The 72,089-nt window shown below is 47.2% G+C and overlaps 2 protein-coding genes and 1 non-coding gene across 3 annotated transcripts in view; all 3 read right to left on the bottom strand.

Annotated features, from left to right (window-relative positions):
• Positions 1-14,555: 14,555 nt before the first annotated feature.
• LOC144170945 (sodium-dependent low-affinity dicarboxylate transporter 1-like) lies at positions 14,556-64,910 on the bottom strand. Its single transcript, XM_077700941.1, has 8 exons — positions 64,696-64,910; positions 40,719-40,835; positions 39,518-39,598; positions 32,566-32,679; positions 26,471-26,657; positions 24,143-24,304; positions 17,468-17,605; positions 14,556-14,639 (listed from the first exon to the last, which is right to left on the bottom strand). Exons 1-8 carry the CDS (start codon positions 64,710-64,712, stop codon positions 14,556-14,558), a joined length of 900 nt encoding a protein of 299 aa, XP_077557067.1. The 5' UTR covers positions 64,713-64,910.
• Trnaa-cgc (transfer RNA alanine (anticodon CGC)) lies at positions 33,818-33,889 on the bottom strand. Its single transcript has one exon. It is a non-coding gene; the product is annotated as a tRNA-Ala (tRNA).
• A 6,480-nt stretch (positions 64,911-71,390) lies between the features above and the next one.
• LOC144170944 (uncharacterized) overlaps positions 71,391-72,089 on the bottom strand; it is a 20,565-nt gene continuing 19,866 nt past the window's right edge. The window contains exon 5 of the mRNA XM_077700940.1: positions 71,391-71,461. Coding sequence (XP_077557066.1) covers positions 71,391-71,461 — 71 coding nt within the window. The remainder of the gene's footprint in view (positions 71,462-72,089) is intronic.

Here is a 72,089-nt window from a genome sequence, read left to right as displayed (position 1 = left end):
CGGGCGCTGATACTTTTCGTGAAGGATTCGTTTGCTGTCGTTTGAGTTTAGACTTGACTCACAGGCGGTTTGCACCTTGATCATTTACGCTTTGACGTTGATTGCAGCGGCTGTGACTTTAGTGCTTCCCCATCTGATTTTCGCATGCAAGAAACCTTCGCGTTTCAACCATCGTCGTCGTTAGGCGGAAGGAATTTCATTCTTTTTTTGTCAGCGGATTCCAAACGCGCAAAGGAATCACCGTAACGTCGCAGCCGCAGCAACAGCTCCAGTGAGTGTGTGGTGAGTGGCCACTATTTCTCCTTCATTCGTATCGTCTGGTTTGCTGGTTTCCAGTTGATTGTGTGTTTTACTTTCATAGTGTTGCTGCTCGGCGTAAGAACGATGTCTAGAAGCAGGTTCCAGCTGGGAAAGAAAATGGCGCATCAGCTTCAGCGCAGCATATTGAATGCACGACGGCGAACAGGGGGTGCAGAGACTTTAGATGCAAGCAGGCTAATTCAAGACTTACTTTAAATATTCATACGGCGTTGCGCTGCTGAGCCTAAAGACGCGGGTTCGATTCCCGGTCGCAGCGGCCACTTTTCTGATGGAGGCGAAAACCGAAAACGCCCGTGTGTCGAGATTTCGGCGCCCGTTAAAAATCTAACAGGTGGTCAAAATTAATCCGGAGCCCTCCACTACGGTGCGCCTCATAGCCCAGGTGTAGCTTTGGCGCATTAAGCCCCACAATCAATCAATCAATCAATCAATCAATCAATCAATCAATCAATCAATCAATCAATCAATCAATCAATCAATCAATCAATCAATCAATCAATCAGTCAGTCAGTCAGTCAGTAAGTCAATCAATCAATCAATCAATCAATCAATCAATCAATCAATCAATCGATCGATCGATCGATCGATCGATCGATCAATCGATAGATCAATAGTTTAATTATATTACTTGGTCATTTGTTATTAATGAACATTTTTCTTTTCAAATACTCTGAACGCCCCGGAAGACGTTACAGAGGAGTAATCAATCAATCAATCAATCAATCAATCAATCAATCAATCAATCAATCAATCAATCAATCAATCAATCAATCAATCAATCTTTCGGAAAGCCAAACTTGCTTTTGTTAAAAATGCCCATGGCAACATTGCCTTTAAACGCTTTCAGTATTTCTTCCTTCATACCTGGAAGCATTTCAAAAGCTTTATCGCCAGCTTAGAGCTGTGCTGCGTTATTTACTCGCCGCGGCAGATACCTCTTCCAGTCTCAGCTTTGCTTTTGGATAGTCTTTCTTTAAATTGGTAAGTGAACGCGTTATTTGGGGCAACTGATAGCATCATGATATAGAACTGCATAAATTAAGTGACGTCACTGAAGCCCACAAATAATTCCCATGACGAAAGGAGGAGACAGCCTCCAGGGAGCCTCTGAGTTTTTTTTTTTTTTCTAGGCGTACAGCTGTAATATTTCATGGGTACGCCATGGCGATCTAATTTAAACAGAGAACGCGATCGTTGAGTACGCTCCAAAAACAACACAAATATCGAAGAAACGGGGAAAATTTCGCAGGGGACCCTTTAAAGATTGACGCCACTGCTATTTTAATGCACTGAAAAAAGCGCAATGTGGCGAAGACGTAGAAAATGTGCCCACACACATAAGGTTGCGCACAGGTACGTCAGCTTCCACGGCTGGTCAACCCGAAACGCAATCTCTTTCTCTTTCCTGACTGGAAATTTCAACACAGCTGTCATTTGGGCGGCCCTCTCTCACGCTCACGTCAGCTACGCAACATGCTAGTTACGTAACGGTCAGTGCCCGTCTGAAACCCAAATGGGGAGGGGGGGCGTTGTCCTGCCGGCCTGACTGATGAGCGCGGTAAGAGGGCAGTTTCAAGTTAGCTCAGAAATATGGTCTTCGCGTGGATCTCATCACAAGTGAGAGGGCTTGGGCTCAACGAGGGTGGATATGCCACATTCTAGTAGCAACCCCTCCAGTCGATAAGCACCGGCATGGTTCTGGCGCTGACGTCAATGCAGGTATTCGAGACATGGGTGGGAGGAACATTTACGTAGAAATAACGTTTTGCGTTTGCTGCTTCTTACCTGTTGGCTTAGTACTAAGGCCGCTCGCTGCTACAGCCCTGGAGGTCGCGAACAGCATGCCAGCTGCATGCATAAACCTCAAGATCGCGCAACACCGGATCAGCCGGGGTCAAAGTACTCGCCAGATCACGTCGTTGGAAAATTGCTTCTGAGGATTATTCTGCGGAACTTTTTGTTTTCATGCGTCTCACAAGGAGCTACGGGCCGCGAAAATTCTCTGGGTGTCATGGCTATCAGCTAGGCTATACAGGGCAAAAGGAATGAACGCACTAGACGAGGACGTTAAGTCAAATGAAGATAAGCATTACTTTAAATGGTAAATCCTAACGATGAAATGTCGCCTCAAGTTACAACTGTAAGAAAGATCAACCGATTGTTATCTCACCAATCTTCTTTTTAAAAACTGAGAATGAAACCTGAGAAAATTTGACTAACGCGGGATCAATGTTCCGATATTCTGAACGAAAGCTTGCAAGAAACGGTGGCTTACGCGGAATACAGACCGAAAGAAAATTCTTTATGAGAAGGAAACATTGAGTATTATAGGCTGCGATGAGTTCATTGTCGAGCTACTCTGTAGAAAAAAGAAGAGGTAAACTTTTCAAAAATTAGGGGAGAGATGAGGGGAGAAAAACTGTACAGGTGCCACGCGACTGGTATTGATTGATTGATTGATTGATTGATTGATTGATTGATTGATTGATTGATTGATTGATTGACTGACTGATTGATTGACTGATTGATTGACTGATTGATTGACTGATTGATTGACTGATTGATTTATTGATTCCAGACGAACGTGCTGATCGGCTGATAATCACCTCACCACGTTTATGTCATTCCAGCGATACCGATTTTATACAGGTACTCAGAAGAGCTGGTCTTTTAACCCAGCAAAGGAGGTTACTTGGCATGTAATCTTTTGAAGAAAATGATGCACTACGAGAGCATAAAGGAAGACGGTGGTTACAAAGTGACACGCACAATACAAAGCGTTTCGTATTGTATAGTACAAGCTCCTTGTATTGTACGTTTCATTTTGTAACCCCTGTCTTGCTTAGTGTTTTGGTATCGCTTCGTTTTCTGTCTATGCAAGTCCTTTGCTATTGGGTTAAAAAAGCAATCACGATCTAATAGTAACATTCAATGTCTGCATCCCAAGGGCATTATTCCCAAAATTCTGCAGATGACGCATGTTTTCCTTATAAAAGCTAGTCAAGGAATGATTTGTTCAAAACGTAAGGACGAAATATTGCAACGCGGGAAGTTGCACATTTATTGTTACGCTCAAAAGGGGGCATAAATGTGCACCCTACTCATTCCGTATCTTAAGTCGGCGCTACCATTATTTAGAGCGCTTCATAGTCAATGAATAGGCTTTCACGAGGTACCTATGCCCCAAAGTCCCATGCCCCATTTCTTGCCACCGGAGCACATCCACGAGCAGTCTAGTTTGCTCCACAGTTCCAAAACGCGACGCTCGTGACTGGTTTGTTGGTTGGTTTGTGTCGCATCCACCCGCTTCTTTATTTGAAGATTATACGTGCGTCAGACTTTACAAAGGCTTTGAAAAGCTGCGAGCTGGAATGATTGCTCCGCCCCTCAGCATCAAGATGCAGCCATTACGCCATCGACTACTGTGGTTTCCATTTACCCAACTACTCAGTTTCCAATTGCAACTACCCGGCAACCATATCGGCAGCCACAATCTTTCAGTATGTGGTTCCCACATACTGGCAGGACATGGCTGCCGATATGGTTGACGGGTAACGCGCCATTGTGTTGCCACTGAGCAGCATTGGGACACTCTTCTCAAAAGATGGGGAAATGCTTTTAGAAGTGTATAAAGACTCTTTCGCGAGCTACGTCTTTCGAAAGGCCGCAGCGCTTGGCGCCACGAAAAAAAGTTTAGGTGGAGGCGGAAAGGTAAACAGTATGGGACTTAAACCATCTCCCTGAGGTATTCTGTTTATCTCGAATGGGTTGCGGGCCAGGCTCCAACAACAAAAGGCGTCCGTACGCACGTAACGTCGAATTGAGGACACAAGTTTCCAGAAAGTGATTTGCGCAATAAAAGTTCATTTTTATGTTGCCTGGCGGCTAAGCAGATGTTAGGCGTACGAATGGAACACTCGCACACACGATGCATCTATTGCAAATCCGAAGAAAGTGTTGAGCCACGAGGCCGCAGAGAAACAAACTTTGATGGTTGACATCGCGTCCTGCTGACTCTTGTTTGTAATTACGTTCCGAAGTACCGTCTTACCTTTGTTCAGCCCATCATACTTTCTTTGTTGGCATAACGGCAGAAGACAAAAAGTGTACAGCAGACTGCAGACGTCTCTCCTTGCACTCTAAGTTTATGTGTCCCGCATGTGTCACTAGATTTTAAAAACCTGAGTGTTATAAAAACATACAGCCTAGAATTAACATTTGGAGAAGCGTACGTTTCCGGTGAATTCACTAAGCGAATCAACGCAGGAAGAAATTATATATGCCCTTTCCGAAAACGATTCACAAATTAACCGCATAAATAATTATTCCTGTTACGGGAAACAGAATGAAATAGCGATCTAAAGGGATGTTGGTTTTTATGCATTAGAAAGCCCAAACTGATTCCACGCGATATAATTGTTTATTGAATGATTATACAGAACACGCAATAAGCGCGCACGGATGATTCCTATTTCCCATAAAGCCCTTCAAAACTGTAGACAATGAAACTTGCATAAGCGGATATACTGCGAGTACTTTTAACCAGCAAATAAAAATTTGCCCAGAGATGTAAAATAGACGTTAAAAATGCATCACGCAAATATGCCTGCTTCAAAACAAGAACTTGCACAAAATACTTTAAAAAGAAATAATCCAATAAATAGGCAAACTGAGTAGCAAGTAACCTTAAAACCCCAATTCTTTTTTAAACGAGTGTCCTAATTAGTATATTTCAGCATTAGAATGCCGAAAACCTCTCATTATATTTGGTCAGCAGTGTATTTATACCTGCACTTTCGCAATAACGAATACGCTTAAACATAGCTCGGTAAATTATATTTTATGAAAAAAAATATAAGTATACTAAAAGAGAAAGAAACAACACAATATTGTTACGGGAAGCAGAGAAAGGACACTGGAACGTAGCTCCAGGGGATCCACGCCGACGACGATGAAGCAGTGTGTGGCACAGGCTCAGCTCGAGCTTGTTGTATTCGCCGCCCACCGAGTCACCATACGTGGCAGAGAGATGCAGACGCTACCTCGTACCCACGGAAAAGAGACCCTTTATTCTTGTTACAGTGTATGCTTTCGTCAGGCGGTAGCACACAGCACCATACGTGGCGCGTGAGACGAGCACGGCCTGAACTAGAGCGCGGTCGAAACGATGTATAGAGCTGCTCTGCGAGTAGTGACCGGCCTGCCACGGCACACGCGCATCGACGAACTGTACCGTTATGCGCGACTCCCACCTTTGCGGGAGCTAATAAATGATCGACGGAAAGGTGCGGCTGACCGCCGTCAGAACACTCTCCAAGGACAGCGGCTCCTACTACATGAAGACCCTCAGATGCAAGCCGTACTAGAAGATGTTCCACCCCACATTCCTCCGTGGCAAGACATCCAAATAACAGATCTCAAGCCACTATCGCGCAAGACAAACGTACAGAAATACGCCCAGCAGCGAAAAACAATAGCACAGGCCCTTAACGCACATAAACCCGACCCGGAGGAGCTACGCATCCATACAGACTGCTCATGGGACCCCGAGACCCGAATCGCAGCTATGGCAGCGAGAAGAGAGGAAGGGACCCCCTCAACCACAGAACTCGAACTCCGAGCCATTCACCTTAGCCTCCTCTGGGTGATTGAATTCTTGTCTACAGATGGCACCAAGCAAGTACGACAGATCAGGGTTTTAACGGACAGTGCAACGGCACTCAAAAACCTGGTTGGACCCCCGCGAGTGACCTCCACGGAATATGCCATAAAGCAGACTTGCCGCGAAGTAAAACGGAACAGAAATATTGATGTCAAGGTCCTCTGGGTACGCGGACACTCTGGCAACACGGGCAATGAGACTGTGGACAAGCTGGCCAGTGAGGATCGCTCTCCCCACCACTCGCAGCTTGAGCTCACTCCTCTCAAAGCCCTGAGTCATAGCCCTGAAGAGAAGCGAAGAAGGAACAAGCTTGAAAGGACCAAAGAGCTCCTTACCCACGTACCACCCCGAGAGGATCCACTACCTAGGGGTCTTCCCCGGGGCGCCCAAGTGTTCGTGGTGAAAGCACGAAGTGGCTTTGCCGTCACGGAGGACGTGGTGGCAAGGTGGAACCACGCACAGAAGTACTCCAAGCAGCCGAACCCGCCACCTTTCTCGCCGCCCCAGTGTAGTGTGTGCTTGGCCGCCCAGCCGGCCAACATGCGTCACCTGGTGTGGGACTGTGAAGGACTGAAGGACGCACGTGACAAACATCGCCCGTCATCTGTATCAACATACAAGGACTGGATCCGGCCAACACACGACCACAAGAGAATTCTACTCTCACTGTGGACATTTGCGTGTGAAGCCTCCATAGTGCGACGCACGTAACCCCCTTCCCTTTTCTCCCTCCCACCGCAACAGGCCTAGTGCCGTCCTATTCATAATAAATTTTACAACAACAACAATTCTTGTTACATGCTAATTATAACCGGGCTGTGGTTACTGATGATGATACTGGAAATAGGCCACCTTAGCACCGTGCGCAACCTGGTGGCATCAACAGAACTACATTACACAGCACAACATCCCCTCCTCCCAAAAAGGGGCACGCACAGTCACTGCAATGTTTCATAAGCCATATTGGGCAAGCCACGCAGGCTTCCGTCGGTGTCTGGTGGATCGCCGTCGAGCCTCACTTTCAGCACTTGTCTCAGCCCCACGCAACACGTCCTTTGGTACACTCATGTCCGTGACATCAACACTCGGCTCACCAGCATTTGCAGAAGTTGGAACTGCCGTTCTGTCGGTGCTGGCCGGGGGCGTAAGTGGCTGGAACAACTGGGAACTCGGGGACTGTGCTGCTGTGGAGCCGCGAGTCCCAGGGGAAGCACAGGTTGCATCTGTCGCAGGATTCCAGGCTGCAGTGTATGGAATCAACCGCTCACGATTCCAAACGCGACCATCGCTCAGCTTGTACGTGTCCTCATTTTGGCGCTGAACCACGGTGAAAGGACGTGAATACGATGGGGAACCCTTTGGCACATGTCCCGGTAGCTTAATCCGAACTGCTTGTCCTGCGCTCAATGACGAATGTCTGGTTGCACGACGTCGATCCGTATAGTGCTTGCTTGCAAGCTGTTTCCGAGTTACCCTTTGCTTGATGGCTTGAAGCTCCACACCTTTCACCTCGGGAATACTTCCAGTCGGTCCGGCAGCGAGATCGAGCCTGGTCTTTGGGTGAGGGCTGTGTAAGAGAATAACAGGTTTCTGACCCGTAGTTACATGCGGGGTGCAGCGGTAGATACCAAGGTACTCTGTGACAACCTCCTTTAATGGGCGGTATTCATCCAGACACACCTGAACGTAGTCCTTTAACACACTAATAAACCGTTGCACTTGTCCATTTCAGTGTGGATGATAGACTGAAAAAATGTGTGGTGGATACCTCTATTGCGCAAGAATTCTTCAAACTCGACGGATGTAAATTGTGGCCCATGGTCACTCACTATCTCCTTCGGATAGCCTTCAAGGCTAAATATACTCCGCAAAAAGGACATGGTCGTCGCTGAAGTGACGTTGGAGGTGAACCCTACTTCTGGCCACTTGCTGAAGTAGTCTACTAAAGTAATGGCAAAACGACAGTCCTGGGGAGCCCTTGCGAAAGGACCAACGATGTCGATGCCTATCTTCTCCCACGGTGCTGAAGGAAATGGTACCGGCTGCATTAGCGGCACAACTGGCTTTGCTGATTTGTCCACAGACTGACAAACGGAACACGACTTGATCAACTGTTCGACGTGCTTGCTCATGCCAGGTCACCAATATCTTTCTCGGAGCCGTTGCTTTATACGCGTGATGCCTGGGTGTGATTCATGGGTGATATCCAGAAGTCTGCTCACCAACGAAGAAGGTACCACGAACTGTTCCCCTCGGAGCAGCAGGTCATTCATCACTGACAGTTCGTCCCGAACACTGTAGAAAGGCATTGCTTCTAGAGGCAGCGTCTTGGATGATGGCCACCTGGACGTTGCCCACTGCATCACTTGGCAAAGTACAGAATCCTGAGCAGGTGCGGTAACGAATTCCTCGTGAGTTAAACATGAAGAAACAAAGCAAACAGCATCTTCCGGCTCCGGACGGGCTCCATACTTCTCCTGCGGTAACCGGGAAAGGGCATCTGCGACAGTGTTTTCAGTGCCATTCTTCTATTCTATTGTGTAGTTGTATGCCAGCAGTCTGGCACGCCATATGGCTGACGGCCCGCTCCATTTTCACCGAGCAGCGTCACCAGTGCCTGATAGTCTTTACGTAACGTGAAGTGCCTGCCCCAAAGGTACCTTTTCCAATGCTCACATCCCCACATGCAGGCTAGTGCTTCCAGTTCGCCTATAGAGTACTTGGCTTCAGCCGGTGTTAGGCGCCTTGATGCAAAAGCAATGGTACGCAAGTCATCACCCTTCTGTTGCTGTAGTACAGCTCCTACGCCAATGCCAGAAGCATCTGTGGTAACCACTATTTCCAGAGCAGGGTCAAAAAGCTGTAAGCAGTTACTTGCTAAGAGGAGCTTCAGCTGGTCAAAACAGGCTTGCCTTTCCGGCGCCCAAGTGAAACCTACTCCCTCAACGAGTTCAGCATTCTGTGGTATGAATTTTGCATAAAACCCAACTATGCCAAGGAAAGAGCGCAACGTTGCTATATTTGTGGGGGCTCGAACTGTCTGGGTGGCCTCTACATTGCTCACAAGTGGGCGAACCCCTTCTTCGGTCACTCTGTGACCCAAAAGGTCAAGCTCCTTCATTCCGAAAATACACTTGTCATTCAGTTTTAGCCCAGCATGGGCAATGCACTTTAAAACCTGCCGAAGGCAGGCCTCATGCTCTTATTTTGTGCACCCAAACACTACAAGGTCGTCAATGTAGCAGAAAGTATTTCTGCAGCCTTGCAAGATTGTAGTCACCATTCTCTGGAAAGCAAGCAGCTGGTGCCGAAGCGCGTCCAAAACAGACACACTTGTACCTGTACAGCCTATGCTCTTTGATGAAAGCAGTCAGGTCCCTGCTGTCTGGACTAAGAGTCGATTGATGATAGGCCGAGGCCAAATCCAGTCATGAAAATAACTTTGCACCATGCAGCTTGTGTAGCAACTCTTGTGGGGCAGGGGAAAGGAGTTCACAATGATTGCTTTGTTAAGTTCCCGCAGGTCTACACATATCCTAATTTTCCCGTTCTTTTTCTTCGTTACAGCTATTGGGGAGACCCAAGAGGAACTGTCAATTTTCTCAATCACATCTGCCTGTTCTAGCCGATTCAGTTCAGCTTTCACAGATTCCTTCACCGCAAACGGCAAGCCTCGTAGTTTAGCGCTTACTGGAGAAACATCCTTGCGTATCTTGACTTTATGCACGAAGCCCTTTGCAAGACACAAATTCCTGTAAAACAGATGAGCGAACTGGGATAGCAGATCAGGAGAGAGCCCTTCCGGTTTACAAGAAGTGTGGAAGCAGCTCAGTGACATACCATTTATCTGTAGTTGCAGTGTGTTGATGGCGTCGATGCCCAGGAGATTTGTGCCTTGTGGTACCACGTAGAAAAGGGGTCCAGCATGCCGGTTCCGATACTGGACTGGAGTGGCGAAGCATCTTTGAATGTTGATTTTTCTGCGTGAAAGATCGAGCAATGTTGCCGATGTTGGCTGGAGTGGTGGTGGAGGCCTCAGTTTTTTGTACGTGTCAGCAGCAAGAATTGAAACGGCAGAAGCCGTGTCCACGAGGAAATCGACGGGAGTTTCTTAAACCTGTACTTGTATACGCACTACGGTGCTCTGTTCCCCGTTAAATTGCAGTACGCTGGGAGCTGTTGGATCGCGGTGCTGAACTTCTTGAACAGCGAGTGACTTCTTGCTACGCTTCTCGCTACAACAGACTCTCTCGAAATGGCCTACCTTGCCACAATTGTTGCAGGTCTTGTTCCTTGCTTTCCAAATACTAAAATTGGCTACGTGTTTCGCAGAGCCACAGCGAAAGCAAAGTCTTACTGTTTTGTCCCGACGAGGCACGTTCGGCTGGCCGTGGCGCCAAACGCTAATCCACTTTTTTCACGTACCCTGCAAGGCCAGCTGGTGACAACTCCTTGGAATATTCGAATCCCATCCTCGTCGCCATTATGTTGTATCCGCCACCCACCGAGTCACAATACGTGGCAGAGACATGCAGACGCTACCTCGTACCAACGGAAAAGAGAGGCTTTATTCTTGTTGCATGCTATTTATAACCGGGCTGCGGTTACTGATGATGATACTGGAAATGGGCCACCTTAGCACTGTGCGCGACCTGGTGGCATGAACAGAACTACATTACACAACACAACAGAGCTGTCATGGCCGCTTGTGCATAGTTGATCCATTAAATACACCGCTGCCCCATCGTCCAATATTCGTCTCATCTTTACCTTGTCGCCACGTAACATTTGAGAGTTTTATTGCAGCGTTTGTTGCCTTTGCGTACGCTAAACGCAAATTTTTTGCGTCCCGCTACGTAAACACCGCGAGCGGAGTTTTAGTAGAGCGTCTCATCAGTTTTGCGTAGCGGCACGCTAATGCATACGGCGCCATATGTCTAATGTTTTGCGAAATCACTCGCCGGCTGATCTGCGAGCGGAGTACCGGTGTGCTTGGAGATTTTACGACTATCCAAACAATTGTAAACAAACGCTTTCCCGTTAGTATTGAATGCAACACGGCCACAGCACGGCATGAATATTCTCTCACCTGAGTAAGTTCCGTAAAGACACCGTTGAAGTCCCGCGGAACTTCTTTCGTGCAATCGCACAGAACGGCCTGAACCGAATGCCCGGGTTTGACGCATACATTTTATTCAACTTCAAAACAATCCAGAGAGGCGTTTAGAATGACCCCAACGTCACGACATGTGTTGCAAGTCTGAACTGCAATCGACCGGCGATCGGTTGTCTCTTCCTGTCCCTTCGTAAATTCGGCACTCACCTCGCGCGCGGTTTGCGGGGTGGAACAGCAAGTCACTTAACTCTGGCGCTCAAGCCGAGAGGGCTTTTCGCCACGCACACTGTACATACCCGATGCGAGGTTGAGTCATACGTCGCTCGAGAGAGATAATCCAGAGCATGGGAAGCACTGTCCACCCGCAGAAACACAACGTCGCATTTCATCGCGAACGCGCCCACAACACACACACACACACACAAACAGCGCTTCGGTCGCTGGCCTGGCTACAAAGCTTCGTTCGGGCAGTCAGCGATGTCACGACGATACGGAGCTTCACGAGGGGCGATGTGCTAGGCACTCGAAGTATTTAAAAACACAGGGACAAAGAACTTGGTTCATCGGGAGCAAATTACTGTCGACAGAAAAGCGGAATCATGGATGCTTTCCGGGCTACTTGCCGCCATGTTGGAAACGCAAGCGGCCTCACGTACGCACGCTATTTCGCTGAAATAGCGTCCGTCCGCTAAACGCAGAAGCGGCTTAACGTACGGCGCATGCACAGTGAGAACGACGCAAAGAAATAGCGTTCGCTAACTGTTTGCGTATGGCTACGTACGTTATTCTAAAACTCTATTTTGGTGAAAGGTGCGGTCTTCATCCCCATACTGGTTTTCCAGCTTCACCTGGTCTCGGCTCCTGGATGATCGCCTCGAAGCTCTGGATCGCGGCGGCCTCCCCAGCCCCGGTGAGCCATGGACGCGCCCGTTCCCCAGCCTCGCATCCGCAGCCAGTGACACGCCGAGACTAGAGGAGACGTGATGAGCCGTGAACTGCCAAGACGACGCCGCCGTTCCCCTGCCCCGTTTTCCGGCGTGTCTCCAGAGGGTTCGGACGTTCCTTCGTTGCGTCGGCGGGCACAGCTGTTTCGGGACCAGTTTTCAAGCTCACCATCATCTGTGGTGGCGAGGACTTCACTGCATATTCCCATCTCATCTTCGTTGCACCCGTCCGAGTACTGTGACGTCGACTGGGACGGTTGCCTTTGACGAGGGGGAAATCTTACGGGAGGCAGAAGAAGGACACTGGCACATAACTCTAGTGGATCAGCGTCGACGACGATGAAGCAGTGTGGGGCACGGGCTCAGCTCGACCTGTCATGGCCGCTTGTACATAGTTCATCCATGTAAATACACCGCTGCTCCATCGTCCAATATTTGTCGCATCTTTACCTTGTCGCCACGTAACAATATGCGTCTTGACTTTGTTAGTTTACATCCTGGAATAAAGTTTGCTGTTCCTTCGTGCAGAAGACGTTCGTTTTGTTCAGATGAGCGTGACCGTGCCTTACATGCGCATTATCTGAGCCGCATCGGAAGGGCCCGCGTAACAAGAGCGCGCGAGCAGACGATGTCACGAAATTGGCTGTGCGCAGTGCCGGGCGACTACCGTCGGCGCACAAACGCGGTCCAGCGCTCCGGGCTTACAGCACCCCGCTGTCGCTGCGGGGAACCACACTCCCGCTCATTGGCAACCGGAAGCAGTAAGCCTACGGTCACACCGCTCTCACCCTCGCGGTATACCACAATGCCACACCTCGCTTCCACGGGCGTTCACGGGCGGCGCTACATGTGCCGGCGGCCACGCGCTTGCAGTGTCGCGTTTCAATCCGTGAGCACTGTACATGAGCGAGTGGCCAATGCCACGGGTGATTTACGGCAAAAACGATTCCCAGTGCTTCTCCCACTCGTCATGGTTCACTTCGTGGAGATGGGTATTATTTTAACTTGGCCATGTTCCCCGTTGTACTCTACTGAAGGTTAGTTCTTGATGTTTTCCTAAGGCATACAATTATTCCTAATGACAACCACCTACAACTAGGCTTACATTAAATCATTGGAGACAAAACATTGCGTCCCAAAGCTACCTGAACATGTGTCGGTGGCTTGAGAGCATTTGTCACAAGCTAAAATAACTCAATACACCCCTCTCGTCGGCTTTGTCTTTTTATCATCCGTATAAACACCCTATTTCAGAAATGTCTAGGGTTAGGAGGGGCTGTGGGAAAATTTCGGTAATATTTATTTTCGCTTGGTTGAAACAATATTTATTATTACAGTTGCTATTATATTGATTTCGCATCCGGCACAGGGCATTACATTACACCGTAGATGTGAGCCTGTCGCAGTTCTACATTTACAATTTTACAAAGCAAACAAGTGCAAAATTTGCTCCCGCAGTCGACTGACCTTCCGCAGCGGAACTGTTACAAAAAAAGCACACAGGCAATTTGACCAAAGGCATTATATCGAGATATGGTCTTGCTTGCAGGACACGCTCGTAGGGCCTAGCACAGGAGGCAGAGGACGAAAAGTGACCTGGGAGGCAGTAGGCATTTCTCCGGCTCTCCTGTGCGTCTTGTTTTGCCGTCTGAGAGCACCGTGAGGGGCTTTGTGCTCTGTTTTGAGCAAAGACGAGGCGTACAAACAAGCGCAATATATTTGCGGAAATGACGCACCGCGAATTTATATGAGCAGCCCAGAGCAATCTTCCTGGGAAGGCCAGCGTGCCGAGAGCTGCCGCTGTTGTTCTCGCGAGGTGGCCGAGGGCGATTTCCACGCGCATGACTCGGCAGTCGCAGTTTAGTCGCGTACGTACTCGTTGCACTTCCGCCGAGCTTTGCGCGACGGCCGCCTCCATTTCCCAAACTACCGACCACGGAGCAACTACCGACGGTAAGACACTGCCGGTCTGTTTGTACAGCACGGGTGGGGGCAGGCTCGCAATAGAAGAGCCCTGCGCGAATGTCGCTAAAGCGACGATGCCTGGAGGGTCACTCCAATCAGTATTTTTGTTTTTAGTTTTCCGTGTTTCCTTTCCTTTGTTCCTTGGTTTTTCGTGTTTACTTTCCTTTGTTCCTTGGTTTTTCTTTTCTACAGACTGTTATCTATTGACTAGAACCTTGGCCTTAACCTCACATTTTTCTGTCAACGTTTCTGTTCTGTCAACCTGGAAGTATGGGTTGGGGGGCATGACTTTAGGCATCGTCACACTCCCTTAAAAGCGATGGCTTCGAGTACAAAATGTTCAAGTTTGACAATAGAATTCTGTGTATGCAATCCGTGGGTGTAATCGAACGATGAAATATTACCGTGACCAATTCTATATAACTCTCGCATAAATAATGATTATGCCACAGAAATTGCCACAAGAAATAAAAAAAGATCGGTTTGTATTTATCTGTACACTTCATTGACTCGTACTTTTGATAAAGCGTGAAACATCCTTGCGGGTTCAGATAAAAATGTAGCCGATAGTGTTCACAGATATGATGGTCGAAACGACGACAGCACACTTGAAGGTGAGTCCTGTCAAAATCTGGAAGCAAAGAAGCAAAGAAAAACACACTCAGATGAATGTGCATGACAAATCTCAAAATAAGGTTGCATCATTCTCATAAGCTATTATTCGATACGCTCTCGCTTTTCCCGCTGCGCTGCAATCACTCCAAGCACAGACGACCTAGTGAGTGTCGTGTCTTTCTTAGCTTCGCCCTCATTCATTTCGGTACGTTAATCACGACAACATATTTGTAAATGTTTGTACGGTTTTAAGAGCAAGCTAGGGCTTAATGCTTTAGCGCAGGGCGTCAAGATAGATTCTTGTTGATGGCGGGAAATACCGCCAGACAATAAAGGTAGTCACCCCCCCCCCAGCTAGAAGTAGTGTCAAGTGCTTTGTGGTTCTAAGTTTAATGCAGGTACATTGGAAAAAAAGTATTCTGAAATTGGGCGTTAAAATAACTCTACCATTACACAGAGTTTCATTTACTCTTCGTAATTAGTTACTTTCCATTAGAGTTGTACAGATTGCAGAATTCCCGTCTGGTGCCAATATAGATATGGCCATCGACAGAGGCAATGCGGTTACAAAACCGGCTGTAACTCTTCTTGTATCAAAATTGTCATGAAACAAATTATACGAGAATTGATGTAGAAATAATTCTAAGGAAGGTATGCGTGTTTCTTTATTCCATCAATATAGTATTTCACCTTACATAACTCAATAAAGTTATCTACCAATACATCTTTACCGACTTCCTTCGTGACAGGAGTGGAAGGGCTCTACACCTTTTTTTTTTAGGGGCGCAGCCCCTTTCGTGCTAGGGCTGTTGGCGTCTCCTGTCGTCGTCGTCGTAGTAATCGTAGTCTCATGTAGTCACGGCACTAAAACACCAGGAAACGCGTTTACGCCTCGCGCTAGAATGTAACGCGTACTAAGAAAACACCGGGACACATGTTTCTCGTGCTAGAGCGCTTCGTAACGCGTACTAAAAGAACACCGGGACACTCATTTATAACTCGCGCTGAGCTTCGTGCTGCAACGACAAGAGAATTTTACAGCAAGGCTGTGCACCTAAACCCCCCAACGGTTTAATCTCCGTTGGAAAAAACGCCAAGCCACCAAGAATACACTTGCCCACTGCATGCTTCGCTCCTCCCCAGGTCTCACGTTGGAGATAGATGGCCCGGGATTTTGGTTGTTGTTTCTTGCGTACTTAGCGCATTTAGTGCATCGCCTCCTACATTTTTTAACGCCATTTTAATCATCCGTTTTCCGTGTTACGACACTTTTACTAAAGCACCGCGCTCTCCCTTTCATCAATAATGCGGCTGACGTCACTGTAAACTGCACGACCGACGTTGGCCAGTAAGGAATCTGCCGCGACTGAAAATAAAACGAGTGCGCTTTCGGATAGCCTGGACACCTACTTGACAACCTTTAACATAAGAAAATGGTGCTGATATGGGGGCTCCTTTGGAGTCATGCCGCAGTGACGCAAATCGGTGAGTATTTTGAAGCGAGCCACTTCCCGGCAATTCAAAAAGATAGAGGGGCTGATAAAACGCATTATCAAGCAACGATGAGCCATGCGAGCCTTTTTAAAAATGCACACCACACGCATGTTGTCAGATATTTGGTTTAATCCGAGTCGTAAATACGCGTGAAGGGACAAATTGAAAACGCCTACTTTTTGCCGGCAACTTAGTGTTTTCCGCATTAGCTTAGTCATAACCACGCGCGCTGCTGAGCACGAGGTCGCGGGTTCGATTCCCGGCCGCGGCGGCTGCATTCCTGATGGAGGCGAAAAGCAAAATCGCCCGCGTGTACGAGATTTCGGCGCACGTTAAAGAACCCCAGGAGGTCAAAAGTAATCCGGAGCCCTCCACTATGGCGCGCCTCATCGCCTGCGTTGTGTCGGCACTTTAAACCCTACAATCAATCAATCAATCAATCAATCAATCAATCAATCAATCAATCAATCAATCAATCAATCAATCAATCAATCAATCAATCAATCAATCAATCAATCAATCAAACATGACCACGCGATCAGGTATCACATCTAACGCCACATGCTAGTAGACTACGTACCTCAGAAAACAAAACATCACTGCACAACAAAACAATGCTGAAGCTACTCTTTAGGCGTAATTGATCTACCAAATGAACTGCAATATTTTAATTATTTTCCCTTTTATTCGTGAATCTTGCACGGAGCTTATGCTTTACGCGTTTATGGTGGATCTACTGCGCATGCCTGGTGGAAGATGGGATCCGGCTACAAGTTCAGCGCCTGTTTTCACTCAGCAGAGATCCAGGGGCATAGCAATGCATAGTGAGAGTTTGAACGCGTGCCTTGCTGCCGCAAAAGTCTTGATCTAAACACCCCACTGATACGGCAGCAATATTCATTCTCCAAACATTTGGCAGTGGACGCATGAACTGACAAAAAAAGACAGATTTTTAGGCTTAGCGAGTAACCTGAGAACCGCTACATGTGTTGAAGCTGATCGGCGGGAAAAAATTACTTCTGTCTTGTTTACCGAAAGAATCGAAACGCAGGGATGGTGTAAACAGATTTATGGGCGCCATCCAAACACGAGCCACGTTTTGCTTCTTATGACGGGGGAGTGACTCATGCGCTAATCCACGAGGAGCCCAGCAGCGCAAGTATGCTTAAAAGAGGCGCAACTATGTGTTTTGCTTACACTAACGGAGCGTTCTCCAGCACCGAGATTACTCCGCGTCCACTCTTGCGTAACAAATCATCCGCTTTGGCCGGCGAACGGGAAGAGCTAATCTCGGAGAGTGCAGGTTTAGCCACTTCTGCCACAGCAGCACAGCGGTCGCGTAGCGCTCACCATCGAGGCGGGCGTGATGTAAACGTAGTCTTCGATCACCGCCCGCGTCAATGAACAGGTGGGAAGCACGAGCGAGGTCTCGACGGTCGTCATCACGGGTATCGCAAAGTACAGGAGGGAGCTGTTGGTCTTCTGAGCCTGCGAGTGCGCATGCGCAAAATAAACACGCATTCAATGGACTCTGTCTCGCCGAGTTTCTTTAGTGGTGTAACATCACAAATATTGTTGAACAGGCAACATTTCCCGCAGGCTTGTTAAACGTTTCGGGATGTGTGGAGGCAGGAGGTGGGGGTGGGGGGTGGTGGAGAAGGAAGATAGCGTTCGACGACTTCCCTAACACTTGTTGACTAAGAAGGATTTCATAGCGGCACAGAATTGATGGAAACCGGCCCTGTCCTTACTTACAATTTGGTTTAGGTTTCGTTTTCTGCCTCAGGGCAAGAAAGAAACTGTTTGATGACGCATAAGCACTCGATTGATTGATTGATTGATTGATTGATTGATTGATTGATTGATTGATTGATTGATTGATTGATTGATTGATTGATTGATTGATTGATTGATTGATTGATTGATTGATTGATTGATTGACGATTGATTGATTGATTGATTGCAGGTTTTAACGCGCCGATGCAACGCAGGCGATGAGGCGCGCGATAGTGGAGGGCTTCGGATTAATTTTAACCACCTGGGAGCTTTAATGTGCGCCGAAATGTCATACACACGGGCGTTTTTGCTTTTCGCCTCCTTCAGAAAAGCGGCCGCCGCGGCCGGGAATCGAACCTGCGAGCTCGTGTTCAGCAGCGCAACGCCTTAGCCCTTATAAGCCACCGTGGCGGATCACATAAGCACTTATATGAGTTGTGAAGGAGAAAGCATCCAGCAGTTCACCTGTGTATTCATAAAGGCCGAAGTCGACCCACTTGTTAGAATTATGCGTCTTCTAAATTCAGGGCTTCCACAATCAGCGAGGATGACGTTTGCAAAAGTATCAGCGCCTCAAACCGTCCTTTTCGCGGTACTTATGCTATCGCGCTTGATATTAAGATCATTCGGGGAGCTTTCTCACTGCTTTTATTAATATGGTACTCCCACCCTGACTCAGGACACCGGTACTCGGAGTTTTCCCTGGGGCTGTATTTTCGAGTTTTGTCCCTTTTGTGTCCCTTGAAAAAGTGTCCCTTTTGGCAAGCCCTGATTGGCTAAAAGCAAACAACCGGAAGTGACGTAACGCAAGCGCGGCAAACCTTTAACCGGAAGTACGTCACGAGGAAGGGGCGCAAAAGGAACGTTTTCAAAAGGGACAGTTACGAGAACACCGCCCCTGCTCTAAAAAAAAATTCTAGGCGCGATAAAGGTACCTTATATTCCTTTCCAGGCTGTTTCATAGATAAATTACCAGTGCGTAACTTCTTCCTGAGGTCCAGCTAACAGTGCCGCTTAAAACCGTAAAAATGCTACCCTTTGCGTACCTTCTGCTAATGTTTCACGCCCTGCCCGCTGTTCATACTGCAGAGCACATATACTACTTCTATTCCGTCGATCTCGTTATTTTCAACAGATAATTCTGTCGGTAAGTTAAGAACACTTGCTGAGTATTATCGCGTTCAAGTTACTTAGATAGTACTGTATGACACATTTATTTAGATGTTACGTCGGACGGAATTGATACATTTGAAGCGGTAGTCTGTTTCGCCGTTTCCTTCATACGTTGTCCATGTAAATGACTTTTGTCCTCACTTTGCTTATTACAGAAACGCTGAATACGTCTACTCTCCAACGGTTTCATTTCCGTGGGCAAAAATGTCAAGGCCTAAGACGCCGAACGCATGCGTCGGGCTAATCAGGCATACAGCATAGAGATCAGAATTCATATAAGGAAACCGCAAAACGAACCGTAAAACAAGTGTAAGGCCACTAACTCTGCCAAATAAACGGCCGGTGTACGAAAAACGTACTTCTGCAAAAAATCGCGCGTAAATGGGCAAATAAAAGGCAGCTCAAGGGTAAATTCTTTTTCTTGCCGTTCCCCTGCCATGTCGACTTTCCTTTGCGCACTATTCGTTTCTACATTCATTCGCTCACTTTGCACTCGCACCTCGCGCCCTCTTTTTATTACATGAGCGATAGGTGGTCCACGTCGACAAAAATTTGCGCCGTCGATCTCTGGATACATTGACACATTAGAACAAATAAAAAGGAGAACGCGTTCGGGGAAGGGGGGGGGGGGGGGGGGGGGAGGCGTTGCTTTCGCGAAGCTGCCGGCCGCTGCTGAAGGAGCGACCCCTGTGGCGGTGGCTGGCTGCCCTCCGCCTTGGACGTTCCCAGCGTAAAACAAAGTGTGAGAAGAGCGCGGAGCCGAATGGGTGCAAGAGAATGTAGAAAATTGGCTGCGAGGAGATGCCGATAATCGTAAACAAAGAGCGACAGGCAGCCAATGCGGCGGTGCTAAGCGAGCAAACGTGACCACTAATAAGTTAAAACGCAATGGCAATGCAGGTGTGCAAGAAATGCCTTGTTGGAGGCGTCTAAATCTATAGCAGGGCATGCGCACCAGACCGAGCCTTAATTTCGCGAGTGACAGCTATAAGATGGTCAAGCATTCTTAAAGACCCATCAGAAAATATTCCATTAATGTTTCTTTGAAATGAAGCAAATTGACTACTCTTCAAGGAACATAGTCGTTGAGCAACTGAGTTTTGCATACGTCACACATATACCTTATTTTTTATACTTTTTGTTTAGCTTGATTTCAACGTGTTACCGTCGCATGGAAACGTAGAAACGTGAGAGGTGTATTATTTAAGGGAGCACACTGGTCTTAGAAACTTTTTTTTGCTTTCCAACCAATTTTGACGAAACTTCATGGGTTTGATCAGTTTTTTAGTTGATTTCAAATATAATTAGTTTTTATGTGAGATAACTACTTTCCGAGTTAATTAAAAAATTCCTTGGTTGTTCTTGAGAACAATATGAAAAAAAAAACTATTCAACAAAAGATTACTAACAAGACATGAATAGATACCACTAGTTGTGAGAAGGAAATATGGGAAGCAGTTTTTTTTTGCAATCACATACACGTTTACATCAATTTAACTTCTAAGTTTGGACTAGTCTTGCTAACCAATTAAAAATAATGCTAATTAAACAAGTACTGAAACACAAAATGCAAAAGCTGCTTCCCAAACCGCATGGTTTAAACGTTCAGCTTCGCAGTGCAAAAGAAATGATCTTCCTCGCTGCACCATATGCTCGGATGTAATGTACCTCTCGAGAATTTTGTATCACTGCCATAGCACTCATGGTGAAAAAGTGGGGAAATATGGGAAAATACTTATTTCTTTGCCTAAATCGGGCCTCTATGGCTTTTATAAGTACCTGGTACTGTTCAACGTACGAAATTTTTGGAGGAAAAACTGCAAATCAAGAGAAAAGTGATACCTAGAAAATGCTTTTTGGAGATTTTTTGGTCCCAAAGACCCAGGTGCCCCCTTAACGTGACACGCTATGGTGTGAGCACGATAATTCATTGCTTGATTATGCTGTTCATTATAATTTATAAATGCGGCACGAAGCGAAGGTGGGAAGTGCATGGCCCGGAACTTCCCCTTTTTGGCTGGCAAATTATTGGCTTCTTCTTCGCCTCCTCCCTAAATTTATTCTTGCTGACTACGCAGTTCCCCAAACCTCAGGAAATATACGGTCGCCTCGAGGCTTAGCGACATCGCTGGCACGAAGTGCGCTCATGCGTTAAAATGAAAGGACGGCGAAATATACTGGCAACAATAGCTTAATCCCCCCTGCCTTTAATTTCTGTATTCCGAGGCACATTGGAGCAAAAGGGCTTCGTGATTTTTCTTTTATCCCTTCTGAGAGGTTCAATCCGAACCTAAGCGCTCACTTTGCTCCTTCAGACGCCGTTGCTCCGACCGTGCTTGCTGACAGCGCGTGACAACATCGGAATGTATTAGAACGTCTTGTTGGGCGAGTTCTTTTTGATTAGTGTGAAGGCTAGCGGAACGCGACAAAGGTAGGCATGCACGCATAATAATGACAATATATATAAAAATTAAACGGCGTCTCGATGACACTGCACGTAATGTTGCATAAGCTTTCTGTATGGAACAGAAGGGAGCAGTCTGAGCTCGTGAGCCCTCTTTTATGCGACTGTTCCAAGGGATGCGCGTCCATAGTTTAGTTTGTAGGATGTGTGCCTTGCTAGATATCTGTAAGCTTTTTCTGTGCGCGTCATAAATAGGTGGCTGCCGCATTGCAAATGAATCGGTTACGAGAAACACCCGTCCCGCCTGTTTTCCGCCCTTGTCGATGCTGCCTTATTACATCAGAGAATATCATGAACGTGTAAAAGTGGTTTGATTTGATTTTTTTTCGATGTGATTATGTGATCACTATGTGATGCTATGTGATTACTAGATGTGATTTTTTTCTTTTTTTAGATGTGATTTTTCTCTTTTTTCGTTTTTTTTTGTCTTTCTTTGCATTGCTTTTCGTTGCCTGATGTGTCACTTAGCTTATATTGATTACTCACCCCAATTTATTGCATAATTGATTGCCATTCCCTCGTATTACATGTTGCTTGTTTACTTGATCTAATTTATTGTTTGTTGTTATTCATCGAGGATCGTGTTACAGTCTTTAATTTTGGGACCCTCGTCTGTATAATACTATTACTGTACTACTTTTTTTGGAATGACTAACAAACTGAAACTGAAAAAAGTGCTAGCGCCCTGAAAGAAAATGAACTGGTGCATATACTGTCCTGCAAAACATTCTAAATGCGAATCTAAACTGAATTTTATGTCGTTTCGTAAGCACTGTAAAGCAAGAAATGCTGGTACTGGTGATTGAGTGAATTGGAGCTAAAACACCATTGATGCTTGCAGACATAATAAAAAGTGTAGACTAGACAGGCTGCAGGAACAAAGGAAATTGCCCAAGCAATCTCAAGTTCATCCGGTGTAACGCCGGTGCAAGAAGTTCTAATATCGCGCACGTTATTACGCAAAAAAGCTACGGTCTTGACCTTGTGCACTCCCATGGAAATTCACCGAAGCGTGAACATCAAAGCGTTTTTGTCGATGCTCCAGCCAGCGAGCCGCTTTCGTGAAACGTGGAATAGGGCTCCGAGTGTAGCAATAAGTTCAGTGAGACATGGTTCATTACCCGCTGCTGGGATTGTAGATCGGACTTGCAAAGTTCAAGAACGTTTCGTTTCGACAGGCGAACGGATGGAAACGCGCATCAACCGAAATTCCCCTAAAAAGGGGCAGCCCCGCTCTAAATGCCGCCAAACGATCTTAAATGACCCTGGAGAAGATTTTACAGGACTATGCCGTCGTTGATGAAAAGTCGATTGAGTATACGGCTTGATGCTCATTTTTTTAGGAGAGAAACAAACAAAAAAAACGTACCGAAAATGGTTGCGCCGACTTTCTGACAGTTTGGGCGAAAAAGTAGCGAAATGTTTTTCCACCAGACTGCGGGCTGCAGGCTGATACGTTTTTGTACCCGGTTGTGCATTTTACAAGGGCGCCAGTGGTCTCCATTTCCAACATTTCGGGGCGGGGCTTTTGCCCGCGCGTCAGTTGCACAGGGTACCCAGCACCAATTCCTAGCCGAACAACTTGGGTGCTTTTGTTATACACGTCACTTTCCTCGGCTAGGTGCGACCTTAATTGTTACGGGTGGGGTAGTCCTCTGGTTAATACCGATTTTTTATGCCGCAGAAAGGAAGCGGAAGAAAATTACGTTATTTGCGGTTGCCAGGGAGCTGCCTGAGGTTTAGCGATATCCAGAGCCCTCTACTGAAACGCTCATCAAGGTTTTGCTTTCATCAGTTACTCAAGTAGTGATCCCTCAGGCGACGGCCACTCGACGGAAACGTGTACGGTGCAGCTCATCACTTCGCCATTACGGTGATATTTTGGCTGCCGCGGTAGGCACTTTATATATGGCTACCGCACGTCAACGTCTATAGTAACAGGCAGCATCGTGTAGGCTAGACAAGGGGTGCAAGGACGCGATACCACTGTATCGTCTCATCGTCGAATTGCCACCGATATACGTTCCTGTGGCCCTTAACCGTAGTCGGGTCGCACAGCTCAATTTGAATGATGACAAGTTGCCGCCATGAAAACTGGTAGCAATGCACCCGCGACTGAAAATTCCACTCAACCTTTGCTATTAATATTGCTCTGTGTGACACGACAGTCATACCCTGCCTTTCTATCCAGGTGCAAAAGGAATTGCTCATTGGTCATTGTCATTTATGTTCGTATCAACTGGCTGAACTTCTAAACCATTGAAGACCGGTAGACTGCGAAGCTCTCAATTACAACGTGCCAACCGCAGACGCCAAATCCAATAATTTCAAGGCCTCTTTCGGGACGGGTAAAGAAATCTAGGCCAAGAGAGTGAGGGAAGGGGAACTTTCATTAAGTGCACCAAATTATTTGCGGGCGGGCAGCTTGTGTAACGTTCTTTCCCGCATTCTCACACCTCCAGCACAATTTACTGGTCGCGTAGTGTGAAACTCAAGTCCACGACTTTTGCGAACAACACATGGTTGCATAGAACAGGATAGTGAAATCCCTTCCTTTCTTGTAAACTCGCAAGGTTGCCACCGTGGTTATCAAGTAACCTTAGCGCTCGTACCATGTTTGCGGCGACAGGCAGCAGCATGTGGAGGCTGGGGTTCGCGCTGACTACCTCAGCGATTAGGGCCGAGGCCACAGCCAGGGTGCACTGTAGCCAGACTGGGTTGTCGCCGGGCATGTCAATCAGCCACTGCGCCACCTGCTTGGTTGTCCCAGCGTCCTGCGCCAGCCATTTGAACAAGTGTTCTATCCTCGTTTATTCTGGCCTGCCTTAAGAGCACTGCTTCTTCACCTCGTGTCAGCCTTTTTCGCCTATATTTGCAGTTTCCGGATATTTATGATTTCATGCAAGTGGTAGAGTCACAGGAGGCGTTGCTACGTTTTGGGAAATAAAGCAGTCCCTTCACGTGGACTCAATTCATTCTGGAAATAAGCGCACGTGAAGTGGTAGGACGTAACGGATTATCAGTGGATGACTTGAGAGGAATTGTTTCTACTTTTATCATAGCACAAGCACGCAGAGATCTGTGGAGATATTAACGGTCATGTGCACATCATACAACTTTTCTTCAGTCAAAAGGTTGAAATAGCGGACTAAGAAATGTGGCAAAATTAAAGCAAATAGCATTTATTAGGCTATATAGTTAAGAAAGAAGACTGGCGACGCCTACTTTCTCCCTCTCGCTGAATGATGTCAGCAGGCGACCGGCACAAATTTGCCGCTGCTGTCGAAAACAAACACAAATTTTAGGAGATTGTAGACTCAAACTTTGAAAATGTTGTGCTTACAATTCAAGATAGTTCTACCTTAAATTCACAAGGCAATAAATAAATGGACACAGGGCAGAAAAATTACCATCCCTTAATTAAAAAAAATGCAGAGAAGCGCGAAAGCTTCCGAACATCAAAACTGCGTTTGAAGTGCGTCAAAACCTTCGCCAAAGGTGCGTCCAAGCTTCCGTCTGAAAATGCGTTCAATCGATCGCCAGGCCTTCAAAGATCCAAACCCCAAACGAAAAACGAACCCACGCGACGATTTTTCGCGCAATAAGTAAACGCATCTACGGACGCTCTAAATGTACACCGATACGTGGTTTATAAGAAAAACGTATACTATTGTACTCTCTTCATGATCGATGCAGGTATTGTCTCGTCTGGAACCATTCCTTCTCCGTGATTTTCAAGTAACCGTTTTCGCACAATGGAACCCCGGTTTGACGAACACGCTACGGGTCGAGATATTTTATTAGAACTTTTCGGTGGACCAACTGGTCTCAGGGGAAATTCATTAGTTTTTTTTACAGGACGCCATCGGTCCGAAAGAGAAAGCTTTCGTCTTAAAATTGAGGTAAATCCACAGCAATTCAAGGGTGAAAACCGCACAAGCTAAGGGCGAGGTCGGCTCTAATTCTGTGGACCCCGTAGTTCACGAAGGCCAACAAAGCCGGAACCAAATCAGGAATTCGGGTCGCCCTCTTTTCCACCGCAACATTGAGATTCCAGGCGGGCTAGGCAGGTCCAATAAAAACCGCAGGAAATCCCGACCTGCGAGTACAACCATCCGAAGCAAACCACGGAACTCAAAGCCCCACCGTTACACAGGAGTACACAACTATAGACTTTACTGTAAGTTAAGCGTCTGTTCCGTTAAGGGCTCCGTCTGTTGACACGTAGTCAGCATTCTGAAAGCCTTTTTTTCCCTATTTCCCAGAGACGTTCGATGCCTAATACGCCTTTCGAAGCGAGCAGACTTTCCAAAGCTGTCATTTTAAGTGTACATTCCTCCGCAGCGGAGGCATCGTTTCCTTTAAACGAAATTAGCTAGGTAGAACTGTCCAATCTTTAGAATAGAGAGCACTTTTATGTGGTTTTTGTGGTCCCTTTAAGTCTTTGGAGGAGCTGGGCTCACACGAGCACAGAGAAAAAAAACTTTACTGCGACAAAGACGATGTGGCCAAGGGAAACAGTAGTATCGAGATTGAAGCACCGACGACACAGAGGAAACTGCGACGTTGCGCGCGAAATGAAGCTGTAGGCGTCGTTCAAAAAGGCAACGTGACATGAGGCGAAATTGCGTTGAAGCTACTTGACGACACATTTAAAGGAATGTATGGAAGCTAACGGTGATGATTCAGAGGCTATCTTTTTTCTGAGCTGAAGCTAGGTTTACATGCGTACATGAGCTCGAATAAATTCCATCTTGAGGACACGTCCTAGGGTGGAAAGCCCGTACTGGTCCTCGTTTCAAAGAACGGTGTGGCAGGTACTTTCCCCAGAGACGCCACGCATGCGAGGTTACTCTCTCCTTTATCGGTGATTAATGTGCTCGTTACAGACACTCTCCGAGCAGTTGAGAGGCGCGAAACGAGCGATCCGCAGCACTTGCCTGGAAAGCGTTGGAAAGGCACGCCCCGGACGCACACACGAGAAGGGCGCCCCAGGGAAAGCGCTCCCTCAGCAGTTCGCTGCTCAGCAGGCGCCCCTCGCTGTCCAGGTTGCGGCACTGCTCGGCAGGCGTCATCGACAGCAAGAGCGCGAACAGGCTTCCCGCGAACAGCCAGCTGCGCGTGGGTCTGTGGGGAAGACAAAAATTCCCAGGCGAGTTGGGGACGAAAGTCTTAGTGGTGATGCATTAAGTGGACCCTCAACACTTCCGATAAATACTTTCCCTTTTTCTAGCTTCTGGAATTATTGCGAAAGCTGTTATCGCCAGCACGGAGTGGCACTACACGATTTGCTCATCTCAGCAGTTCCGCCTTCTGTTTCTGCTTTGCTTTCGTGGCGATTTTTTCAGAGGCCATCGAGTGTGTTCATTGCTGCAACAGAAAGAAACCCGGCCAACGGCCGCTACATCACTATAATGACGCGTTTAGAACTCTCGGAGAACGCCAAGATTGGGAAAGAGAGAAAAATCTGTAGAGCTAGTTTCGAAGTTATTTCGAAAAAAGTTAGCTGAAAAGAAAAAGACAGTCACATGATTTAATTTGTTTCACGTTCTCGTTGGGTCACTTTCTGCGATGACTCCACACGGAGCGCGGACTTGTTTCGACACGTTCGTGTGACACGTAGGCGCATTTATACGCGGGTACTCCCCCTTACGGGGCTAGGTTAACGTGCATCGCCGACGCATCTTGCTCCCTCTGCGAGCTGGCACGAAACCGTGAATGAGTATGTATTTGCCCCGTCCTCCTTTCGTGTTACAGCTTGTGCCCCACTTCGGTTCGCACTGCCTTCCCCTCCTAATCTCTCCTTTTTTGGCTCCGTGTGCCTTTGAAGCCCAGGCGTTCCAGAGCGCGAGCCATACCACCGCACATGCTTTTGTTTACTACACGGTGAGGTATTGGGATCAAGGACTTTCAAGGCAGGCTGACCGACAAGACGTAACGACAGAAACATAAGGCTTTCGTCTTAATAGCAACGCTCTCACGCAGAAATATTCACGTACCGTCTTTCCTGATGGGCGTGGCGGGGCCAGCGCTAGCAGTCGGATTTCAGTTGTGTGAGAGTTTCGTGTTTACGAAGTGGATTAATTGCTCGCCCTCACCCCTCCCCTCTATCCCACCTACCCTCCCCTCCCTCCAGCCTCTCTTGACCCTCTTACTCACTCTGATTTCAACACCATTTTCTCTCTCTCCTCTCTCCCTCTCTCCTATTTCCTCTCATCACCCCCCACTTCCTTCAACATCAACTCTCCTCACCATTTTTCCACCTTCTCCTCTTTGTTCTCTCGTCACCCTCTCGACTCTCTTCAGCCTTCTGTCTCTCTAGTTTCATGTTTGCTTTCGCCTAGGCCTCATAACTACCACGACGACGGCGGGTCTTCGCGAAACTACACCACTAATGCTCGCGCAGTAAACATACTCGTTGGCAGAAGAAATAATTAGCGCACGGCAATTTTACTATCTGTCGTGTTCGTCCAGTGCCCGAGTCGCCTCACAGCTGGCTCACGTGGTATTTACGTAAAACGCTGAACAGCAGCTGCAACGCTGCACCGAGAAGGGCGAATCTGTTGTAAATATCTGCATTTATTGCCATCACGAATGTATAACGGTCGTATCTAACTACCTTTATGCGCTCGTACTGCGGTTACGGTATGCGTGCGGATGCTTGGTGGCAGCGTATTAGCTGCCTGACGCGATATAGATTTCTGCTTATAGTCGGGAGTCGAGAAAGGCCTTGCGCATGTCTGGCTCGCTTCACTGTCTGCAGCATAAAGCTTTACTGCTGCAAAGCACTATAATACTCATTATAGGAATAGAGTAGTTTATAGACGGGATACTGTGGAGTGTTGTCGATGCCAATGGTTACCAAGATATTAGTCCCGCTTCTTTACATCACAGCCTCCGCAAGCTACAGAGGCAAAAGAAAGCAGCAGAGTTGCTTATGCAAAGCAGAGTAACATATGCAGTGTTACAAACCGTAGGCGAACTAGAGTCGTTATTGTCTGGAAATGCTACGCTAACGCAATTTCTCCTTTTATTAAGTCATTATTTTACTCCCAACGCCAGCACGACAAAATTGGGCTTTTCATAACGAACTAAGCCTACGTAAGATTGAAACACGATGTTGTATCTTTATCTCATGCCGAGGAATCTTCTATTAAAGCCTTGTTAACGGGCACGAAGGTGAGGAAGCACTGCGCCAATAAGTAGAGCGGCGACATCATTTGGAGGAACTTGGTTGCTTTCGGAATCATACACGAGCGCAGGACGGTTGAGAAAGCCCGCAATATTTTAAATGCCCTGGATCCCCTAATAGTGCACGTACCTTAATATGGTTAGGTGTAACTTTGTAAGATCTGTATGACAGAAAATGTCGGGGATGTGCTTTAAATGGATAACTTTTTTAGCAATCGAATACAGGAAGTACCAGTAGAAGTAAAAGCATTCATTGCGCTTATGTGAGACCCTTATGTCATAGATATATGAACAGTAATGTTACTTGCATAAACTTATAAAGCACAGTTGTTCATTTAAAAGAAATGAACAAGGCGAAATCTGAAGGGTCCAGATCACGAGTGGCGCATTATTAGGTGAGCAGGGTAGTCAAACCTTCAAAAGAGCCGGTGAACCCTCATAAGCAGTCAGGGCGCTACCGCTGAGGCTGGGAAGTGCGCACCTCGCCGCACGCAATGATTCACTAGTTAGTCCCACCCTCTTAAATAGTTACCATCGCACGCACGAAAAATAAAAAAAGGCTTTCCATCTCAATTCAAAAGCCCACCTTGAGAACGTCCAGTGCCCTCCAAGAGCACATCAGCCAGCGGCAAGCCCTCGACGAGATGCGCGTTCAAAGTTCGTCGACCTTACATGGTTAGATTATAGTATGCGAGTTTTTTTTTTGTTATTACTATCCTTTCCCCCAATGCACTTAAGCCGTGTTTGCGAATGTCAGGTTTCTGCTATGTGAGGCTTGGGTTCTTCTTTTTGAAAAACTGCGCACACTCTTTGAGCTAAAATCTTTTTAGCTGTAATGAAATGGAGGTAAGTAAACTTATTGTGACGCTTGGTTCATTGACCGGGCGTGGTGCCTTTAAGGCGCTGGTTCCTAGGTGGCAGTGTCCTGCGTCAGGTGCATGCATGAGCACTCTAAATGGGGAGTTGCGCGTCTTAACAACATTGTGTCCGTGCATTGCTGAGGCAATACAGAGAGGAAAAATAGATTAGAACAAAAAGATGTCTATAAAGAAACAGAAGGGGCTGGAGGCTGGTATTTACTTTCCTTTTTTAAAGGGAAGATTTACCCGGCTAGACGAAAGGAAATCCGGCGGTCAGGCGTGCGCAGAAAACTCCTCCGGTGTAACTCCATGCGCATGCGTGAAGAAAACCATGTTGTAGAAAAGTTGGAGGTAAGGAGAGAGATAGGTGGGCTGGGCTTTTGTAGGACGCAGCTACGCTCTCCAATCTTCCGACACTGCTAAGTACCAACGGCGCATATGAGGCAGTTAAACAGATGGGTAAACATCCGCTGCACGTTGCGGCTTCGCTGGTTAACCATCTGTACACGGTGTGTGAGGGCGCATCTTTTTTGTTTTGTTGGTAGCAAATTGTTTTAACAAGCTATAATATGGTGCAGAACACTTGGTAGCACATAAATAAAAACAGAATGACAGGCGGGACACAATCGGAGAAATAATGACGATTGGGCTCTGATTTCACAATTGCACTTGTCAATACAGCTCGATGATTCGCAATATTAAATGTACCGAAAATATTTGCAAAAGTGACCTCGATTTCACTGAACCCTGTACAGAAGATGACTGCAGAAACCAGGTATAATATAGGGGGATTCAGGTATCTGGGGCGGCTGAGCCGTCTTTTGAGACAGGGCAGCTTGGATCTTGTGTAGCCTTGACAGCCGCAAAACAGAACGAAAACACCCTTCGGTGTTCGCTTGCTGAGGGTGTTGCGAAAAAGGCGACGGACGCTGAGATAGGGTCTGTTGGAAGCTACGAGGTGTCTAATGAGCACGTCGTGCCCTTGTCACTCCCAGCTGATGCTCCCGACGATAGGCCAACATCGGCTGAGCTGGTTAAGGTTCCGGTGTCGCCTGTGGCTGAGCCGAAGTCGGGAACCGATCAGCCTAGAGGAGAGAACGTAAACACATTCCGATGTTCGCTTGCCGAACGCGTTGGTGAAAAGGCGAGCAAGAAGGATAGAGGGAAAATTTTCGCACGTACTTGTGGCGCGTGTTTCAGTGCGGGCAGCCAAGGGGCAAAGCCGTGAGCTCGCATAGCGCCAAGGGAACGCCGCCTCCAGGAAGGAGTGCGCGCCTTACGTTCGAACGCTGGAAAATCTCGCTCGCTCCTCCGCGCGCTCGACTGCTGTCGAAGAGAACGGCCTGTGTCCTCTCACGCGGTCGCAGCAGCGTTCAGAGAACGGTCGCACCTAAAGTGCGGTACAAATTGGGGAAGCTCGGAGCAATGACGAGAGCTCAAATCGCGGCTCTCAGCGCGAGAAGTGGCCTGTAGACGCCTGACTTTCTCAATTTCATTGTTTTTCCTGGAGCAGGTTTCGCCCTTTACTATCGCATTTTTTTGTGTGTGGGACATTTCCAATCTTGCGAAATGTCACCTTTCAAGTATGTGCACTTGTCTAAAGTACTGCTGGGCAAAAATAAAACTAGTGTAGTTAGTTATTAGCGTACTTAGTTATTAGCGTACTCGTCCAGTGATCGGCCCGGTGAAGCTCCAGCACGATGTAGTACAGCCCAGGCCTGGAGTCGAGCGTCTGCCGAGCACTTCACTTCGAAAGCATCCCTCCGTACAACGACTGAAGATCCTTATCCACCGGGATCTCGGACCCTCGCCGGAGAAGCTGTTACGAATCGGCCAGCGCCGCCGTACTTTCCCGCATCACTCCTCGGCTGTGCGGCGAAGCCACTGCGTGCGCCTTTGAAAACAGGCGCCACCATGTCGGTGACAAGTTTCGATAAGCCCGGCTCAGACGCTTCGCTTTCGGCGCATTTCAAAACTTCGGCGGCTGCCGGCAAGGCTCGTCTCAACGCTCTTTAAGGACACAGAGGCCCCGTCGATCGCAACGGAGTCCTCCTCTCTCCCCTCTCTCGGACTCAACGTGCACCGAGGCTATGAACGGCTTACGAACTCTGGAAAGAGCGTTGTGTGTGTCTGTGACGTTCGTCGCGTGTTTCCGCTTGTTGGCGTTTGACCGTTACCGCTTTTGGGTATAAATAGACCCCCGAAGCGCTTTAAACCATTCCTGTTAGAGCAGCGAATCGATGCTGTCGCTCTGCTGGAGTCCTGTATTGTAACCTCGCCCGTCGGGGCATTGTTCTTTGGCTTCGGCTCACCTCTCGCTATGAAGTAAACAGTTACGTTAGCCTACGGCTTCTGGACTTCTTCACGGCTGCAACAGCGGCTGGCCGCTCGCATCATACACGCTACCACTCGTATGTCGGAGGCCACGGAGCTCGGATCGGGTGCCCCCACTCGGTCGTAACAATCCTAAAAGCATCCAGTGTAATCAATTGTCATTCGTTGCGCCCCTATGCCGTCAAAGCTTCTTTCATATAGTACCGGATTCATCGCTGTGACAGTATTTTCCTTAAACCGGAACTATGTGCATACATCTATGCATCTAAGATTGTATAATTACCGCATGAAACTTTTCGACGACAGATATTGAATTTCACTTGATTTGTGTACCTGAGTCATTTTTTTTGGGGGGGGGGATAAATTGCACTTAACCATCACTAAATTACTAGACGTAGATTACTTGACATGGCTATTAGTTACGCCTACATACCATCCGGTACACCGTTTATTTATTACTGGGTTTCAATTCGTGACACAATGTCGGTTTTAATGGTTGGTCACACTTTAAATATGCCCAACCGCGATGAGTTCGCCCGCAGTACCGTATACGCCGTCACCGTCACAGGACCTGCGAGACCTGTTTGGGCTGTTTGTCCAGGTATGACTTGCGTCTAAAAAGGAGAAGAAGAAAATTGCTCATAGCTAACTCATTGCCATCCAGGGATGAGTAGGCGGGCACGAGCCAACTCTTGTAGTGGTCCGTGGTGAGGGCCAGCATGAAGGCACTCGACAGGTAGCAGAGAGGGACGCACTCCTGGAACCTGCGCCGGGATGCCGAGAGAGCGTCAGGCGCCACTCACGCACGCTTTACGGCCTCACGGATGGTTTACTCGCACCCATACTCTCAATCAATCAATCAATCAATCAATCAATCAATCAATCAATCAATCAATCAATCAATCAATCAATCAATCAATCAATCAATCAATCAATCAATCAATCAATCAATCAATTAATCAATCAATCAATCAATCAATCAATCAATCAATCAATCAATCAATCAATCAATCAATCAATCAATCAATCAATAAATAAATAAATAGATCGATTGATTGATCGATCGATCAATAGATCGATCAATCAATCACTCAGTCAATCGATCGATCAACAAATCAAATGATGAACCAGTGTTTATCGCAGAAATACATCTGGAAGGGTCCAGGGGATAAAAGCAGACTCAACAGCTTGACCCATATCGGCATACGAGTTCATCTGCTGGAACCGTACTGGCTGAGTCTGCTTACAAAAAAAAACAATTCGCATGACTGAAAAGTCTGCTACAGCAATTTTAAACAAGCGTATTGATTTAACTGTTTTAAGTGTTTTCTGGTGAACAAATATGTTATTGACGACGTAAAAAGGGAGACCGGAGACTTATGCATGATGCTGTTGGGTATGAATACTGTTTACCGCTTTTCAGTGTCCAATTTTAGAGCGATGTTGTGATCAGTGACCCGTAATTACCAAATATTTATCTGGTTGCAATCTTCTCACAACAGGGGAAAAAGCCACAGTATCTGCATATTAAATTATTTATTAAAATCTGCTGTGGAAGTGCCGGTGTTCGAACACCGGGGCCCCCACATGTGGAGCGAGCGCTCTACCACTGAGCTACAAACCCACACACAAACAGGCCGTGAAAATGCTGGACATTTAGGTTTTATGTAAGTTTTTGACTCTCAAGCGCAGTCGTGTGACAAAGGAGCGGCGATAAGAAAAAAAAAAGCAGAACATTAAAGGCACGATACAAAACTGCGTATATAGGCAAAGGTGTTGAGAGCAAAACCCTAGAGCCATCCTGGTTCCGCAGTTGCCAAAAAGTTACCTGGGCGCAGTCTTCTCATCATAAAAAGAAAAGAAACGCAGTATGAGCATATTAGCGGTTTTAAAAAGTCACTGTGGAGGTGCCGGGGTTCGAACCCGGGGCCTTTCACATGCGAAGCGAACGCTCTACCACTGAGCTACACCCCCGGATGGTGAAACACCGGTGAAACGTTGAATATTTATTTTCACTTCATTTATCCGTCCCTCAAGCTTAGTCGCATTGCAGCGGGGAGTGGGGAACAAAAAAAAAAAACATTCAGAAAACAGAATACATGATACAAAACCATCAACGAATAGGTTAACAGTATAATTAACTGTGTATATACCGTTCGGCAATTATATTACGCGTGCTAGAATGAAGCGATCCTCTTGTCTAGTTTTATAGCACACATAAACTGATGCGTGTGGTAGCTTTCTATTTAAGATTGTTTATAATTTAATGTACAAATGTCTGTCACCATAATGACTAGGCAGCATTATCTTCTTTCCGCCCTAATCACACGAACTAAAGCAGGGACACATGTCCGTTCGAGCAATCCGGTTTCCGACGCGGCGCGTCAAAATATCTAGCAGATTGGATGCGCCCGGGAGCGGTTGGCGCGGCGGGTCATCCGGCTGCCAAACCGGTTCTTGGGCGGAGACGCGTGCGGGGATGCGTCTGTTTCCGCGCATGTGTTCGACCCTTTAAAGGGGCCCTGAAAGGCGTTTTGAGCACACTAAATGGACTAGCGCAATCGTAAGATTGGGTCGTCAACGTCATCTGTGCCAAGTATTACTCTTTTACGCGCAGCGGAAAGCTCACACTTTTGTTGCAAAGTTTGTCACTTTTTTCTCACCCTTCCCTTCGTGTTTTTTGCACGCCGCCATCTTCACATGTCGACGACATCGATTCCCAGATGTTCGTCATGAGCTAGACATCCTGCTATTGGGCGGCTTTTTCACGCACTTCCGGCAAACAGATGAGTCGTCTGCTCAGCGTCGGCTCGCCGGCTCATCTGCCAGCGGAGTGCCGCAGTGCTTGGACATTTTACGACAAACGAAGCAAGTGTAAACAAACGCTTAACCGTTTGTATTGAATGCAACACGGCCATAACACGACATGGATATTCTCTTACCTGAGTACGTTCCATAAAGAAAGCGTTGAAGCCCCGTGCACTTCTTTCGTGCAATCGCAGAGAACGCCCTGAGCCGCATGTCCGGGTTTGACGCAAACATTTTATTCAACTTCAAAACAAACCAGAGATGCGTTTCGAACGAACACAACGTCACAACATCCGTTGCAAGTCTGAACCGCGATTGACAGACGATGGGTTGCCTCCTCCTGCCCGTCGTAAATTCGGCACTCACCTCGCGCGCCGTTTGCGGGGATGAACAGCAAGTCACTTAACTCTGGCGCACAAGCCGAGATGGCTTTTAGCCACGCACACTGCACATACCCCATGCGAGGTTGAGTCGTACGTCGCTCGAGAAAGATAATCCAGACCACGGGAAGCCCTATCCACCCGCAGAAGCACAACGTCGCATTTCATCGCGAAACAAAGGCGTCCACAACACACACACCATCGCCTCCTGTAAGGCCAAACGCATCTCGCACTTGCCAATGGGAGTGAGTGGTACGCCTGCAGTGCCCACATGTCGTGAGGTGGGGCCCCGAGCTGAACCGGGATTACGCAACCGTAACTGACTTCTAGAGCGGTTTGTGCCTTGTTGCCAAGGCAACCGATGTTTGAGATCGTCAAAGAAATGGCGCTCGCTCCAGCGCTAGAAAGCTCAGAGCCGGGGCGGAGCATGTTTTGCCAACGTTGCCGCGCTCCACCATGTGTCGCCCCAAGCTGAGCTGGTCACATGAGTGAAGCGTTTTGTGCACTGGTTCTGTATTGGTTTAAAATGTCTTTTTCACATGCCACCGGCAGGAATTACCAGCGCCGCAAAATAAGACCCGGCACCAGCGGGGCCACATCTGATACGGCGCTTTTTGGATAAACAGTGTCGGTGCATCAAAGGGAACGAGAGCACGATCTTCCCGTGCGGCTGCGAGTTCGCCGCCGAGAGAAAGTCACGTGCCGCCGATAGCAACTGCAGCAACGTACACCGCGAAAGGCAAGGCCAGGCCGCCGCACACATGCGGCCAGATTTTTCGTTCGCTTTTCCAGCCTTGAGCGGAGTGCGGGATTCATGGTTTCAACAAAGCTTGCCCTTAGCAGACGGCAGTCGGAGTAGCGTAATAGCGGAAGTACGTCACCGCTGAGGAGCGCAGCATTATGGGAGGGAAGGCTCCCGCGCTGTCAACAGCGAAGAAGTTGAAAGGAGGAGGAAATGCGGCGTGACGATAATGCGCGGTTTTTGATTTACGATTTCTCAGCTAATACTCATTGCTTTAACAAAATTCTTGTGGGAGGAGATTGCTCATACATTGATTTATTTGGTGACATGTACAGTCGCACTCACTATGACCTGCACCGCTCATTAGTATTCACAGCTTTATATGAACTTTGTCTGGCACCCGGGGTTAAAGACCAAGTGCGCATTAGGAGAACGACGGCCTAATGAATCAAGCCTTTTCCTAACGTATATGCCATAGTCATTGTTTTGACGATATAATCGTCTGAATTCTAATGAGCCGTGTAGGTCATAGTGAGCGCGACTGTACATCCATGCATCGGCGGAAGGTATTTCAGGACCCCTTTAATGTAAACGGTGCAGTGATTTATCCCGAACAGGTGACTAATATTCTTTAAACGGTGAAAAGTAACAGTCTACGCATTACAAAGCTATTTCGCCACGATTGACCCCCGGGTAGGCCTGATCACCTTGAACTTAAAATGGTCGAACCTTATATGCACCACGGTTATTCTAATGCTGTTCCGTTTAAGAGCAAAGCTGTTTACCTTCAGCCCCGGTATGCCTGCCCCGCATGCATTCGGAGGGGAGTTATTCAAGCCGGGAAATGTCCGCTAACAGAAATAGTGGAACAGAGAGAGAGGCCCCAGCGAGAAGGACGAGGCGTTTCCTAGCACGAGGCGTTCCATAGCACGAACTTGAACTCGTACCGTGAAGTGGCCGTCGACACCAGTACAGCACAGATTAAGGGTACGGAAAAACGCGGCCAAACGAGCGAACAGACTCGACAGAGTTGCCCATCGTTGTCGACAGCGCAATTACACGGCGGTAGAAACTCAAACTTCGCGCAATCCGGGAACCAATGCGCTTCAGCGATTTTTGATGCGTAGCATTCTTTGCCGAGTACCCCCACAGCCAGGACCGTGTAACACCCTGCATTTCCATAATATTGTAGATTTCGCGAGTGTTCAACCTGTAATCGTTAAACGGAGATAACTAGTCAAATAAAATTTCGAAAAATTAAAAACGAAGAAAAAATATAAAAAATTATGGGAAATGGTGTACCCTATAACGCCCTGCATTTACACAATAATGCAGATTTCGCAAAAGTTCCACCTGTAATCGTTATAATGGGGTAAAAGGAGATAGTTGGTCGAACGAAATTTTGAAAACTAAGAAATAAGAGACATTTTTAAAAATTACGGAAAATGGCGAACTGCATTTCCCAAACAATGCAGAATTCGCAGAGGTTCCACCTGTAACCGTTATAATAGCGTAAATTTGGATAATTGGTCGAACAAAATTTGGAAAAATAAAAAATCAAAATAAAAAATATATACAAAATGGCGAACCGTGTAACGCCCTACATTTCCACAACAATACAGATTTGGCTTGAGTAACACCTGAAATCGTTTTAATAGCGTAAATTGAGATAATTGATCGGACAGAATTTAGACACACACAAAAAAAATTGGCTTTAAAGAACTCACGCTCAAGACAAACGGCATAAGAATGCTACGCGTAAGTCAACAATATAAAGATTTTATTCATGCATGCATTCATTCATTCATTCTGAATTTCTGCAGATTTTTTTTTACTTCAGTTGTGGCGACATGACTGTTAGTACACAAGACGGCAGTGTACAAATTACAAGCATGCTTATATCCCATATGAGGGATGCTTGAAGAGAGCCCAAACGAATAATACCCATGAGACACAGAGAAAACAGCCCTGTCGGTACCACGCCTAATGTTACTCAATGCATGTGAAGCTTATACTGACTCAATCTCGTAATTAGTATTCGCTTTGAGCGCCCTTATATATAAACATCGCGTTTAAAAAAAACGTGAGCCTGTGTGGTATCGATTGCATAACCGATATTAGTGAATTAACATTAGCCTTGTCAGTGACCCCAACTCTGTATGAGCGCCTCCAGGCACGAAATTCAGCATATCTGTCCAGCGCGAAGCGAACAACATTTTGCCACTGCGACTACAACAGTTTTATCCGTAATCAGTGTAACGAGACAATGCGGATTAAAGAAATACTTTATGGAAAGAACGCGACGTAATTTATCCTAATGTTGTGTAGGTACTATAGAGTTACGCGTGTTGTTCGCAAACATATGATTTCCATCGTTGCGATTTAGCACGAACGTGGGCTCCCTCGCCCCCCCCCCCCCCCCTCCCCCCTCCCCCGCCCCAAAAAAAGTGCGGAGGGAAACGGTGGTGGTTTTCAAAAACTGGTTAACCCAGCCGTACGTTCTCAGAGAACAAAATTTCTCAAGGTCAGCAAAAACCATTTCGAACGGCTAACCATCGTGTAATTTGATAGAAAGCAGGTGGAGAACAACCACAGTCAAATCTTTTTTTTTTCGACACCATGTGCAGACACATTTAGGAAAGCTGTGATACGCGAGAGATTCACGGCTCTGTTGAACTACGATTACAGAAACACATGACACAACGAAATCAATAAAACTTAGTACGGCTGGAAATCAATCACATACGTTTATGAGAAAATGTAATGAAATAATAGTTGCATGTGGTTTCTTCCTCAGTTAATTAATTATTAACGTTGATACCGCCAACCATGCGGGCAAGGACGAGGGGAACAAAAGTTTGACTATCATTGAAGACACCAAACACTTCAAACACTGCGTGCGTAATAATACAGAAAATATAACAAAAAACTGCGCTGGTAGCCAAGCGTAACTGAAGAATTGCTTCTGTTGATCCAAAATAGTGGCGACATAGTTCGAGTAAATTTTCTCAACAGAGCATATCACGTGTTGGTGAAAAAACAAGAAAGGTAGTAAAGGACATGGTAGCAAGTGGTTTTGTGCGCCGACTAAAATTTAGCTGAACCTTTTCACGAAACACAAGGTACAGAAATGTAACGCGCAGGAGTTATTCCCTTATCATCCTAGCTTCTCTAGCCACACTCCTAAGTGCTGCTGTGGCGTCCAACAGCAAGTGCATACCTAGATGATGTTGATAAATTCTTTTATTAGGAAGGGGAGGACCGAAGGTCGCTGGAGGGTGAAGAGGAGGAATAGGGAGGGAGGTAGATGCCCACTAAATCGCGCTCGCCAGGCCTAGATAACGCAAGTTATACACCTAAGGAAATGGTACGTGCCTACCATCACTCCTCTCTCCCCACATTGTCCCTCTTCCACTGAAGCTGGCCTACGGCATCTACTTTGGTTCATGACTGGAACTGCGCACAACTGGACAGTGCGTAGTTCCAGTCATGAACCATTTTCAAGTAGGCTGGCTTCCCACTTTGCTTCAGTTCATTTGGTTCTGCCCAAATTCACTCGCTAAATCAACCACACGGCATACATTACTTGTGTACCACCTAAGCATATATAAAGAGAAAAAAGAAATTACAACGAAAAACCGTAACGATAGGTTATAAGGAAACTGCACTCACGTTACACGAGTCATGCTACTCCTCTTCTTACCGAGGTACTCCTTGACGCAGAGGAACACTTCCTCGTCATCCGGTGGTGTCCTACAGGTAGGTGCACTTGTTATCACACCAGCATCAAGACCTAAATTGATAACTCACTGCCTACCAAAGCCTCGTGGTTTGCTAAGGTTGTTAAGGTTGTTAAGGCTCGTGGTTTGCTAAGTTTGCTAAGGTTGTTACTCACAAATGCTGGAAAAGCCTCTAATAAAACCAGTATGTTTACCAAAGCGATGACATTTCTCGTGTCGTGTCAAGGGACCATAGCAGACATGTGGGACTCGCCCAATATTTCTTTTGGTTTGTTTTTACCCAACTGCGCGAGGACCCAACTTTTTGTTTTACCTGTGTACTTTCTGGCTGACTGACTCGCAAAATAACTAAGATCAAGTTCCAAGTGTAGTTCGTCAGAATGTGAAAACAGGGATATTTCAGTGAACCGACGAGCTCAATTCCAAACGCAGTTTACCTCTTAAAGTCATTTAAAACAGCCCCCGAGTTTTAAAACATTGCATAGTATTCAATAATACGGTTCTTGGTCATACTGGTCCTACCCGTGACCTTCGTCGTCTTCTACAAGTGCGCTGGCTTCCCAACCGCTCCATTTGTCTAAACAGTCCGTCCGGTTGTCCACCACACACGTAGGATTAATGTCAACGCTTGTCTTGTTTCTTATCACTGTGCAGCGCCTGTTTGCGCGGTCAGTTCATAACGCGCTTAGTGTAATGTGTGTTTAAACATTTGGACCTGTTAGGGTCTGTTGTCGACAGCTTTGTTCAGCGCGAATGGCGGACTAACAGGAGGGAGACGAACGAGCACAAGCGCTGTACTCGTTTCTCTCTGTTCGGTTTGACTGCTTTTTGCTCCAAACGAAGACCTAGACCACAATGAACAGCAATCATGCTCTATTATAACTTTTTGCTGAGCAGCTAACACAGTGACGATTGTAATCACGTTGCTGTAACGTCTATTGTAACGTGCATTGTAATATTGTATGCTGTAACGGATATTGTAGTAATTATGTTCCTGCTGAGAAAAGTTGAGAATCCTCTAAGCTGGAAACTTTCAGGTGGTTAGGTTTTATAGATAGGGTCGGGCCTGTAGGCTGTACTTTTCGTCTGTTTGTAATGCAAGCACGATTCGTGTAGTGTATGGTTCTGCCTACCTCCAGAGGAAGCTATAGTAGAGGGTACACCAAGAGGCGGCATACGATACGGCGACCACAGGCGCCATGACGATAAGCCAGCCCCCGAAGCTCATGTCCCCCGTCGACACATCGAGCCTGCAGAAAAGACGGGAGATTTGTGATGAATAAATACTCGGCAGTGTGCAGTTTATGGCCCTTGAAAAAAATTATTGGGGAAAGGGGGTGCTAACGGATCATATTTTACAGATTTATCAACCTCCCACGATGATTCTTATTTCTATGGAGTTGAATTGCGGTACTTTTGTTTTGCGGGGCACTAGTTATGCTTCATGCTATGCTGAGAAACATAAAGGAAAAGATAGACCGACGTTTGTGGCCGTAACGAATAGGGTTTTACCAAATACAGTGGAACCATGTTAATACGTTTTTCACCGGACCGGAAAAAGAAAGCGTAACAGCCGGGAAAACGTAAGAGTGAGGAACGCCACGAAGATGGGCCGGCGTCTAACTGCCGTCGTTAAATCCCCCCTATCTAGAGCTCCATTGTTGCCAACTTGGTTTCCGCCCGTTCGCCAAATGTAGCGGTCTTTTTTGCATTTTCTATGTGCACATTTAGTGTTACCTAGCGCAATTAGGACGGGCGTGAAGTCACGTTAGTCGTCGTAAAATAACTGTACTACTCGTTTGCTGTCACCCTACTCGTGAAGGTCGACAACAAAATCGGGCTTCGTGAAATCGCCGTACCACTCGCTCGCCGTTCCGACCGCCTGTATGGGTGGTGAGAAAGCGGAGAGTGTAGAAGGGTGGTGTAGAAGGACTGGAGCAAGTGACGGTATGGGTGGTGTAGAAAGCGCCAGAGTGGCATGGAAGGAGCAGCAGACGACGCGCCGAGATGGGGCTCAACGCTACGGCAGCGCCACCGCCTGGTCGGCGGCAGCACCGGCCCGTGCCGCAGTACTGGAGGGCCGCGCTCTTTGCCAACTGACCTAATCTAAAAACGCTGCACGGCACCATTACGACAGTGCGGTGGTGCTAACATCACGCACTTCCGCCGTTCCGAAGTGAAACTTCTGTTGTAAGGTCAGTGATGATCGTGATAGCACTTTCGACAAATGGCCTTCTAGTGACGGCCTCTTCAACTCGCCTGCGGCTTCTTGTAGCCAGTTCAGTAAGAAAGCCTGGCCAAGACTCATAAAAAGCCAAAATGGCGGTGCCCAAGCGGCTTCGGAGTGTCAGGTTGCGACGCATTAAACGGGAACGGGCCCACAGTTGAGACGTTACAACGGGGTTCGCAATACATTATATACTATGGGAGTTACGCCGGGACCGATGGCACACAACGTAACAGCCAGGAAAACGCAACAGTAAGGAACGTAACAGCGGGGTTCTACTATACATCAAAGTTACTATACCAATATCAAAACCTAATATTATTTTCGGACACCTAAACTTAATACATTACGGGCGGTTTTTTTTTCTCTAGTGAACATGGTATGCTTAAGGGAAATCCCAGGCATTACGGATTTTGTGTGGCTTAAGTTTCAAGTACATCGGTCAATTCAAAGCTTTAAAGAAACAAATAATGAGAAAAAGCTTCAGATTTTCGTGGGCACGCTTTTCGGCGCCTTGTGGAGACCAACTGTTACACAGAAACAGAGGACTTGTACGGATTAACGTCCGGATGAAGAGCCAGAGGTGCTTTCAAAGTTAGGCTGTTTAGCGAGAATTGCTGTTTTCGTCCTATTTACAGAGGTCATGCGAAGCCCTTAAAATGTGGACGCAATGTCGTGGAAGAACCAAACGCAACATACGCTGAAATTTTCAGCGAATGGTGAGTTTGTTATCAGTGCTCATCAAGAAACGATAAACATGCGTTTTGAAGAATTCCGCTTCCCCAGAGAGGTACTCTTATCGCCCTTCTTTTCATGACTCGTTGGCACTCAAGATTTTTTGCGGGCGTTTAGTAATGTGCCCGGTATCTTCAGCATAACGCATCACTTGGAGTACGCATGTGTTGTGTACCTTTCTTTAGAGCGTGCTAACAGCTCATAATAATCCCACGCCGGATTTCGTTTTCGTGGCATGGATGAGCACCGAAAACTTGTCCAGCATAGTTATACTGATCCACCATTTCAAGTATTTCATCACCCACGCTAAGGGTGAGACTTTGTGCGTGTCTGTTAAACATTGCATACGATTTCTTCATATTCATCTCAAATGATGTTAGAGATCTTTCTCAAAGCAGCTCCTCAAGGATTTTTGTCTGCTGTTATCCCGATTCCCCGAACAAGATTATGCCGCACGTAAAACTCAAGTAGCTCAAGTACTCCCCATTCACGCGCATTATTCGCTTCTCCCATTCCAGTTTCCTGAATACGTCCTCGAGGGAGGCTGTAAACAAATTTGGAGGGAGAGAGAATATTCTTGCCTCACTTCCGTCCTGATCGAATTTTTTTAAGCCTTTGGGAAGGATTATCGTGCCCGTGCATTTTTTGTAAGGATATGTCTTCCAAGAGTCTTATTTGTGTCCCCTCTATTTCCTGGTCCTTCACTGCTTACAGTACTGCAGTAATGTCTGCAGAGTGGAACGGTTTTTCGTAATCTATTGATGCCGCGCAAAATGGTTTACTATATTCCCCGCGCATTTCTTTATTAGTCTAGTGACCACATGAATGTGATCAATCGCTGACAGGCATTTTCTGAATGCAGCCAGTTCTGTCGGTTGTTCGACATATAGGATGTCACCCGTACGATTAATTAATACATTCGTGATTAACCCGTGTAGAACAGAGAGTTGATGAACGAGAGCTGATGGGTCTGTAGTTCATACGATCTCTTAAATGCTCCATCGTGTGGAACAGAATTATGTTGGAATTTAGGGCTTTTTTTTATTAGCATTCTCACTTTCTTACATATTGCAAACTAAAGGAACAGGAACAAAAGTTGCCAAACTGCACCTGTCAGGGTTCCAGAGCTAGTCTAGGCATCTGGGCTGAGCTAGACTAGGCTATAGCTATAGGCTAGGCTAGGTCTGGGCTATGGGTACTTCTCAAGTTCTGCGGCAATATGAGAATAGTTTGGCGAGCTTTTCTAGTGTAATGTTTCCCCCACCTTTTAGTACCTCCATGGTTATTTTGATGTCGCCTGCAGCTTGTTGTCTCTTCATCATGGTAATAAGGTAAAAAGTTGGCCGTGTATCTGCGTGGTTCACAGCTAATGTCTTCGAAAGAATGTCATTTTCTGCCATCCCTGCAACGTAGCTCTTTTTCCTTTCCTCTCTTCCCCAATACCACCTTTCCCGTTCTTACTCCTCCATCTCTACCTCTAATGATAAATTCAATGCAGCTTTGTTCACTTTAATTCAACCTCCCTGCTTTAAAATTGCTCGCGCATCATATCTTGGGACTCTACTTTCTATTGTTCATGAAACAGATGGAACCGACTTTTGTTTTTGCGTTTTCTTTTACCTCGCTCCTCTTCGACGCCGTTGATCACTGGTTGTTCTTTTTGAATTTGCTATCGTAAAACCCAGGCCAACGTGTATTCTTAATTACATGAACGGTGGTAGTTTCGGTTAAGTGCTCATATTTTGTTTTATATATGCCTGAGGTTCAATTTGAACCGGATAATGTGAACAGGTACAAGGCTTGGCAGCAGCTTGTGCAGTTTAATACGGTCTTTCCTTTACATACAGTGTTCAAAGCATTCTTTCCCCCGTTTTTCTTTTTCGGCGGGGCGGTTGATCTGAGTGACATACAGATATAATTTCGCGTTTAGGTGTCCCAAAGAAGGCTGTCATCTTTAAAAGAAGCATTGAATTTTTGCAGCGGAATTATGGTCCATGTTCGTCTCAGAATACGTCGGCATGCGGACATTGTATGGGAGAACAACTGAAAGTTAATGCTTGTTTAGGTAGTAACTCGAAGCCGTTCCACTGCATGTAGTTCAATTGTTTTGTCCAGATGCTTATTAGGTTGTTATTGAGGTGGTATCAATCCCAACTTTTACCGGCCACACGTGGAACGTAACCCACTCCAAGGTCACAGGGCAATGGTGTGCGGTGACAAGCGTGTAAAGAAACGTTTAGTTTCAAAGTTGTGGCTTAACCAAGCAGTTGAGTGAGTGCTTCATTGAATAGCGAACTCTGAATACGATAACAGAAAGTCCGCTACTGAGAAAAAAAAAAGCGCCGAACCCTTTCAGTCCTGAATTTTTTATGTCTAGTAAACAAAATTGTGTCTTTTCTTTATAATTGGGATCCTATCAGCTTACAAACGAAAACTTAAGCTTGTGGTGCAAGTAACTAGAGATTTAGAGGCACTAAATCTAATAAGGGCACTAGGGAATTAAAATTTTAAAACCCAAGAAAAAACTTTTTTTGCTTGTTTTCCTAATTTAGATCAGTGAGCCCATACACGAAAAATAAAGCTGATATTAAAAGTATTTTTCGAGTCACAGTATAATCAAACTAGGACTTCGGTCCCTGGGGTTACCCCGGTGTCAGTTTGGTCCTAATTACAATGCCTTCCTCTCTCTAACGTTCAGCTTTAACAAAAGACGAGCAATGGTGACATGTATCGAAAGAAGACATCCTTGAAGAACTACTTCACAGAAAACTAGCTGTTTTGGTTTTGTTCTGAAATTTTTAGAAGTATTTTAGTTAATGTCCTAAATATAAAACACCAGGACCGAAAGGGTTATTGGGTCTCCCAAATATGATTTTATGAATGAAAGAATGAATGAATGACTATTTTATCGTAATGCTTACAAAGACAGTACGACGGACGATTTGGGAAAAAGTTGCTCGCAGGCAACTTGACCAGCCCAAAAGCCAGGTAGACACACAGGGCAGCAAGACAGGGGGACGAGAAAAAAAATCGGAGAAGAAAAAGAGAAAAGCAGTAAAAATAAAAATTCAAACAAGAAATCACCAGTACAGTGTAATCAAAACAAATTGACATCTTTGTCACCCGCCGTGGTGGCTCAGTGGCTAAGGCGTTGCGCTGCTGAGCACGAGGTCGCGGGTTCGATTCCCGGCCGCGGCGGCGGCTTTTCTGGTGGAGGCGAAAAGCAAAACCGCCCGTGTGTACGAGATTTCGGCGCACGTTAAAGATCCCCAGGTGGTCAAAATTAATCCGGAGCCCTCCTCTACGGCGCGCCTCATCGCCTGCGTTGCGTCGGCGCGTTAAACCCCACAATCAATCAATCAATGACATCTTTGTCACCACAGAAATAGAATACAAACAAGAATAACCAGTATATTGTAGTTAAAAAAATGTACACCTTTGTCACCACATAGCAACAGAAAAAACGTGGGAGAAATAAGATTTCAAAGAGATACCTAGGAAGAAAATGGCTAGATACCTAGGAAGATGGCTAGAAAAAACCGCGCAGAAAACTGGGACGCAGTAGAAAGACAATCGCAAACGCTACGTATACTGCGTCCGCGTTTTCTGAGCTCTTTTTACTAGCAATTAGTACCCAACTAGCTTACATTTAATCCTTAGTTACAGTTTTTATGATCGCACGATGTGTGGAATAATTATTTGGTCAAGGACGCTTTGGCATACACCCGAAGCAAATTAGGGCCTCCGTTGCACTGTACTATCTGGCTATGGCGTACAGATTGTTAGCCTCTGCTGATTAGGAGTACCACGTGGCTTCCCGGATAATTATAAGTTGATTGCGCGCGGTGGGGTTTGTGAAGGACGGACAGTCATCAAAGGCGGACGCCGCTGTGCTGTCCAAAGTCGGGATACCTCTGAAGTATCAATGCCGCTGAATGAGGGAGTCATTGATAAGTTTCAACTACGTATGAAAGGCGCAGCTTTCTGGTTAATCAGCATATCTTTCAGTACTGACTACTCCGCAATTATTGAGTGTGATGTACAGCATTGAAGCACAGCTGTTTTTGAAGGGGAACGCTTGCTTTGTGCGCACTTTCTAGTTTAGGGGATTGATTAGTCAGGTTCCAAGGTCGCTGAAGATATCAGCCAGTACTATATATGAGCGGTAACATTTGAAGACGAATTGAATAAAAACTCATTGAGAGTTGGGTCCAGTTGTTTTCATTGTTTGTATTCAAGTGGACTCCTTATATATGCGAAATACCTGTTTCTGCAATAGCTTTACGAAGTTCCTGAATGGTCAGCCTTTTTAGATATTTTTCTGTGGATGCGAATGAGGATAATAAGCACAGCTGGAAAGTCGTGGTCACGTAGTAGCGACAGTGACAACCGGTTTCGTGTCGCCACGACATACACTGATCGCAACTTGCTACCGCCAAGCTACAGCACGTGCCGTAGAACGTCTAGCGCTATGACACGACTCGCGCTTAAAATACGCACAAAGCCTCCGGAGATTCGAGGACGTCAAAACGTGTATGACAACCTTTAAAACCTAGCTTAATTAAGCTCCGATGTAAAATATCCACGTTGCATCCGAGCACAATCAAGGAGGAAAAGCAAGAGTAGGGGGAGTATAGGAGCAGGACGGAGAGGATTGGATTGGTTTGTCAGAGAGGGAGGGGGTATGGCAAGTTCGACCATAAAAAATTGGCCGCGTATCTGCTCCTTTCGTTGCAAATGCCGTCAAAAGACGATAGTCTTTATCGGCTTTTGCGAAGTAAGTGCCTCCCTTCGCTTTACCGCTCACCTCCCATGTTGTTCCTCTTGCGTCGCGCTCCTCCCAAAGTAAAGACCCCAAATGTTTGCTTAAATCATTTTAAATTTCCCGCGTTCCACTGCTCCAAACCGGGTGTCTCGATGCCAGCGCTGCCGTACAGCGAAGACGCGCGTTAATCGAGGCACCCTACTTCAACGTTTATAGAACCGCGTTTCCCTACTCCACGTGCGTTGCAAGTAGAACGTGGAAACTATCTAGTGGAACCTTGCGTAACTGTTGCCGGTTGATTTCTTAAAATGGCGCCAGAAGCTATAGTGGCGCGGGCGACAGCAGGCGACGGCGGAGTGAATTCTTTTTCTGCAGTTGATGAAGTATTTAATTTCGCAAAAGTCAAGCATTTTTTAATTTTTATAAAGGAACACCGCAAATATCACTTCTGTATTGATTTGTTGTCTCATATTTGCGTAATGTCTGGTTCTTCTTCAACAATGTTGGTAAGTATGAACATTACACCGGACATAGACGGGTAGATTTAGCTGTGACTATATAAGACTATTGCTCAGGCATTGTTTTGTTTTGGCCGGGTGGCTGAATCGAGTCACAGACAGACAGACGGACAGACAGACATACAGACAGACCAAAATTTCTGGGTTTAAGTAGCCCAAGAAAGACTATCGTATTTAAAAAATGTAAGAAAACTTCCCCAGTGGTTGTGAAGAGATTCGTGGAATGCGAGCGATGAAGAGTGTTACGATCTCCGCACTGGCATTGCGACGACCGTCTGCAGTATTATCGGGTTCAATCACCCAATCCTACCGTCGTCCGGGTTTTCGCCGGTCCCCCGACCCCCCCCCCCCCCTTCCCCCTCCCCCATCGGCGGGTAGCTACTGGGCTTCGTGCGCAAGGACGCGGGAGCGACTGACTCTGCTGCTGGACACAAGCCGCTTTCCGCGGCTTCACGGTAACCCAAGCGCCCGCCGGCAAGGCAAGTCACAATAAGCGAGGCTGTTGCAGGGAGGGATGGACAAAGGCGAGCAGCACCAGGGTGTCGAACTGGAAATTTTCCGGGTTCGGTTCGGGTTCGGGTTAAAGCCTTTCGGGTTCGGTTCGGGTTCGGTTCCGGAGCATGATTTCGTTCCGGTTCGAACCGGTTCAAAGGTGTTCAAACGGGTTCGGAGAAGAAAAAAAAGCAGGCGCGTTTTTTTTCTGTTCTTTTTTTGTGCTCGGTTTTTATTTGCTTGTCAAGTCGGTATGAAAAAAAAAAGCCATAATGTAGCTTTATTTGTGCAAATGTTTTGTATTGGCCAAATTAAAGCGACCCTGGAACACTTTTTCACTTTTTTTCTAAATCTTGAGTGCTTGCAGGAAGTATTCAACCAAGACATCGAGTACTTAGATTAGGGGGTCGCAAAGCGCCTCAGCCAAAATTGCTCCTCTGTCCCCCTCAGATAACTTAGAAACTTGCTTAAAATATTTTCACTTGCCGCTCTTGCGTGCATCTACCGCTGGAATGACGTCATTACAGCGGGGTAGCGGCTAATTGCCTGCTTTCCTTAAGTTGCGACTTTAAAAAAAAAAAAAAAAAGCCACGAAAGCGAAGCAAAACGGAAGGCGTATCTGCTGTGACGAGAAAATCACCGACTGCTGTTCTGTGCCGACAAAAGCTATAGCTTTTGCAGTGCTTCCAGATGCGAAGAAAAGAGTGAAAGTGTGGATCGAAAGTCTCGAAAAGTTTCTTTAAATCTACAATCTACTGCAAAATGTTTTCTATGGTAGGTCCATGATTACAACATAAACTGAAGCGAAATAAAAGGTTAGATGGGACACTTAAGGCTGCGTGTTTCTGTAAATGTGAAAGTATTACTCTTTATGCGACAAGTTTATTTTTAATAATTTAGTTTCGTATATTTTTATAAATTAATGTAATTTTATTCTTGGCTCATAACACTGCAGTTTTATACCCACCAGTTGTTTTCTTCAGGAAACAAAAAAAAAATGGCGGACGATTACAATACTCGCTAATGCGAAATTTCAGTGCAGCATGAACTGTCGTCTTCTCGGCGACGGCGCATAGCTGCTGTGCCTCAGGAAGTGATCGCGTCATGAGCACATGCATGATGGCGCGTGGTGTCGCCGCTGTGAAGCACGCCTCGCACAGTCTCAAAATTCCACCCTCCCCCTCACACTTTCGTCATACTTTCATCCTCCGCTTTCTTGCTCACTCTACCTTCGGTGGCGTCTTCGTTCTCTCGTATACAACCAGGCCGACGCTGAGGGACTACGCGAAACCACGGGAGCGGGCGCTTATGGGCTGCGCTCTAACGCGTGGCGCCTACGTAGAGTAGCCACTGCCGTGCCGCACTGTGATCTACTCCCTTCGCTGACCAGTGACGGGCTGCACATCGGCTCCAAATAATACATCCTCGCCACAGTCTTCTGCAAGGCGAACATGTAGCCTCCTGGCCAGTGAGCAGCGCCCTGTCGCCTCCGGCGCCTGCACCCTCGGTGCATCGTCGCCAGAAGCTTCTGGCAATTGGCAGACGCCCTGCAGCCTTTCTATTGTCCCGTCCTAAGCAGATGACCCGTCCATCCACAATCGTTTTTTGATACCCTCGAGTGTCGCGATGGTGCGGCATTTTGCGTCTCCGCCCCCACCCACACTCCCCACGGGCGTCTCGTGACGGGCCGCCCCTCGTCCCCAAATCACGCATCCTCGCAGGAATCTTCTACCTGGCAGACAGGCAGGCAGGCTGCAGGCAGGCGGGCAGGTATTTTACTGGCAAGCGGGCAGTCTCTTGGGCGGGCAGGAGAGCCTGCGTGACCGCTATCCTTTTCTTTTGGATCCATCAAATCTCTACGCCCGGACGCGCACACGCGCCCCTGTTTTCGTACAATGAGGAAAAAAATTGTATTGTAAATAAATTGGTTGGTCTGCTACACTTTTCATGTGCCCCTTGTTTCAACGGCGCTTCAGCTTTAACACGAAATCATTAGCAGTGATAAAAGTCGAAAACAGTCCGGCGTAGGCGTCAACCTCCGACTGTCAAGCGTGGCTGGTGGGGTTTTGGGCGATTTTCTTCTGCTCATCTTTTATCTGCTAACAGACCGGTTAGAAAGAAATAACGGCTTTAATGACTCATTGGACAGCGTGTATAGGATGGCATTGGATAGAGAACCACCGGAGACAGGAATTTGCTAATGGCACTTCAGCGACTGCTGACAGCGATTGGGCGGTAGGAAAGATAATAGCCTAGTAAATTCACAAGCTGCAGTAATCATTCCTCGTAGAGAGATACAGAGAGAAAATTAATCTAATTAAATCGAGGAAAAGTTTCAGAGAGGCGTCGTCACTCAATGGGCCGAGTGCACGGACAGCAGTTTCCGTCAAGAGCAGCTGATCTTCCAGGCGGGAGCTGGCCAAGGCTCTCTCCCACATCTCTATGGAAACGTGTTGGTTAGGTGGATCTAGGGTAGACGTTTTGCAGCCGCCTACTATGCGTATAAGGTTCCCAGGCTCTCCCCAGATGCTGCAAATGGAGAGAATTGTGTCCGGTCAAAGAGGTGAAATCTGGTGGCGTGTGCGAAGGTTTTAACCAGCAGGGCGCGGAATAATCTTTCCTGGTTAATCGGTAGCGATTTGTGCGGGGAGGAATACGTTTTACGGGAGAGCCTATAGTGTTGATTAATTTCCTGGTATTGACTACAGGATGCACGCGCTCGGGCTCGGCTTTAATAGCGCTGGCTGAGCGGGTCAAATCTTGGGCCACGAGGTTGGTGACGAGATTGTTTGCCGGGGATGCCAGTATGAGCTGGTGCCCATACATTCTTGGCTGGTGTCGTTGGTGGTCCCTGATTGATCATTCGAGGTGTTGTAGCATGCAATCCACCGTTGGCAAAGTTGCGCCATGCCTGCTAAGAGTCTGTTATGAGAGTTTTGGCACCGCTTTGGCTACGCGCACTTGCTATCCCCGCTTCCTCAGCTTGGAGGAGGCTGTGTTCGGGGGTTGAGATGCTACACCTGTGGAAGGCTGCAGAACTGTAGCATAAAGAAAGACAAGGTATTGAAGAATGCTGTCGGGTTTCTTTCGCATCAAACCAGTTGATCGTTCCTTATTTTTTCTTTCAGTTTACTTGCTTCCTACAGTTTTACCTCATATATGTACACGTTTTGAAAACCCTTTGATGAATATAAGATATGCATTTGGCAATTAGTTATTAACTCGAGTGCGCCATGTCAATCTTACGCGAGAGAGAGAGAGAGAGAGAGAGAGAGAGAGAGAGAGAGAATACATTTATTGAGCGTCTAATTTGGGAGTGGTTCCTTATTCACTGGAGCCCATGTGATGTCATGGCCGCCTGCGCCCGGTCGACCAGCGCTAGCTGGGTCGCCAGTGAGGAGCTGGACACCAAAATCTCCCATTGCTCTCTAAAAGAAGGGGTGGGGGGATGGAGGAGGGGTGGATTTTCTGAGCTGAAGTCGCACTCCCCAATTATGTGGCGGAGTGATCCTGGTTTTTTACAAAATTTGCATTCGGCAGAGTATTGCTCCGGGAACATGAGGTGTAGCCTTGTTGGGTGGGGGAAGGATCCAGATTGAATGAGGTGAAAGACTGTCTGCTGCTCCTTAGAGAGGCTAGGATGAGGTGGAGGGAGTGTCTGTCTTTCTAGCCGATAGTGCTGCGTGATTTCTCTGAAAGTGATAAGCGGGCAGTACTCCACGCCTTCCTCCGCAGCCTGGGGTGCGAGTGCGCAGGCTTGTTGGTGGGCAAACTCGTTACCCTCCATGGAGGCGTGAGCAGGCGTCCACACCAATTTGATTTTTCTATTTGCTATTTTGTTCTGCAGCAATCTAAGTGTCACTGGTGACACCCATCCTGATTGGTAGTTCCGATATGCTGAAACAACATAACAGCGCAATACGTGCATAAAGAAATAACTTTTATAGCATTCAGGTGGTCGTCGCATAACTTTACGGATATTTTGTTCGTAACCAAATTTCCTGATTGGTCGAGAAGGAGAACGCTGCAAAATTTCCAAATGCCAAGGACCCCAAAGATATCATGTTTGGTCCGACCCTCTAATCCACCTTAACTTACCCGCTAATTCCTCTAATCCAAAATAATCAACACACCAGTCCCACTAAGTTCCATTAAGCTCATTCACTCATCTCACTAACCCACCCCAGTCTACAAGCTAATCCGAATTAATCAACTTTAATCCATGCTCCCCTTAATCTAAAGGTTTAGCAGATTAAAGATAACGTGAACATGCTATCGCATCTACGTAATTTTTTTTCTATTCACATGTTCTGTTAGAGCAGTAACCAAAGGACACAATGGCACTATACAAGGAAAAGTGACGGTGACGTAGAGAACTCCGAGTGTTAGTATCTTAGTGCTGTTTGTATATAACTGCCCATTCAAACGAACATGAATGGAAGATATGGATTTGTTGTTATGGTGTCCATGAATGCCTTCTTAACAAGCGTACAGAGATGCATTCGAATCAACAACACATTGAAAACTTTACACGATTTTAAACACAATGCAGATAGAAACCATGAAGAATGTTCCATGATATGCTCCCTCGGAATATGCGTTCTTACTTAAGTTATTCTAAATGTGTAAGATAATTGGGGGAGATGGTCAGTACCTAACGCAAACTGATAGTATATGCAGACAACTTTACATTAAAGTGATGATTATAATAAGAAGAGAACCTTGTGGGCCTTGGGAACTGCAGACTGTGCAAAATATTTCGTGGTGCCGTCTGGCGAAGGGTAAAAATATCTTCAGACGCAAGGTAGGGTACCGAAATGGAAGACTAGAAATCACAGTTTTGAGGCCCCGGAACCGGTTCGGAACGGTTCCTTCGATTCGTTCCGGTTCGGGGTCAGTTCCAAACTGGCGTAAAAGTACTGTTCCGATGCAGTTCCGGTTCGGGGCAAAAATTCGAGTTTGGTTCCGGTTTTCGGTTTGGTTCCGGTTCCGGTTCGACACCCTGAGCAGCATTGCTCTTTCGGCGGCAATATTCAGCCGCGAGCCGCGCATCGTGGAGCTGCTTTGTTGTGGGTTCGACACGCCGCTATTCAACGAGCGCTCGACGCCGGATTACCGACTGGGCCCAGGCGTCCTCCTGTCGCTTCAACCATTGCACTACCGGAGTTAACCGCAGGCTAACCTGTTCGAGAGGAGAAGTGCCTCCCCTTTGTGAGTGTGTGGACGTCAGTTTCAGTGCCACGGATTTTCGTGATTGGTGCGTCCTGACGTCAGCTGAGAGAAGCACGTTTTATTCCTGGCCAGGCATAGTACGGACGGTGGAGCCGCGGAAGCACATCTTTATAGGCCCGAGCCCTCTCGACCAGGGCGCACTGGGACTGGGCGTCCGAGCGCGCGAGGGCAGACAGCCAGGAGTCGGGGGGGTTGGGTAGGGGAAGAGGAAGCAGGGCGGGGCAGTGCCAGATGGCTTAGGGGGTGTCTTCGTAGTTCCCACAATGGGGATAAGGGATGGCGATATGTGGGTGAGAATTGATCGAGTGGGGAGGGAATGGGTATGTATCTGTTTGCAGATGGATGATTCAACGGGGGATAACCAGGGGTGAGGAGGTGGAAGGGTGGTGCGTGAAAGCCTGTGATGGAGGGTGATTTCACGGAAGGTGAGCAGTGGCTCTAGGTGAGGATGGGGATGTGAAGCGAGGAGGGGGCTTGCCGACCCACCTCATGCGCCCTTGTTAATTGGCCCAAATTCTGCACCTTACGCAGTGCGACTGTCCAAATAACTTCCCTTTCGCAAACACTTGACAGTAGTTCTTGGATTAAGGCCCTTAAAGCCGACATCAATGCATTAGCCGAGAAAAGGGGTGAAAGGGGGCGGACCCAACCTGGTTATTAAATCTCTCGCGCGCAGGAGCGCAAGACCCTCTTCACTCAATCAAACGCTATGTAAATATCTGTACATAAAGTTTCTTTCTTCGCCCTACTCGCCCCAACGTTTGTCCCTACTCCGGACCAACGGACGCCATCCCCGGTCACGCTACCAGATCCGCAACAAGAGCAAACACAAATAGAAAGTAAAACGTAAACTTCCATAATACTCAATAAATCCCAACGACCCTAGGCCCATTTCTACAGAGCAGCACTTTAACCCACTGCAGTCAGGTCACTAAACTCTCCAGATCAATTGTGTGGGTTGTTTTGATTGTTATTGTTATTATAAGTAAAAATAAATAATAATGTTCGTATTGCTATTGTTTTTTTCTGTTTACAAACGATTCCCCAGCAGTGGCTTAACCTCCTCGATGAGAAAAAAAGGAAATCCCGTATCGATTGTGCCTTTGCACCGCAAGTACGTTCCGAATATACAGCAAGAAAATTGCCACTTTCTAACCTCAGTTATCTCTGGGCTTCTTCAAAAGCTCCGAAAGGCTGATTTTTAATTTCTAGATTCAGAATCACCAGATAGAATAATGTTATTCTCTTGTAACTACTATTTTAGAACATCTCCCTCACCTTTCTATGCAATGAAAAACCTTTTCTTGAATTTTCCATTGTTGAGCACTTCAGTTGTTTTTTTTTTCACTTTTTACTAGATATGTTGTAACGTTTCACACCCCTTCGAGTCAGACACGTTAGCCGATGCAGTAAATGTATGAGGTGATGGCAACGTTGTTATTTTAGGTGGCCACATAACGTTACATGTCTGCGGAAGAATAAATGGGCATGCCAGCTCTCGTCGTCCACTTCGGATAGTCATGACTCAATTACGAAATTTGTTCTTATGAATGCTTCGTAACTTAAGGACTCCACGCTTGATTACTAGCGCGACTCTGGAAGCGAGAACATCAGTTACAACTAGTTTTCAGTTGTTTCACGCCGTACACTCCAAAATTTTATGCGAAACGGCAAGCTGTATGAATAATGAGAAGCGAATAAGTAGCGCCGGGACGGAATGAATAACGTTGAATGATTCAAACGCAGTGCTTATAACCAAGCATTTGTGGAATTGGATGGCAGAAGATACACAACAAAAACAAGCGACTCATTTGTCCCACATTACAGGCATTTCGTTGCGGTCTGCGGTCTGCATCAAGTCTTTCTATGAAGGCAATATGTTCACAGGACAAATGCGGTGGTGAAAACGAATGAAGACATACTATCCGTCCATATCCTATCAGGCAGAACGGTCACTTCGCTGAGGTCAGTACACTTCCCTTTTTGTGCACACTACAGTTACACGTGGCTACGGTTTGGTGAATCATAAATTCTTTTCAAATCGACTGCACTTACTTTCTCCTCCTTTTTTGATTGCATGCTAAGATTGCAATTGCTTTAACAAGCACTGCGTTTGCCTTACTCTGTTCTGCTGTTTCTCTTTTATCTCGACCCTCCAATTTTCGTATAGTAACTACTTTGAGAGGGACACCAACCCAGAGTCAGTCGTAAGTATAGTGTTCACAATGAAACTTCACGTTGTTTCTTTTTCTGAGGAGGAGGGGGGGATAGGGCGAAAAGATGTCGACAGACATTGTGTAAACACTCTTCTAAAACTCAAGCGTTAGAGTGTAGAGCGGACTGCATTCCCGATGACATGGTAGATAAAATGTCTGCAGGTACTGGGTTTCTTTAGGGATCTAGCACCACGAAGAGCCCGCATGACTTCTACTGCGGCTAGTGTCAGTACAGGTTTTAAGAAGCATTCCAGGATAATGCTGAGGAACCGCCTATGTTCTCGCCGTTACTGCACGTCGAGAGCAGAGGAACTCATTTGAAGGGTAATCTGAGAGCCTGTGTTCACAGCATGCATCAGTTTCTGAATAACGAATAATGGTTTGAGGACAACGAATATAAGCTTTAAGTGCGGTTACTAAGCTTGAGATAATATGAACTGCGCAAACTCTGTGAGGGAAGGGTAGTCCCTTTGTTCAACTTATTGTCGTTTAAAAAAGTTGACGTACACAATACGCGTGAACACAACAACCCCTATTCTCTGGCAAATAAACCATAAAACCCGTAAATATGGTCCGTGTACATGCAAGTCTCTAAATAAAGTCCTGCGAAGAACGTAATAAAAGTGGTTGTCTTAGTGCCATAAATATACAATACTTGCTGCGTTGTTTAAGGTGTTCAGGGTTGCAAATAATTACTCCGCAAACATGTTTTGGGCAAGAGGGGGGGGGGGGGGGGGGGCGTTGAGTTACGTGGTATCCCTATTCTTTGGTATCCTTCTTCCCTGTTTGGTGAGAACAGGCCTGATGTGCAGAAGAAAGGAGCGGAGAACGCATCAGACGATTGTAGGGACCACTTACACACGGTTCCAACCTCACTCGGCACCTTTGTGCGCGTGGGAAAGCAAAGCTTTGCCCATCCGAAAACACACATTGAATTGGATTGGAAAAACATTATTGATGCCTGCAGCGCGCGCTTTCGCGTGTAGACTGGGCCTACGTCGTCCTCGTGGCGGGCGTGCGGCGCGGATGCCCGCTTGCCGTTGCCGGCTCGCCGGGATCCTGCCTTGCCATCGCCTCGAGGGCCTGCTGGACGGCCCATAGTTGTTTTTCGTGGTTGTTGCTCATCGTCGCAGACTCTAGTCGCGGCGGTATGCGTCCTGATTTAGCCTCGTCTGGATTCTTGATACAATCCCACATCTCTGCAAATGTGGCCGTCTCCTTGCGGCATGTCTTGCACTTGTCGTTCGGGTGTGACTCAGGATACGTTCTGTGGAGTAGTGCCGGACTCGGCAGCGTGCCCGTTTGTAGTTGCCTGAATATAACGGCCTGCGACCTGTCTAGCCCCGTGCAGGGCGGCGGGAGAAGTCTGCAGGTCAGACAGAAGGCCTTGGTCATCTCAGTGTAGTTTGGCATCCTGTTTCGTGTACTAAACCATTGCGGGTGGTCGCCGTGGGCGCGGTCGGTTAGTGCTGGCGCTCTAGCGTGTGCCGTTTCGTTGTGGTTTGCGTTTATTTCCGACGCTTCGCCCGCGTGCGCCGGGAACCTCTTGATGCGTACCTTCTTGTTGCCTTTCACTTCTTTTAGTATGCGGACCGCCGTCGGTGTGATTCTGCCCTTGGAAAAGTTCCTTACAGCCTGTCTGGAGTCGCTCAGCACGGTCTGGCAATCCCGGTCTGCGATGGCCACATCGATGGCTACCTCCTCGGCCTCTTCGGATTGAGTGCATAACGTGCTGGCTGCCGTGCGGGTGTTTCCATTGGCGTCGACCACGGCGACGGCGAAACCGTTGCGGCCGGCATACTCTGCCGCGTCCACGTATCTGGCTTGGTGTCACTGGCGTGTATGTCTGTTAGCGCTTTGGCTCTCGCTCTTCTTCTGCCTTTGTTGAACTCCGGGTGTACATTCTTTGGAATGGGATCTACTCTGACGTTTCGTCGTACGTCGTCGGGAATCGAGCTTTTCGCCCCTTGTTGCTCGTGGAAGCCTATGCCGAGATTGTTCAGGATCGTTCTGCCTGCTTTGGTGGCTGACAGCCTCTAAAGCTGAGCGGTCCTTTGTGCTTCGGCAGTTTCGTCCAAGGTTTTATGGACTCCTAGCTGGAGCAGGCGATTCGTGTTGGTCGTCTCGGGTAGTCTCATTGCCATCTTGTAGGCTCTGCGTATCAGTACGTCGATCTTGTTCTCGCTCTTTCCCCATTTGTGGAAGGCCGCCACGTAGGCTATGTGGCAGATCACAAACGAGTGTATGAGCCTAGTCAGAACTTTTTCTCTCACTCCTCCTTTCCTTGTAGAAACACATTTGAGAAGTCTGGTCGCGTTCACCGTCTTCCCGGTGAGTCGGGTGATCGTGTCACCGTTCCTGTCGAGTGATTCTATTGTCATCCCCAGGACTCTGATCTTGTTCACTATCGGTGTCGTCGTCCCGTCGCTCGTCTTGATCTTGATCTTATCGTGTTCCCTTTGGTCTTTGATTCTGTGGTTTCTGATCGGTAGGTACAACAAAATCTCCGACTTGTTCGGTGAGCATTTGAGTCCGGTACCTTTGAGGTAGTCTTCGATAGTATCGACGGCTGTCTGCAGCGTAGACGCTATGTGAACATCGCTGCATCCGTCTACCCACAGCTCGATGTCGTCTGCGTAGATCGTGTACTTGACCTTGTTGATTCTGCTCAGGCTTTCGGCTACTCCGATCATCACGAGGTTGAACAGCAGTGGTGAAATGACAGAGCCTTGAGGCGTCCCGGTGCTACCTAGGCGTTTCTCCTTCGCCTTCAAATCGTCGGCCCTAAGTTCCGCTGTCCTGCCCGTGTGGAAGCCCTTGATGAAGTTATACGATCTCTCGCCCATGTTGAGTTGGGACACTTGTTTTAGTACGGCGGAGTGTTTGACTTTGTCAACAGCACTTTGCAGGTCGAGGCCGAGTATTGGCTTGTGTCTTAGGTGTCTCCGTCTATGTTTTGATCTTTGAGTTGGATCATGGCGTCCTGTGGGCTAAGGTGTTGTCGAAAGCCGATGATCGTCTCGGGATACAGCTCCTCTCTTTCAAAGTACTCTTGCCACCTGTTTAGCAGGACGTGCTCCAGCACCTTGCCCACGCAGGACGTGATGGATATTGGGCGGAGGTTGTCCGTGCTCAGCGGTTTCCCTGGTTTGGGGATGAGTATCATCTTGGCCTTCTTATATTGTGGTGGTAGAGAGCCGTTTTTACAGCACTTGTAGTACGCGGTTAGTTACTCGACAGATCGATCTTCTATGTTCTTGAGGGCTTTGTTCGTGATGAGGTCTGGAACTGGTGCCGATCTGCTGCCGAGGTCGTGCAGTGCCATTCTGACCACTTCAACTTCGATGTCCCTGTCGAGGCGCGCGTTGCATCGGCCCTTGTACTGTCCGTGATTGTCAGTTGGTGTCGATGGGAGGTACTTGTCTAGCATTCGCTTCAGGACGGCGTCCGTCCCGCGCGTCATGACTTCGTGGTGTATGAGCTTTGCTAGTCGGTCCCTTTGGTGCGATTTCTTCTTGGTCTCGTCGAGGAGGCGCTTGAGTAGGTTCCAAATTTTGCCGTTGCGTATTTGCCCGTCCGCAGCGTTGCATAGCTCATTCCATTGTTGGGTGCATAGGGTGTGGCAGTGCTCTTCGATATCTCGGTTGAGCTCTGCCACTTTCTTGCGTAGTTTTCGGTTGAGACGTTGTCCCTTTCATCTGTTCTGGGTGGAGTTCTTGGCTTCAATCAGGTTGGCGAGTCTGCTATTCATTCTTTCGGTATCGATGTCCGTCTCGATCTCCTTGGAAGACTTGTAGACGTCCTGGGTGATCTTCTTCGTCTATTCGTCGATGTCGTTGATCTCGTCTTCTTGCGCCTGTTCTTGGTCTTGGTGTCTCGATTTTATGAATTCCGTCCAGTCTATCCAGGTGTATTTCTTCCTGTTGTCGCTCGCATCGGATTCCCCTGTGTGGGTATGTTGATCTCGACGATCATATCGGTGCCGATGTTGCTCCAGGCGATCGTGATTAGCTCATTGTTTTCGATGAAGGTAAGGTCAGGGGTAGTGTCTCTGGATACCGAGTTTCCGATACTGGTAGGATGGGCCCGGTCAGTGATGAGGGTTGAGTTAGCTAAAGCGCGTCTTGGGCCAGGTTTCTTCCCTTGGCATTGCTCTTCGCATAGCCCCACACTTGGTTCATGGCATTGAAGCCACCGCATGCTGTCAAAGTGTACTTGCCAGCTGTCACACACAAAGTCATTCTGCATGGTTCTTGGCAACGTAGGAAACGCTTTCTTCCCATGTCGAGTCCTCATTACTTGAATATTACAGCTGAAGATGAAGTATTTTCTCTGGTTTTGAAATCAAAGCATTGCCAAAGCTCTCTTCTTCCCGCATTTGTTTATGCAACAGAGTGATCTTGCAAGCATTTATAGCGCTTTCACAACGCTGCCAGAGTATTTTGACACATGACGTGAAGACGTTGCAGAGCGTCAATTTACGTGAGTTGCACCTACACTAAAGAGAGAAGTAAGGAATCTGTGGCGTCCTGACATTGACGTCGCCACACGTTCTCCATTGATAACTGATTTTAGGCAGACAACGATTGTGTACAATGGTGCAGAACAGAACGAATAGGTATTCCGAAAACCTGTAGCAACATTTAATGTATTTTTGCACACCTTAAGCAACAGTAAAATAGCCTCACTATTGAGTGTAACTCTGTGAGACGAGGTGCAGCGTAGTAGCGTGCAGCGCGACTCGTCACCCGATCTCACCCTCACTTATCACGTCAAACACGCTTGTTTGACCTCAACTACGGACACATTACGAAGTGCAAATTTCATCCTCCAAATGGACGTGACAGGAGGAAGGTTTGTGCGCCGGCGCCCACGGCCGACCTTTTTTGCCGAATTGCGACAACTCCTGGCAAGTACGCCAAACTATCGATCACCACGAAATTAGTACTTCAGGATTGGACAATTGGGCTCCACAAATTCTTAAAGATGCTCGGCACACGATCATTGCGCTGGATATAAAAATTCCTTCGGATATTGTTGACTCCCACCTACAGCATTTGTGGGCTGCCTACCGCAGTATACAACGCAGGTGGTGGAAACAAAAGCGCAACAGGAAACTGCGCTCTAAACGTTTCTGGCCTAAACGCTAGAATTGAGCGATAATTTACCCAGCTCATCCAAGATCCGTGGAATGAAATCTGTAATCAAATGAAGGGAAACCTCGGAATAAAACGCACTTGGTCCTTTCTCAGGCATCTCTTGGACCCTACTGCAAGGAAGACCGAGCAGACCCATCGGCTTACAATGGTCACAAAAAATTTTCCGGGTACCAATGAAGAACTACTAGATAAATTTTGCTCTTTCCATATCCAAACTAGGGACGCCCAACAGCTCCCACTGTATAAAGGAACACCCAATGCTGATCTTGACGTAGATATTACGGAAGCAGAGGTACATATAGCGCCCCCCTACGGAAGCAGAGGTACATATAGCGCCCGGGTCAATGCCGGGGCCGGATGGAGTGACCAACAAAATGCTTGGTAACCTGGACGACCCCTCCATATCTGCTCTTACAGACTATTTTAACAACTTTTGGAAGCCCGTGGTTATCTCCGCCAGGCATGGAGGCACGCCCACATCACCATCATTCCGAGGCCAGGAAACCCTGTTACCATCGATCACCTCAGACTCATTTCCCTCTCTCACATCCTCTCTCACTTCACACTCGATTTTACATCTACTGATGCTCTTCCGTATTCAATGATTGGGTTCAGTCTGGGTTATCCACCTAAGACGTCCTGCTTTAATATTCTCGGGACGTAATAACACCTACTGCCGAACGAGAAACAGACACCATATTCGCTCTTCACGTCACAAAAGCCTTCGATCGGGTCGCTCACGCTATCCTCATGCGTGACCTAAAATCTATGGCCCCTGGGGAACACACTTACAACTACGTGCTTGCGTTCCTCACAGCGCGCACTGAGTTTCCCCAAATAGGAGATCTAAAAAAATCCTCCGTCGCATGCCCCCGCGCGAGGGACACGAGTAAATGCAGAGCATTGGGGTCGTTTACGTGGCGTAGGGTTGGCGTACCATCGTCGACGAAGACGATGGTACGATGTCTTGTACTGGCTCCGCGACGCTGATGTTGAATTGCGTCGCGGTACTAGTTGAAGGTCTTGCTTCCATCGCTTATCAACTGCGACCGCCGACGAACGCAAGAGAAGAGAGCGCAGGAGTTGACTGGAGTGGAGCCCGCGCCAACCCGCTTCATAGGGGGTGGTTGTATTGCGGTAACGTTTAGTGTTTGGGCGGTTGGTGCTATCACGTGTACACCACGTAGCTATCACGCCGCTAGCACGCCGCTGAGTCGCCAACGCACGCCGCTTACGACGTAGTTTGAATGAGTCAAGGATATAAGGCGCGTTCGTAGCCTTTGATTCTGTGTCGTTTTGTGGCGCAGTGGGTAGAGCACCATGTACCTTGCGTTCCGCCCACAGGGTCGTGGGATCGAAACCAGGCGCCGGTAACTGTTATTTCTTTTTCTTTATATAGTGTAGGGGGAGGCTGGCTGCTGCGGACGCCGACGCATGGGTGACATCGTGAGTTATACAAAAGCTCTGCATTTAAAATCCCTATATTCCTTTCACAGCTTCCCCACAGGAGACAGTATTACCACCTTTACTCTCCAATCTGGCCATTCTTAATATGCCCAAACAGCTTGAAGTAATACCCCGCCTTCACTAGAGCCATCATGCAGACGATATAACGTTATGGGTAACAGATAGCGACTCACACATTGGGGCCGAAGAGGTTCCCGAAGAAGCTCTTCTGGCGGGCCTTGCATGCTCACCCGCCAAATCATAATTGCTCCTTCCACCACCTACATTCAGATAGCGATGACCCAAAACAACGCAGTTTTCATATATGGTCACCTAATCCCAGAGGTGCCTGCCATTAAATCGCTATGGCTGGTAATACAACGCAACCGAGGCAACATGCAATACCTCTAAACATAAGGTTCTCATTACAATTGGACTCCTTAAACGAATTTCCGGCCGTAATCATGGACTCAAAGAACAGGAGAGGCTTCGAGCCTTACAGACATTTCTCATCAGCCAGGCGACATTATTCTTTCCTCTACCCCCGAGTCACTAATGCGGACCTGGCAAAAGTTAACAATCTCATTAGGAAGACTTACAGGGCAGCGCGGCAAATTCCCCAGAAACAGCCCACTGCCTGACTTCAAAGCCTACGGATGCACGATACGGCTGAGGAGCTGATTGAAGCACATCCCACCAACCAGCTTCGCCGGCATTCCACTACTTGCTCTGGTTAGAACGTTCTGACATTTTTGGGTATCCGCTCCCCAGAGATCTCCAACACGAAGGTCCTCATCCTGTGGCAGAGTACCTCCATCACAATGGCTACGCCGTCGAGGCCACCAGCAGCCCGGATAGTCCCCCTGTTACCTCTCTATCCGTGCGTACCACCTCCCCTGCGGTGGCCGAGGCGGCCGCAATAGAACTTGCGTTAAGAAACAGGCCTACTCCAACAATTATAATCATAGATTCGAAAACGGCCGCTCAAAATTTCGCCCATGGGTCTATTTCCCTCGTGGCATACATAACAATCTTCAAAAATCCCCCGACCTCTGCGGGCGAACTCATCTGGACCCCGGCGCACACTGGTTGGGAAGGGAAGAGGCGGCCTGTAAGTGGCACGAGGACTTACCATCCGTGAAAAGGAGCCTCACCTTCTACCTTGGCGCCCGATCAGCTAGGCACCGACTCATCGCCTATCACGACATTGTCGTGCATTACCACCTCGCCCGCCGCCGCCATTATCCCACCGCCAATCAATTGGTCATTAACTATCAGGAACGACTCCGGCGTCTCCTGCAAACCAATACTCTTTTTTGCCGGGCAGTACTACACCGAATCTGCCCTCACCGGACTGCCTCCTTTGTGGCGCCCCGGCCACACTTGTCCACTCTATGTGGGCATGCCCCCAAGATCCCTTCCCCTAAGTAAATAGTTATGAGAAGTGGGAGGGTGCGCTGGGCAGCTCGAACCTGTAAGTACAAACATTCCTTGTCCCTAGCGCTGCGACCATCTCCGTAAGACTTAAACCAGAGGCTACCACGCTCCACTAAACCACAGGACTCCATAAATGTGTTTGTCTCCTCCACCCATACATTCCAGCAATCCAGTCCAATCCCGTCCATCCAATCCAATCCAATCCCAACCATCCAACCCAATCCCATCCAATCCCGTCAGTCCGTCCGTCCGTCCCCTCGTCTGTCCGACCGATCATTAATCCATCCATCCGTCCGTCCGTCCGTCCGTCCGTCCGTCCGTCCGTCCGTCCATCCATCCATCCATCCATCCATTCATCCATCCATCCATCCATCCATCCATCCATTCATCCGTCCGTCCATCCGTCCATATGTCCGATCATCCGTCTGTCCGTCCGTCCGTCCGTCCGTCCGTCCGTCCATCCATCCATCTATCCATCCGTCTGTCCATCCGTCCGTACGTCCGACCATCCGTCTTTCCGTCCATCCGTCCGTCCATCAATCAATCAATCAATCAATCAATCAATCAATCAATCAATCAGTCAGTCAGTCAGTCAGTCCTTCCGTCCGTCTGTCTGTCTGTATCTATCTATCTATCTATCTATCTATCTATCTATCTATCTATCTATCTATCTATCTATCTATCTATCTATCTATCTATCTATCTATCTATCTATCTATCTATCTATCTATCTATCTATCTATCTATCTATCTATCTATCTATCCATGAAGCTGCCTCCACATAAGATGATCCATCTTTTGTATTTCCAGGAAATGTTAATGACCTCGAAGCTATCGTTCGCGGGGAAACCCACAGTAACCACCTGTTCCACGCGCGACTCACGTGAAAACGGCAGCCATCGTCCTGAACTTGGGAAGACCCCTGAACGTGAGCGACCCAAGCAGCGACGTGCAGGCAATGCAGATGACCAGGACTTTCTGGAGCTGGTGAAGGCGCCTGTCAGCGATAGAGTAGAGCTGTAGCGACAAAGACAGATGACTCTACGAAGCTGCATGGGTGCTGGTGAACTTTCCGTTTAACTTCGCGGTCGCGCCCGCCTTCTCCGAAGCTCGCTCGGCTCGCTGTAGCCATCGCCAGAATGCTCCCTTTCGTCCCAGTAGCTACTTTCATCTCTCAAGCTGGTTCGTATTACACGTGCAGCAGCAAGCTTCTCTCCTTTGCACTGCTGTTTCCCTTTACCCGCGCGCGCGGCGTCGATGTTCTTTCTGAGCCCTCCTCTGTCCCTCCCTGGGCACTGCTGTTTACTTTCGTGGCGCGCGATCCCCACCTCACGCTTCCCTGATGCTGCTGCGTCAACATTTTTGGATCACTAATTTTCTGTATTTCACAACGCACGTGTTTAAAACATGTAGATTTAGGGCTTTCGCTCTTAAAACCGTGGGTTTTGAGTAGTAGTCAATGAGTTAGTACCCATTACGGCAGCGATACGATTATAATACCACGAGCTCTCCTCCGTCATAGCACTCACTGCTGAGCTTGCACTGCTCAGCTCACCGCTCAGCAACACCACTGATGGGTACCTTACATACGTGCTAACCTCACACGTTCGCTCATACGGAGGCGCTAATTTTTCAAACGAAACTTCAACACCCTGTGTACGGCAAAAAACTGTGGTTTATTCCTCTGTCATAGGAATCAGTAAAACACGAAAGTGAAATGAGCAGCGAAATCTACAGCTGAGCAGGATTTGCGGGTCGGCGGCTGTCTTGTGGGTATGATGGTGAGCTACGTCCTGCTGGTGGGTCGCTTCGGCACAGGTGTACTAGCGTCATTTCCGTGACGGATATGAAGTCAGTAAAATCTTGGGGTATCACGGAATAAATATAAAACCTGAAAACGAACAACCCTAAGGATAACGTACTCTTTACTACTAAAGGTTGCTTCCTCGCAAGAAGACCCTGTGTGCAGAGGTGCACCCTTTACAGGCCGCTTGCTTCGTTGTACTGGCGTCAATTCCGTGACGCATATGACGTCAGCGAAATCTTCGTGTATCGGGGAATAAAACACTTTCCTGTTAAAATTGTCCCGGGATAGTTTTCTGCGCTGAAGTACAGCGGAGAAGTGAGTCTTTCTAGCTAAGGCGTAATGGCGGCTAGAGGGATGAAGTCACCTTGAGCGGGAGCCTAGCTTTTCATTGTATTTTATAAACTACTTTCCGTTCCTTTTCTTACAAAGAGCGCGTTTCGTACAAGTCATGCTTCCGTTAAATAAGGACTACAAGTTTTACCCAGTGCAATGTCGGTGCTGTATTATTTAAAAAACCAAACAAAAATGTCAGAGCTCCCTCCCTGGCCTCTGCCATAGAGAAATGGAACTTGTTACCCGTCAGCTTCGTTGCACTGACGGACCCATTGTCCCTCTGATCTGCATTGCAGTCGGTGTTACCTATAAATGTTTATATCTGCAAACCAAGTTTGAGTGTTCTTTCCCGTCTTTCTAACCCTAGATTGTTCAGGAGTTCGCGCCGCAGAATAGCTGGCGTCGGTGGCGTGATGCCAAAATCCTGATTTGTCGATCGAAAATTTTCACTCACCTCGGTGTCTGCCAAATGCCACTGCGATCATGACGCCACTGTTCGCCTCCAAGAGCAACTACTTCTTTTCGCGTTTATACTCTCGTTTCCTTTCGTAACTTTGCCCTATCAGATTATTGGCGGTGAGATCTTTGAGTGGCGCCCCCTGGCTCTGACGTCGGCTTAGGGATTCGCGCCGCTGTCGTCTGCTACACTCCGCTTGCGAGGGGCAACAGTACCTGGGCTGGAAATCGCCCGCTTCGTTGCTGTAGTGCGTTAAAAAGCGTATTTCTAGCGACTCAGTTATTTTGCCCGCTTCTGACACATCTGAATAATTTGAAGCTGTATCCCCCACAAGTTTGCAACACACGAAGAGATAGAGAACAGCTTTCTTCAGAGTATCGGTCAGAAGATCGTGTGTAGCTCGTCCTTTCTTGCTTATTCGCGAGGATCAGCGATCAGAGATTCTCGATAAGTATTCAAAATGCGTAGGCTTCCCTGCAGTATTTTTGAGATGCTCCTATGAAGACTCAACAGTCTAATACTACGTACCAAGCAGCGGCCTCTACACGCTCATCGCTCAGCAGGAAATAAAGCGGCTTTCTTCTGTTTCTGTCGTTGTTGTCTTGTATCGGATTGATGTTTCTTGCTTTTTTTTTCTGCCCAACGCATTAATTTTTCTGCGCTGTCACCAACTTCTTATTAGGAGGTTTCGGGATGTTTGGGAGCCTCACAAAGGTCGTATGGATATTTCTTTCATTTTGTATGGCATACATTCCCTTCTTCACAAATTGGCTTTCATTATGGCTGCGTGCAAGAAGGTACATATCCGCAGCGTGCTTTGTTTATTCACATGCAAATACAATGAGAAGGTTTGTGCTACACCACCGCGATCGCGCCCTAAACAACGTGGTCCACAGTACTCGAAGGCGGCTTTTGTGCTCCGAATTTCTATCGTAATTATAACGTTATCATAAGGAACTGACTCTCAACTCGACCAATGATGACATGATTACGGTGTTGAAGGCATGATATACTCGCTAACTAACGTGATAAATAGTATACCTGCATATATTACAAGAGTCGAAACCGAAGAAGAATTCCAAGTAGCTCTTTATTGCTTTTCAACCCTTCCAGGCGCGAAGAACAAATCCTATTCTACTCGGGAATACGTTCTATGATTTGAAGAAAATTACTTTTACTCTCTTGTCCGGGACTGAGGACCCGGCCCACTTACCAGATCGATTTAATTGTTAAACTAAGTTTTCCCCTCCTCCCCTTACTCCTCTTCCTCCTCTTGAGTGCAGTTTTCCTATAACGCATATCCGAATATCGGGAAGATATGGCTGTGCAAAATGTTCCGAAATATCCTTCCAGGTCTTAACAAACATATATGTGTTACTATAAATTTAACGAAGACATGACTCGTTTTGCTCAATAAACCTCCATACTGGTTAGATGCCTGGTATAGAATCAGCACGCGCGTATTACACACTGGGTTATTTGGAACTCAACCTACAGTTTTTGCAGTCTATAGTGCATGTCGGCAAACTTTCATGCCTTGACAACGTAAAGTGATGTGACAAAACGCGTTCGAGCGTTCGGCAAGGTTGCAAAGACTGTTTTACCTTACATATGATTACCGGGAATCGTGATGCCTTCTGCCAAAGCCGACAGCCCTGAAGGCCTAGAATTTGTTTTGGTCTTCCATTTTCGCTGTTGTCGGTTATTAGCAGCTGACTGTTCCTTTGTTCGAATGCTTACATGAGAAGCTGACGCCTAGCTCCGACTCTTCGCGCTCCGCACAGGACCGGCTTCGCAAGGAATGGGGTGCCGCCGGCAATGTTTCTCCCGTAGCGGTATCCAAAACTATACATTAATTGACACCATGAGCTAGTGTATGCGATTTTAAGCCTATTATTATGATAAAAAGTTACCCACACGCCATTTCTGGTGCGGACAAGCATCAGACGTTGACCGAGCGCAAAGAAACAGCAGGGAGAGCGATCCTGAGTGAAGCAGACGACAAATGAGAGAATCCCTAAGCTGACGTCACAGAGGCGCGCTTCGCAGCGCCGCCTGTGTTCGCGCTCACCTCCAATACGCCTCGAGCGCGGCCTGAAGGGGCGCCACTGAAATCCCCCTAGCGGCCCGTTTCGAAAGCAGGCGCGGGAGTCCCCGGCCCGCTCCCCCCTGTCGCCGTTGCTTTTGGGGCTCGTTCAAGACAGCGATTTACCGTTTGTCCGCGTTCGAAATACCGAATAACGTGTAGCAGGCACTCTGTTTGCAAGCGTGGTGTGTTCACGAGAGTATAAACGTATATGACGCGATCTTAGTGAGATCTATATGAGCGCAGGGGTTGTGTCACAGGCCGGCGTCCCGAAGCCAGCATTTGCATGCAGATGATTGCAATTACGCAGCCCTGAAATTTAGTGGCAGTGTCTCCGTAAGCAGTGTTTCCTCCGATGGTCATGTTGCGGCCATACACACTATGATGTAAATCGACTTTGTGCACTTACAAAATCCAGCGTAGCACTCATACCTGACAGCACGCAAGTTACGCCTGCCAATATCACATATCAGATATTGATCAGTACCATGAACAAGCCAATGCGGCATAAATTTCACAAACATTGTACCAAAGAAGTACGATGGATAATGCAAAATTACACTCCGGAGTCAGCACACGACGACAAATTTAATGCTGTGTCGTCTTGTCCCGAGGTGAGCGCTCGCAAAGATTCATGTGTTACATTTATCCTCCACGAGAAGCGCGAAGATGGGCTTATAGAGTAATCCGCGTCCGTGGCCAAACTTTTCTTCGAAACATCGTCATATGACACAGGGAGACTGCAGAATCTAGCATAAACCGAAATCAGAGACCCTTATCAGATACGACACTCTTCCAACGAGCCCGTGTGTACGAGATTTCGGCGCACGTACGTTAAGAATCTCCAGGTGGTCAAAATTAATCCGGAGCCATCCACTACGGCGTGCCTCATCGTCTCCGTTGCGTCGGCGCGTTAAACCTTGCAACCAATCAATCAACTCTTCCAACGACACCTCGTATCGCTTGTGAACTGCCAACCCTGTATTCTTCAAAAAATGCGTCCGCCGAGTGATCAGCCGTTCGTTGAAGGCGAAAAACAAACGAAAAATGAACACGCAGCTTGTGTGTGTGGTTGCTAAAACGTTCATTCGTTGATTTCGCTCCGCATTTGTAAACAACGATAGTTGAGCGTCCTCCTCCTCACCCCCCCCCCCCCCCCCCCCCCCCATGTCTAGCGAAATATCAGTGCATTTCGCATCTAGTTGGTCTGGCGAATACTACCTTGCTCAAACAAACGTCTTTAGCATTTCAGAAGCTGCATCATTTTTTTTTTCATTCCCCTACGACTATTCTGTTTATTCCTGACTTGCAGACCTTTCATTTTCCCGTGGTTTCATTAACATATATACCTTGGTTCTTACTATAAGGCACGAGTGGGCACATATCTGACAATGCACAGGCTTTGAGTGTACTTAACATTTTCGCGTGGTTTATATTCCCATAAAAGGCACAAGTTTTTGTCAGCTGTTGGGTTATCACATCCACGAAACATATTTTTCTACGACGTACATATTCGAAGCAAAGCCGCATTTGTTTGCACTGCAAAATGAACCAACCTCTTACAGTGCCAATATCAGGTCTAAACGAGGCGATCACTTGTGTTGACGTGTTCGAAGGTGACAGCGGTGATATGCTGCTGCCGTCGCCGACGCCCGCAAAAGCGGCCAAGAAGCGCGCAGAACCGCCTCCCCGGGTAGCTCTTGTTGGCGTTGGAGCGCTCTACCAAGGCGCAGCTGTTTTTTTTAAGTGCCCTAAACGTGCAGTTAGCTTACAGACGTCACCATAACAAGTTGCTTAGTGCGCGGAAAGGCAAAGAGAAGCGAAAGAGAACCAAAACACTGGATGAGCACCTATCAGCCACGCAGCGCTAATCCCGCAAACGCCGCGGAGAAGCGGCGGCAGGCGGCGCAGCGATCGCGAATCTCGAGGCGTATACGCTCGGTTCTTCGCTGTTTCCACTAGTCTGTAAGCATGGCGATCAAGTGTCAGCTAGAAAAAAAGTCCTACGGAGCTGGCTGTATGAAAATTTTTCTCACTTACTCCTGAACTTCACTCGCGAACTTCACGCTGGATATGCAATTTGTTCTCGTGTACCCGTGAACCCTTTCACGTCATGCCGCAGTGCGTGCGAGCGTCCGAAGGGAAAGATGATAGTAGAGGTGACTAGAATCAAAACTTTTTAACTATAAAGTGTTTTATTCCCGGATACACGAATGTTTCGCTCACGTCCTATCCGTCACGGAAGTGACGCCTGTACAACGAAGCAAGCGGCCTGTAAAGGGTACACACCTGCAGGCAGGGTCTTTTTGCGAGGAAGCTACCTTTAGTACTAAAGAGTACGTTATACTTAGGGTTGTAAGTTTTCGGGTTTGAAAATTTAATACGAATCTGCTTTATGCAGGGATACACGAAGATTTCACTGACGTCATATCCGTCACGGAACAGACCCCAGTACACCTTTGCCGAAGGCACTCGCCAAGTACACCCACGAGACAGCCGCCTACCCGCAAATCATGGTCAGCGGCAGATACCGCTGCACATTTGACTTTCATGTTTTACCGATTCCTATGACAGAGAAATCAGTCACAGTTGTTAGAAAGAAGTACGTCTATTTTGCAGGTAACTAGAAACGGGATAAGCTCTTCTAAGGCCCCACAAAAGCTGGCGTGTAATTAGGTAGCTAATAACTATCTGGTGACAAAATGAACTGAACTAAACTGTCTTAGGAAAACTAAACATCGTTGTTTAAACAACGAAACGAGACTGCCTTTTTTCTTGTCGTGAAATCGATCTCTCTTGTGCGTGCACCAAAAAATAAGGATATGTTTAAGCTATTCACTTTTTCCTGTGCGATGCCGGAACGTAGGAAAGAGATAAATCCACTGGATGGTGCCCTTACCGGAGGCGCTGGGATATTCTTCTATGTATCTCGTCAATGATCTCGAATGTCGACAGCAGCGCTGGATCTGAAGCAGGAAAAAAACGCGCCGGGATTGTGTTATCCTAGCAAAAGAAGCATCTGCATCTGTACAGCTGTATGTAAATTATCAAATTTAATCTGCCCTTCGGCTGATAGGCTGACTTGCATCGAGAATTGTGATAATAATCACTGCGACCACTGAAACTTGTTTTTTATATGCGAACGTGATATAAATGATCGACTGTTTTCAAATGAAACTGTTTCTAGCAATAAATGTTTATTAAAAATAAATGGTGGTTTGGGAGAAGTTTTACAACAGACGAAAAAAGAAACGACGTCTCGGAGTTCACTTTTGCAAAAGTACTCAGAGTTGTCGTGGTATGCGAACCAAAGTGTTTAGTTACTTTAAAAAAACATCTTGAAATTGATTATGGCGAAAGTAAAACTAGCCATTTTATTTGACGACATTTCTCAGAGTCGCAATAAAGTTGCTACTACTCGTGTTTATTCCCAGAAATACTGGCATTTCCAGTCGACAGAAAAAATGGCTGTATCATTGCACATGGTAGGCACGCCAGTATTCGAAATATTCGGTGCCTACATAATCGCTGTAGCTCTCTGTGAAGGCCCTAAAAAGACCAACTCCCTTTAAGACAGACCAACTCTCAGCCACT

Source organism: Haemaphysalis longicornis, unplaced genomic scaffold, assembly GCF_048455015.1.
Source record: "Haemaphysalis longicornis isolate Haplotype H1 unplaced genomic scaffold, Haemaphysalis longicornis Haplotype H1 scaffold_2, whole genome shotgun sequence".
NCBI lineage: Eukaryota > Metazoa > Arthropoda > Arachnida > Ixodida > Ixodidae > Haemaphysalis > Haemaphysalis longicornis.
The sequence above is the reverse complement of the archived record's forward strand: the minus strand, read 5'-3'. Positions and strand labels throughout refer to the sequence as shown.

What these genes read in the sequence shown, in the direction of transcription:
- LOC144170945 (XM_077700941.1), bottom strand. An exon ending in AGTAGCATGACTCGTGTAAC is followed by an intron (nt 32,680 to 39,517) that starts GTGAGTGCAGTT and finishes ATCCCGGCGCAG; the next exon opens with GTTCCAGGAGTGCGTCCCTC. An exon ending in TGCCTGTCGCCGCAAACATG is followed by an intron (nt 17,606 to 24,142) that starts GTACGAGCGCTA and finishes GCGCACTCGCAG; the next exon opens with GCTCAGAAGACCAACAGCTC.